Source organism: Primulina eburnea, chromosome 18 (assembly GCF_022965805.1).
Source record: "Primulina eburnea isolate SZY01 chromosome 18, ASM2296580v1, whole genome shotgun sequence".
In the NCBI taxonomy this organism is placed as follows: Eukaryota; Viridiplantae; Streptophyta; class Magnoliopsida; order Lamiales; family Gesneriaceae; genus Primulina; species Primulina eburnea.
This window is the reverse complement of record NC_133118.1, coordinates 29,077,155-29,149,243: the sequence shown is the minus strand read 5'-3', so window position 1 is coordinate 29,149,243 and position 72,089 is coordinate 29,077,155. Positions and strand designations below refer to the sequence as shown.

At 37.1% G+C, this 72,089-nt stretch overlaps 4 protein-coding genes across 11 annotated transcripts in view; 3 read left to right on the top strand and 1 right to left on the bottom strand.

The window, feature by feature from the left end:
• Positions 1–1,959, bottom strand: part of LOC140819002 (nucleobase-ascorbate transporter 6) — a 4,834-nt gene extending 2,875 nt beyond the window's left edge. The window contains exons 1-3 of the mRNA XM_073178982.1: positions 1,385–1,959; positions 261–358; positions 1–169 (exon numbers count right to left, since the gene is read on the bottom strand). The exon at positions 1–169 is cut by the window's left edge and continues 5 nt beyond it. Coding sequence (XP_073035083.1) covers positions 1–169; positions 261–358; positions 1,385–1,493 — 376 coding nt within the window. The 5' untranslated portion in view covers positions 1,494–1,959. The remainder of the gene's footprint in view (positions 170–260; positions 359–1,384) is intronic.
• A 14,965-nt stretch (positions 1,960–16,924) lies between these two features.
• LOC140819978 (uncharacterized) lies at positions 16,925–25,692 on the top strand. 8 transcript variants are annotated; one of them, XM_073180268.1, is made up of 7 exons: positions 16,925–17,107; positions 17,180–17,638; positions 18,749–18,833; positions 19,577–19,633; positions 19,763–20,134; positions 20,338–24,729; positions 25,318–25,692. In XM_073180268.1, exons 3-6 carry the CDS (start codon positions 18,825–18,827, stop codon positions 24,673–24,675), a joined length of 4,776 nt encoding a protein of 1,591 aa, XP_073036369.1. In that variant the 5' UTR covers positions 16,925–17,107; positions 17,180–17,638; positions 18,749–18,824; the 3' UTR covers positions 24,676–24,729; positions 25,318–25,692. The 8 variants fall into 8 exon arrangements, with proteins under 8 accessions (XP_073036369.1, XP_073036367.1, XP_073036364.1 ...); XM_073180266.1 differs by having other exon boundaries at positions 18,746–18,833; XM_073180263.1 differs by lacking the exon at positions 18,749–18,833 and having other exon boundaries at positions 17,486–17,638.
• Positions 25,693–27,239: 1,547 nt separating this feature from the next.
• LOC140819979 (protease Do-like 9) lies at positions 27,240–34,230 on the top strand. The gene is made up of 9 exons (XM_073180271.1): positions 27,240–27,871; positions 29,350–29,549; positions 29,633–29,813; positions 30,913–31,104; positions 31,986–32,218; positions 33,223–33,324; positions 33,419–33,469; positions 33,576–33,680; positions 33,782–34,230. Exons 1-9 carry the CDS (start codon positions 27,292–27,294, stop codon positions 33,878–33,880), a joined length of 1,743 nt encoding a protein of 580 aa, XP_073036372.1. The 5' UTR covers positions 27,240–27,291; the 3' UTR covers positions 33,881–34,230.
• Positions 34,231–34,852: 622 nt separating this feature from the next.
• Positions 34,853–37,219, top strand: LOC140819810 (probable inactive receptor kinase At2g26730). Its single transcript, XM_073180043.1, has 2 exons — positions 34,853–36,284; positions 36,561–37,219. Exons 1-2 carry the CDS (start codon positions 34,997–34,999, stop codon positions 37,142–37,144), a joined length of 1,872 nt encoding a protein of 623 aa, XP_073036144.1. The 5' UTR covers positions 34,853–34,996; the 3' UTR covers positions 37,145–37,219.
• Positions 37,220–72,089: the final 34,870 nt, after the last annotated feature.

The following is a 72,089-nucleotide window of genomic DNA, read 5'->3' as shown; positions in this document are numbered from 1 at the left end:
CAGGGTCAGGATCACTCCATCTACCAGATAGAATAATTGAAATTGTGGGAGCAACAAAGGTGTATGAACCTCCGATCACAGCAGGTAATCTGGTTCCAAACCATGTTTGCAACAGCGTGTTCAGACCAGCCACAAAAAGCAGAGTCTGGATAACTTTTGCTTTCTCCTCCTGAAGAGAGGCAAGTGAATTAAGATAGGTCAAAATCGAATATATTAGAATTTCAGATATGGAACTGTGGAAAAGTACTCTATGGCCTCACATTTCCTCCTCCCATTTGAGGAACCAGGGCAGTGGGTATGATGACTGTTGTGCCAAGCATAACAAGATAATGTTGGAACCCAAGAAGGATGGCCTCCGCTGCAAAATGATAATAGCATTCTGTCAAAAAATTAAGGCTGACGCCCTTCATACTTTTATGTATGCAAAAATTTCATTTTCAATAACTAAAAAGTCGTTATAATAATTATCTAACATTTCGAAGCTAAATGATCGAAGTAAATGGTCCACAATAATTCTTAAGGTCACGGAAAAAGAAGTCTTTGTGTCATCATTAAACCATACAGGAAGATAATAGTGTGAGCTAAATACACTATTACCTTTCCTCAATGTGACCAAAACAAGAATTACTATGCTAAATTGAATGAACAGGAAACCATAAACTTGAGAATGGTCTACAATAACTCCTTGAGAAGTTTCAGAATAGCCAGAAAGGCACATTAAACCCCGCACAACCTCCAAAACTAAGCTGTCCACAAAAGAATACTGAATGGCACATGTTCAAGCATCAGTTTACCGAAAGAGAATAGTACATTTTAATTGTAGAATATACCATTATTTTGCTCAGAGAAACAACTCAACAAGAAGAGCAAGATAATATAGAATAACCTAAAAAGAGTAGGACAAACAGAACAAACGCCACAAATTAGAACACAACAGATACTGGGTGACAACACAAGAATATACGACAAGTATAAAACGAAAAAGAAAACAACTAGCTTTATCATAATATTCTTTTAACAATTCCATCCACGCTCTATCATCTTGCCCCTTACAACCACAGATTCATTGGTCCCGAATGCCTTAAGCCGTGGTCTGACATTAGATGTGAGAGTCGCCTAAGTTACCACTGCTAAAAATGGGATACTATCCATGCTCTTAGTATTTCAGCCAAATTACTTAAATTTTCCTTTCAGATCCGATGTGTGGAGAAGAATATCAAAGAATTGTCACCATGAACAGGAATAATAAAAAAGATCCAAGTACTCCCACCAGCTAAAAGTGAAACTATGGTTCAAGGAATCAGCAACCACTTTATACCAACTCTGAAAGCTCAAAATATACGAATATTCTGGAAAAAGAAGAAACGGTATAAAAAAGACTGACGCCATGGAGGAGGGCTGGTGATGCAATAAGCAACATTAGGAAGCTGATCTTTGGGTATGTGTGGTGCTGGCTCATCTGCTTTTGGTGCTGCAGCTCCACCTCCTGCCATTTCTTATAAAACAATGTATCTCCTTTTACCTTTTATATCTGTAAAATAATACAGGAAAAACAGTTTTTGAGACTCTTATTAATCAGAAAATGCAAAGCTCCGCAAACCAATAACCACCCTGGTAACCAAACTCTCAGGAAAAAAATTGAAAATACAGCAGAAACGTAAACAAAAATGCAACTTTATTAGCACCCCAGAAAGATAGATTCAAGAAAAAAATTGTTCAGAAGAACACGAAATAAGAGCAGTAGATTTAATGCGTGGGTTTCAACCATACAACGCAAGTTTTCCTTGTAACCATAAATACAAGTTAAGGCCACAGTGACAGCCGACAGGTGAAGGAGGAAAGCCAGCCGAATGAAACGGTAACTCTTGTGGTGGTGTGTGTGTGACTGTGAGTTATTAATAAATGTAATAATTCCAACAAAATAAGAGTAAATAAGAGAAGTCCATAAAAGAAAAGGGAAGGACGAAGATACCTAATTGTGAAATGTGGAAGCTTTTCAAGAAGCAAAAATCAAGAAAGGATGGAAAAGTGAACTCAAGTCAGTAAAATCAAAAGACCCCACCTCAAGAAAAAAAGTTTCTTTATCCAGCATTAAAAGAGAGCAAGAGAGAGAAGAAGAAGAAGAAAATGGGAGGAAAAAGGAGAGAACTTTACAAAAAGCTGGCAATGGCAATGTGTGTATTCTAGCACAAAGGCAAGAAAAAGAAACCTGGATAAACAGCAAGCAAAAAAAGCGTGAAAGATGAAAAAGATACAAAAATGGGTCAATTTCTGTACTGTTGAACCCCCCTTTCTCTGTTTCTTGAATTGCTCCAAGCCTCCACTCTAGAAAATGTAGAGGAAAGAGTCAAAGAGACACAGACTGAAGGGAAAATGGGAATCTTCAGGCTTCAATAAAGTATATTTTGATGGTATCCAACCGTAAAATTTATAGTAATAACAACGGTATTAAAAGTATACTTTAACGCTTTATTTAATTTTTCTGCTACATGTTAATTACATTAAATTATGTATAATATTAATTAATCGATAAATTAATAATTTATTATTTTAAAGAGTTTTTATTTGGAAAACATAAATAGAATTATATAAAAAGTCATTGTATTACATCAATGTGTATATCACATTCTTTGAATTAATATAAATAAAAATTTATTGTGCATTTATTATTATATTAATTCAATAATATTGATAAACAGAACAACAATATATTTAAATTGCATAAAAAACCAACAATATAATCATATTTACCAAAAATTAATTAATTTTATAGAATTGTTAATTTATAATATTGAAGGGTTCATAGTTTTATACATAAGTCGTCTAGAAAAATTATTTTCTTATTAATTTGTCGAAATTGCCGGTTTGCCCGAGTCGAGAACGAAAAAATATTAATTTATAAATGTTTTACTGCAATATAATAATAATAAAAAATAAATAAATAAATTATTTTATTTTATTAAAGTTGAGGATATGACAGTAACAACTTAGGAAGGATACCAACTTTACGCTTATACGATACTAATATTACACTTTTGTTTTTTTTTTTTTAAATTTCAGCACACACTTTTATTTTTTATTTTTTAATTTCAACAATTCAAATATCATAGTCCCGCCATAATTTGTCAAATTTCACTTTAGTCTCGATAATTAAAAAAAAGATTATACACACACATCGCGTGTGTAAAATAACTAATAATAATAATAGATCTTTGTATGTAAGCAACAACTAATTGAGGACTAGCATGTTTATTTATTTGTATTGCTTGCATTTCACTTTGTGGGGTCAAAAAGCAACTTCATTCTCACATATTTATATCTGTGAGATATGTCGAGAAAGAAAAATAATATTTTAAAATAAAAAACAATGCTTTTGTGGATGGGATGGGTAGGGTAAGGTCAAATCGAGTCGGATAGAAGACGCATATCACAAATTTTGATTTGTGACGATCTCACGAAGTTTTTTTTTCGTAAATGCAATTATATGTTTCCAAGCATATGATAATATAACAACACCATACTTAACAAATTCAAATGACAAGGTAAATATAAGAACCATTCTAGCCTACCGAGGCAAGAAATACGAGCGTCAATAATTTTTTACATCTTACATGTCAGCAATCGCATTTCCTTTGCGATATCATGAAAAAAATCGAATCCGAAAATCCAAAAGATATCGCGGATCATAGACTGAATGTCATTCAATTCTCAAGTGTCATTATCTGGATCAATTACTAACATGCATGTGTGTTCTTTGTTTCGATTATTTCGAGTATTCATCTGTCAGTCAGTTTATTTCCGCACTACATTAGTTAACTGATTGACATCGACAACAAGATTTTTGAATTCAGTTTATCACTAAACTAATTCAACACATCCAAAAAGATTTGAAAAACTTGTTTATTCAACCCTTTCTAAACACTTTCACTCGTGTATTAGATATATGACACAAACTCGTGTGAGACGGTCTCACGGGTCGTATTTGTGAGACGGATCTCTTATTTGGGTCATCCATGAAAAAATATTACTGTTTATGGTGAATATCGGTAGAGTTGACTCGTCTTACAAATTAAGATCCGTGGGACGGTATCACATGAAACCCACTCTAGATCTATACGAGTACTACTCTAAAATAGATTTTAAAAGTGTATCTACCAATATATCCGGGATCTATTATTTTTAGTAGATCTCACAAACATTGATAAATCTTCACATTTAATTGCAGTAAAAGTAACATGAATATTTTTTCCTAAAAAAAGTACCCGACACTTACTTTCTTTTCACATTTCCCAAATAAATCGGTTACAACTTTCATCACCATAATCCACTTTATTTAATTCGCATTGATTGTCAAATTTTATTTTGAAATTATATAGAAAATTAATAAAATGTAAGCTATATAATTTTAAAAAATATTTCTAGCTATTTAATTTAAAGATTTTGTATGTGTCATTATTTCCCATGTTTCTTTTCGTATACAAGTGGAAAATTGGTAGCTCAATAGCTTTGAAGTGTCGTCCGGATATGCCCAAAAACTGTCTGATTCACCGATCGGTGAATATAATAGAAAGTCGTGTTATTAGTGCAAGTATGCTGTAAATTTGGGTTGAGTAGGTCTCTTGTGAGACGATCTCATGAATCTTTATCTGTGAGACGGATCAATCTTATCGATTTTCACAATAAAAAGTAATACTTTTCATGATGACCCAAATAAGATATCTGTCTCGCAAAATACGACCAGTTAAACCTTCTCACACAAGTTTTTGTCATTTGGTTTTAAGAATTTATAAATGGATCTTAATTAATTTATCCTTAGTTTGCAAATAAATAATAATTTTTTAAAAATAAAATAATTGTACTTGTACTTGGAAGGGAGGGGCCAGGGTTCTGATCTATTAGGGTTTAGGCAACAAATGTGGTAATTAATTTTGGTAGTTGAATGCACTTTTCATATCTATCCCAACAACAACTCTAATTTAATGTCATGGGTTTATGCTACTTACCTATCTATTAAGACATAACACAGAAACAAAAACTCACGTGTGACGATTTAACATGTCAATTTTGTGAGATAAATATTCTGTTTGGATCATTCATTAAAACATATTATTCTGTATTGTAAATATAGACATGATGATCTCGTCTCACGAAAAAAGATCAGTAAGACCGTTTAAAAAAACATACTCTTTAAATAATTATAGTGTTTTTTTCCTCATGTTATGTAAAGACGACTCGTTTTATGATCGACATATTTTGCTTCAAGATGTAAGGAATTCGCTTTGCTGATCAAAATCTTGGGTTCGACTTTTTTAAATAAAAAACGAACTTCCCTCGAGATTTATTCAATTTCGCAATTTTAGTCCAATGTGTATATGGAAAAAAAACATAGTTTATGAATTGTGAGGCCACTACAATTATTGATCAAATTTAAGTCTAAATTAAGATGATATATATTTAATTTACCTTGGTTGACTCTATATCTATTGTGAATTTGAAGACCAAGCTAGCACAAATCTACTAAAAATAGTATGAAAAATGTAACAAAGATATAATAGCACGCAACCAAATGGGTGATATATATTGGGTGACATATATTTGTTGGCATTCCCCGTTAAAAAAATGAAAAAACCATCATAAGAAATTTTTACGGATCAATTTCGTGAGATGGATATTTTATCAAATTAATCCATACAAAAATTATTATTCACATCAAAATTATTATTATTATTTTTATTATAAACATTGTAGGATTGACATGTGATATCCCATAGATTGGCCCATTACCCTGGTCCATCCCTAGTGGAAATGGAAGACATGCTCATCAAGGGCCCAGGTATTTTCTTATAAATATCAGGTTTGAGTGTTAATTCATTCATTCACTATATTGTTTTCAGCAGCAACCTTAACTGCTCCCCTCATATATCTTCAGTCTCTGACTTGAGCGTCGGAAGGGCTACGCCAGGACACCCTCCTGGTCCCTTCTTCACGGTCTTTTTCGTGATTTCGGGCTCGAGACAATTTCAAAACCCTGCGTCTGTACTAGTGACACTTGCTGGGAGCGGACTCTAAATTTTTCGTGAGTATCAACCTGTTTTACGAATAAAAATATGTGCGATCGTTTCACAAGAGACCTACTGAAAAATTATAAAGTTGGGTGATATTTTTTTTCCCCTTTTTCTATATTGGTATTTTATTTTATTTTCTTAATCTCAAGATTTGTGATTCATTTAATTCATTTTTATATAAAACAGTTTTCTTTGCGTTTATTAAAATTCTTTAAAGAAATTATATTTCTAAATATTTTTTCTGAATTAAATTTACATTAAACAAATAGTAAATTAATTAAAAATAATAAATGACATCGATGATATCGATGAGATTGATATTCAAATATTTCTTCTTATAACAGTATCGATTTGACCCCATAAGCGGGATCATATGAAAATAACTAAAATTGATAGTTACAAAATAGTTATATTAATATAACTGATTAAACGAAATATACTGACTAAAAATGTCATACTCCATACATATATGACTAAAAATATACTTCTTACTTATTATAAATAAATAATGAGTTGAAACAAATTGATTCTTAATTTTTTTTAAAATTCCACTCATTTTAGATAATGTTTCAATAATGCCAACTTGTGTATAAATTAGGAATATCATCATGCTTTTCTTGATTGTGGATGACAGCATTATGTGAGAAAATTATTATTTAGAAAAAAGCCATTGAGTAATAATTAATTAACTTCCATAATTTTGTGGGAGATTAATGGGGATACCTAGATTTTGTCCTCTTTTAATTCTCCTTTTCAACTTTTTTGAACTCTTAGTTATTTGTTTGTGTGTGTGTGTGTATATATATACATATTCTATTAACTGAAAATGACTTTAACTTTATCCATTACATGTGATATTGTATTACACAAAAAATAATGTGAGATCGTCTTACAGGTAAATTTTGTAAGATGGGTCTCCGACCCAACTAATGAAAAATGTTAATTTTTATGTAAGAATTATTATTTTTCATTGTACGTATGGATCAGGTCGATTTATCTCATAAGATGTCTATTCATTATATTATGAGTTTATTATGATTCTTGGAGAGTTTGTAAAAAGGATGCATATATATTGCCACCCTAAATACTAGATCACCATGATGTCAAAGATGTCCGGATTTATAATTATACGGGAACATATTTATTTATATTTATGAAAAAACGATCAAAAAAATATATTTAAGTTGTTATACGATTTAAAAAATTGAATTATATGATATAATTATCATTAATTAAAAATAATTTTATTGTTGCACACATATTCTATTGTTCAATTGTTATTTATGGTAAAGTCAAAGTGGCATGTGAAGCAATAATTGTTTCGGACAATGAAAGTCTACCGTTTAGGCAGTTTAAACTATTGTATTATGTAAATTATAGTCGTTATTTATAATTTTTGATAAAATGACAAAATATCATATTATCGATATTTTTTTATGATTATTATTCAAGGAAAAATGGCAAAGATATAATTTATAATATAATACATATGTGATGTGTGTATATAAATATATACCAGTCTAAAATGATTATCATAGCATCACATTATTATGTTGGATGAGTGGGAGATGGTGATGTATAGAGAGATGACTTCAAATTTTAGATTTTTTTTTTTTACAAATTATATATATTTTGATGAAAATATATATGGAATTTGATTTTAAATTAACGTTATAAACATAATTTAAAGATTCACGTATTCAAATTAGGATTGAGTGTTTGTCGTTTTACTAAAAGTTATAATAATAATAAACAGTAGAACTTAAATCTTTTAAACTGCAGAACAACTCAAATATCATGATTCGATCAATCTCATAACAAGAAACTTATGGTACGCCTTAAAAAAAATATTAAGAATTTAAAGAAAACTTAAAATCGATTGATTTTTTCGTAATTTATTTAAAGATTCAAAAGTACATATGTACCGAGGTGAAAGGGAGAGGAATAAAAAATTAGGCAAAATGGCAGAAATAGATCATAGGTGTTTTCCATATTCAAAGGGACCATTCTCCCAATTATAATTTTTAATATAAAAAAATATTTAATAAAATATATATAATGAGGTGAAACATACACTACTGTTTGTATATTTTTATTTTTACGATTTTAGTAGTTTTATTTATCAAATTTCAGTCTTGGTATTTTTTTGATATTTTTAATATTTTTTTCTGACATAGTATATGTAATATAACGTCAGCACTCCTAACACAAAATAATCAAAATTGTAAAAATCTAAAGATACAAAATTAACACTAAAATTTAATAATATAAAATATCAAAATCACAAAAAAAAAAAAACAAATATATATCACTAAATTTGTAATTTTATATGTAATAAATATTTATTCCACGTAAAATAATTAGGACTACTGAGAAATTAAATTTCCAGACTTGAATTGTGATTTTTTCTTTTTTATGATGTGGGAATACACAAGAGTTATCATTCGATATATATTGAATAAACATCCGGACTAACGCAATAATCTACAAATCATAATAGCCAGTGCCCAGTGCGACAGACTCATTCGAGAAGTTATTGGTAGGGGGAATTGAACCACCGAATGCTGATCAAACATTCACATAGTTCACCAAATCAAACATTTGGTAAGAGAAAAAATATTAAATTTAAATTATACATTTTCATGCTACCCTTCTTTATCAGAAAAATTACTTGAACACAAAAACTTATGTGAGATGGTCTCATAAATCAAATTTTTTATACATATATTTTATTTGAGTCACCTATAAAAAATATTATTTATATATTAAAACTATTATTTTTATTATAAATATGGATAAATTGACTCGTCTCACAAATAAAATATATTAAACCATCTCGTATAATATCCACTCTTGCTTGAAGACCATTTTTTCCATCCATAAATACAAGTCGTTGTACACAATCTAATCGGTAGCTTTAAATTCACTTGACATTAACTTAACTTTAATATATTATATTTATTTTTTAAAAAATCATGTCAAAAAAAAACTTCGAAATATGAAATAAATATTTCACACGAAACTTACCTCCTGTATTTATCATAGTGATAATTATGGTCTTCTACGAGGCTAAAGTCTAAATAGACTTTGACTCTTTAGCATTTGTTATTAATTCGATTCGACGTTTGAAATCGACATATATTGTTGGGTCGATAAATCAGAGGATGTAATTATTGATTTTGTGCTTCAGTAATATCAATTGATTTGAGAGTACAATCTTATCCTTTTAGTGGAGTAGAATAAGATTAATAAATTATTTTGATAAATCATGAGTTGATTGGATCAAATTAATTTATTGGAGCTTAAGTTAATTGAATCCGACCAGGTCCCTTTGGTGGCTCTAATATAAACTCGGATAAATTATATGAGTTATAATTTATGGTATACGTGGGATAAATTTATCCGAGCAGAATATTACATTGAAGTTTAACATCAAATCTTCTAGATATGGAATAATATATTCTGTCCATTTAAATTTATATTTTAAAAGATATCGTCATTATCTTTTTGTTACAAGATATCACAAATATATCTTATATATATGTGATATTGTAACTACCACACACAATCCTACGTTAAGAGTTTGAGAGAACACCAGAGAAGGTTTGGAGGTTTGGAGCGTAGATCCAGTGCAGAGAAAGATCGAGAACACGCTTCAAAGGTAATCTCTAATCTCTGTGTGTTATAATTAATTAATTTGTGTTAAATACGTAGAACAATCGATCCTGTGAAGAAGAGAAAATTGAAATCACAAGAAATCAATTTTTGTGATCTGATCTTCTCGATCTTGGCTAACATATATATGTTGAGGCAAAAACTTGTGTAAGACGGTTTCACGGGTCTTATTTGTGAGACGGATCTCTTATTTGAGTCACCCATAAAAAAGTATTACTTTTTATGCTAAGAGTATTACTTTTTATTGTGAATATGAATATGACTGACCCGTCTCACATATTATGATCCGTGAGACGGTCTCACATAAGACCCATTCATATGTTGAAGTGATAAATCATTTTCATTTTCTACATATTTTCGACATATATATAGAATTGAAACTTCACGATCAATTATAACAAACTACTTCCTAACAACAAAAATTAAGAATTTTTAATGGATAAAAAGTAGCTAACTCAAAAAATAAAATCTGTATCAAAATATTTAAATAACGAGAGAAAAATATATGTTTTTTTGATTAAAAAAGTTCACTTTTTTCCTAAAAAAATTAAATAATCATATAAATAAATCAATTATTGTGTAAACTTTGAAAAGATTGAATCTTAAAAAATTAAAAAGTAAAAAAAGAAAAATCTTTTTCACCTTTTAATAAACTTCTAAAAGATTGGGTCTTTTTTCGAGAAAGAGTGGGATGTGAGTAATGTCACATCCTTTTCTTCTTCAAGTTATTACTAAAATATTTTAGGAATATTAAATTTGGTACTAAACTGAGAATTTCATTTAGATTGTTCAGTAATTTTGTCTGAGCATGTCTTTGAGACGGTTTTACAAATTTTTATCTGTAAGATGGGTCAATTCTACCGATATTCACAATAAAAAGTAATACTACTTTTAGCATAAAAAGTAATATTTTTTCATTGATGACTCAAATAAGAGATCTGTCTCACAAAATATGACCCGTGAGACCGTCTCACGTAAGTTTTTGTCATTTTGTTTTTGTGTCTTCTAAAATAATGTATATTATTTATGTAGAATCGAGCGTTTGTCACTTAAACAAAAAATACAATCGTTATATTTTAATAATATCTTAATAGTTGACTAATTGTAATAAATGAGAATCGAACTTGTAACTTTAATTGTAAGATCGAATGCTTGTCGTATTAGAAAAGTTACAGTTTGTGTTAATGACACAACTCAAATATCTCAAACTGTAAAACAACTCAAGCGATATGTTTCAATTGTTCTAATCATCCGGGACAATTATTGTATCACGACAGTTTACTTAAACTAATTTATTTTGTAATACAAATCTTCTATCCAACTTGACCTATTAAAATTATTATTTTTTTTTTCAAAAAAATTATATTTCATTATGAGTATGAATCGAGTAATACCCGTCTCACGGATGTAGATCTGTGAAACTCATCTCACATAAGATTTTTATTTTAAAAATATCTTATTATTGTTCAAAAATACGTATTATTCGTTAAACCGGTCGACACGACCAATTAATAAATGACAAAAACTTGTGTGAGATTGTCTCACGAATCATATTTTGTGAGACAAATCTCTTATTTTGGACATCCATGAAAAATTATTACTTTTTATGCTAAAAATATTACTTTTTATTGTGAATAGCGCTAAGGTTGACATGTCTCACAGATAAAGATTCGTAAAACCATCTCACAAGAGACATACTCTTAATAAATTTGAAAAGAGTGGGTCTCATGTGAGACCGTCTCACAAATACTAATATGTGAGACGGGTCAACCTTACCCACATTCACAATAAAAAGTAATACTCTTAGCATAAAAAATTATACTATTTCATGGATGATCCAAATAAGAGATTCATCGAACAAATTCGACCTGTGAGAGCGTCTCACACAAATTTTTGCCATTTGAAAAATAGAGATTGGTGGGTTGTAGATTAGATTTCTCAGTTTAGCTTTAAGATTTGGACAAAAGTACAATGGGGTAGTGAAAATTGGGCCAAAACAAAATATTGGGCCTCCGTTTGCTATTTTGTTTTGAATTTGATGGGCTAATCAGCCCAACAAAAATGTACATTTACACTTAGGCTACGTTTGGTTGGAGGATAGAGTAAACTAATGATCAGTACGTAAATGATAAAGAAAATGATTGTGACAGGATTGTAATATATGGTGTAAAATAATATTATGTTTGGTACGATTTTTAAGTGTAGGATAATTTTGAATTTTTTGATGAAAAGACCAATTTGCCCTTCCCCTTTTTTTGAGCAACCGGCGCCGATCTTGTTTAGATCGGCGACAGTTTCTTACAAACCGTCGCTATCAGTGACGGTTTATGAAAAAACTGTCGCTATTAGCGACGGATTTGTACAAACCGTCGTTATTTGCGACAGATGTTTATAGCAACGGTTTTTGAGAAACCGTCGCCGATCTTGTTTAGATCGGCGACAGTTTCTTGCAAACCGTCGCTATTAGCGACGGTTTATGAAAAAACTGTCGCTATTAGCGACGGATTTTTTTACAAACCGTCGCTAACCGGTTGGCTGGTGGTCGGCCGCGGTAGGCGGTCCGTCGGTGGTCGGTCGGCGACGGTCGTGGCGGTAAGTGGTGGTGAGTTTGAATTTAGGAGAAGGGTATAATTGGAAAAATAGGAAGTATTAAGAGTGGGATAAGTTATCACACCTAAATTATCAGTATTATTTGTCCAACAAATTGTAGCTACAGTGCGGGCTTCTTCCTATTATCACGGGCCCTCTGATTTGATAAAAATCCAACCAAACAGATGATTAGCCGGGATAAAATAATCTATCCCGGCTAATCACCCGAACCAAACGCAGCCTTACGTGACAGAGTTCAGTCGGATTTGGAAGAATTCAAATCACAAATATATTTTCGGGTGTTTTATAAAATAAAATCGAATTTTATAATGAAATTTGGGTTTAAATACAATTTGTTTAACTCGAAAAAATCTTATTGAAATTAGTTGGATCCGAGAGCAAAGTCGAATATCGTAATTGAGTTAAAATATTTGAGTTGTATAATTATTATCAATTATAAAAAATGACAAACACTTGATTTCACGTATAAGGTATGACATTCTTTTTGTAGATTTATACATTTTGTACTGAACTTAACACCTTTTTCGCTGGAGCGATAATGGTGAGGAATATAAAATATTAGAGTAAGATCTCTTCACATAGTTAAAACCGAGTTGATTGACTTTTTTCATATGAAGAGTATGTCTTTTATGAGATCGTTTCAAATGTCTATGTTCGTGAGATGAGTCGATCTGGTCATATCTTCCATGAAAAATTATACTTATAACATTAAAATTAATATTTTTTAATGAGTTGAGTCAGGTTGAAAATCTTCTCGCAAATTTATCTGTGATACAGTCTCACAAGTTTTTGAATTATATTAAAGAGAACCATGCTTATAAATAAATAGTAATGGATGAAAAGCATTTTTTTTTACTTTGTTGATTATGTTTTTTTTTTTTAAAAAAAATTGATTATATAATATGTATATTTATATGTGTTTTCTGTTTTTTGTGTTCAAAATAGTTGATAAATCCATGTTAACATGTTCATGTCCATGCATTTAGATTAATACTCCCTCTGCAAACATGATTGAAAAAAAATCCCAACTAATATGGTGTGACGAAGAACTCCAGACAAAAAAAAATTCGCGTTGTATTTGAATTGATAGATTTAAAGATAAAACTTCAAAGTCACGATAATTTTTTTGAGTAAATCTACTTGCAGATTTATTCCAAATCTCCAGTAATTATTATTTTTTAATCATTATAGTGTATTTCAATTTCATTTCAATATAAACTCATTTTAAACATCAAATACTTCATTAAGTCCAAATTTTTCGATCCAAATACAACGTCAAATAACTCGTTATAGAAACGTAAAAGCAAATGATAAATGAATAAATGAAAGAGCCATCGAAATCAAACCATATCATGTTCTTGTCTCGTTGTCTCTGTATCATTGATTACTACGTCGTTTTCTAACACGAGTAAGAAATACATCATTTGATTTTCACATGGCAACTATGTGATAGAAACATAACACACACATTCATATTATCCATCAAGAAAATGCAAGACTTGCAATAAATTATGAAAAAAACCAAAAAAACTTCAAATACTCTATATGTCATATTCTAGTTGTGTCGTATATTGAAATGTCCATTTTACATAACAATATAATCAATGTAACATGTGTTATTATACGTTTTCTAACAAGATCTTCAAAATAACGATTGATTTTTTTGTCTATTTGTTAACAAGATAAGAATCCAACATAAAATGTCTCACATATACAAGACCTATAAATCAGTGAATGAATGCAAGGACCAATAAAAATCTAAATAAGCTAAAGTTTTGAAGAGAAATCGAGTAAAAATATCAATCGTAGTCAGGGGCGAGTCAGAATTATTATTCAGTGTAGGCAATAATATACTACAATTAATAAAGCAAAAAAAAAAAAACCGGTTAAACAAAAACCATAAACAATGTGCACTACAAAAAAAAAACGGGATTAGCGACGGTCAAAACCGTCGCTAATCCCTAAGGCGACGGTACTAACGACGGTCAGTCAACCCGTGACCTGATGATGCGTCGCCAAAAAAAAGTCACGGTTTAAAACTCCCGTCGTTATATAGCGACGGTTTTTATGAAGAACACCGTCTCTATATTTGCGACGGTTTTAAGAACCGTCGCAAATATAGCGACGGTGTTTATATAAACACCGTCGCTACTTTAAGCGTCGGTTTTTTAATAAACCGTCGCTATATTAAGCGACGGTCCTAAAAAATCCGTCGCTATATTAATCGGCGGTTTTTTAAAAAAATCGCCGCTTAATTAGCGACGGTGTTTATCGAGAAAATTCGTATACAAAAACTACTGAATAGTTTAGGAACGAAATATCGTACCGAAAAATTTCTGTAAAAAAACTACTAAAAAATTTTCTGTTAAACAAAAACTTTAATACCTAATTTGAGCGAAGACATGTAGTTTTACATAACGGAAGATCGCACCGACGAAGAAATCTACAAAATAAATACGAGAAAATGTTAGTACAAAACAAAAAAATCGAAACTTTGAAAAAATAGATAAAGTTTCGCTACTACCGTGAACAATCGTTAAGAAAATTTTCGCGAACCTTCGTATATATAGAATTATAGCGACGGTTTTTGGAAAAAACCGTCGCTGTATAGCAACGGTTACATTAAAACCGTCGCTATATAGCGACGGTTGTAGAAATACCGTCGCCGATCCAGATCGGCGACGGATTTTGCATAACCTTTGCTGATCTAGATCGGCGACGGGTTTTGTGGTCCCGTCGCTAGTATAGCGAGGGTTTTTCTTTAATGTCGCTATATAGCGACGACTGTGGCAAAACAGTCGCTTATTAAATTAAGCGACGGTTTTTACACGGTCGCTATATAGCGACGGGTTTTAATTACACCGTCGTCTGTTTAATTGAGCGACGGTTTATGAAAATTTGTCGCTATATTAGCGACGGTTTGATACAAGACCGTCGCTTTTGTTTTACCCGTTGAACAAAATAGCGACGGGTGTGTGGAACAGTCGCAATAATAGCGACTGTTTTTTAGAAATCGTGGCTATATAGCGACGGATTTTATAAAATCGTGGCTATTGTAGCGACGATTTTTATAAAACCGTGGCTATTGTAGCGACGGTAATATAAAACTGTGGCTATAATTTAAAAGGCGACGGTTTATTTAAAAACCGTCGCTATATAGCCACGGTTTTATAAAAACCGTCGCTAAATGAGCGACGGTTTTTATAAAAGCGTCGCTAATCCTTCCGTTTTTTTGTAGTGGTGCTCTAAGATTAGAACACAAGCTACACAAAGTCAGAAACATCTGTTACTTGATGGAAAACGTCAGAAAAATGACAAAAAATATTGCGTACAAAACCAACAATCAAAACAAAATCTGATAGAAAATATAAATTTTACAAACGAAAAATATGCATGAATTCATTCTCGATTGCAAAAAAAATAAAACAGTTGACTGATCGAATAATATTGAATGAAAAAAGCGATCTTAAATTTCATAAAATTCTGGATTTTGTTGGGAATATAAAAAATGTGACATTAGTTAATATGAATTGGAATGATTATTAATCAAATCATATGAAATATGGGGTTTATGCGGAAAAAATTGTATAGAATATTACATATTGTCAATCAAAATAGTACTATCAAGTAAAAAATTTAAAATTTGAGTCTATAAATTATTAAAGAAATATTTTTGTTGTTTTTTAATTTAATTTGTGGAATTACACAATATTAGAATATCAAAATTTAAAATTTTTGATTTAAAACTTATAATATATATATATATACTTAATTTTTTTCCTAAAAATTATAATATATACATAGTTAGCTAAGGCCAGTGTAGGCAAGTGCCCACACTGGGCCTTAGCTGGCTCCGCCCATGATCGTAGTTGAATTTTTCGACGTTCAAATATTTCGAAAGCTCGAGTCATGCATTATCAACTATCAATAAATTTGTCAAGGGAGTAGGTCTCACTCTAAATAAGCTAAAGTTTTGCAGAGAAATCGAGTAAAAATATCAATCGTAGTTGAATTTTTCGACGTTCAAATATTTCGAAAGATCGAGTCATGCATTATCAACTATCAATAGATTTGTCAAGGGAGTAGGTCTCATGTGAGACCGTCTCACAGATTAAGACGGATCTTAATCTGTGAGACGGGTCAACCCTAACTATATTCAAAATAAAAAGTAATACTATTAGCATAAAAAATAATAACTTTTAATGAATGACTCAAATAAGATATCCATCTCACAAATACGACCCGTGAGACCGTCTCACATTAGTTTTTAGCTCGTCAGAGTCCTCAATAAAAGTGGAACATATTCTACAATAAATAGAAAGTTTCAGAATTTATCAATGACATAATTATGAAATAATTTTCTAATTAATGATGTACTTTGATATTAGGTCGAAGCTCACAGCTGGCCCGTAGGGGAATGGAGGGACTCAACGGATTAGAAGACGTGGAGGCACGCTTTGGTGCCTCTCCCGGTAATTTTATCTTTTATCATCGTCTGCCCGATCTGCCCGGGCTGCCCGCCTTCTCTATTTTTACTTAAATTAATTTCTGTCCCTATTCGTACGAACCTTTGTCTCTATATCTCGCCGTTTTCTCTCTCCGAAACCTCTCGCTGTTTCTCCTACTGAATCGGAAAATTTTGCAGGTCCTTTTTTTTATCTATCCTTGTTCCTCTTTCCAGGGCGCGTGGACGTGTATGCGTGATTTTTACTTTTTTATTCTGATCATTGCACGTGAGGGTTAATCTCGGTTTTGAGGTTGGTAACTTTTTTTTTTGATTGGTTTGATTGTTATTTTCGATCTGAAAATTTTGAACTTGAATTTGATAGGCACTGAATAGGAGAATCGAATCTGTGAATGAGTTAAAGCTGGATAAATTGCGGTTTCAATATAATTGAGGTGATCTAGGGTTTTCTCTGAATAGGGGAATTCGGGTTATTTCTGGGTTTTTCCGGTTCTTTTAATTTGGGGAATTGGGGGAATGGTATTATGTTATTGAAACGGGGTTAGGGTTAGGGATAAAATAGTGATTTTGAGGGGGTCATTCGAAATACTTGATGGTTGAAATTGTGGTGTCGAGCGGAAAAGGAATTGTCCGAAATGAGAAAAAAGAAAATTTTGATATGTTTTGACAGTTCGTGGGACGGATAGAATTGTAGGAGTTCAAGGAGTGTGGTTGGCACATGCGGTCGGTCCTGCCCGCGGCGACTGAAGCTGTTGGGGGTTATCATCATTCTTCTCTTGCTTCTTCTGTCACTGCCAGCACACCTGTCGATTCTTTCTGCAAGGTATTGGCCTTGGTGGCTTTTAATTTTTTGCCTTCGTGTAGAATCTTTCATTCTGTTGCATTTGGGTGGTGTTGAATTTTTTCTGTTTGCCCTGTGACACCTGTCGATTCTTTCTGCAAGGTATTGGCCTTGGTGGGTCTTAAATTTTTGCCTTCGTGTAGAATCTTTCATTCTGTTGCATTTGGGTGGTGTTAAATTTTTTCTGTTTGCCCTGTGACATCAATACATCACTGGATGCCTTTAGTGTACTTTCCATGTATTAAGATTTGGTTATGATGAATGAATTGAAAACGTAGCCTGATTGTTTGATGAAATCTACAGTCGATTTGTTTGCCAATTCTTAAGTTGAACTTTCTTAATTTGGTGTTCGAGTAAAAAATGGTTGCTAGAGGGTTTTCTTATCCGGTTCATGCTTCAAACAATAAAGTTTCACCATAAATTCTTTTCCTTTTTTTAATATAAATACAACAGTCTGTTTTCGTGCCAAAGACAACTTGGTATTAGAATGACATTTATTTGAAATATTATAGTGACTTCAAAGATTTAGAAAAGATTCATAGCATTTGACCATTAATGAAGTGAGATAAGTGCAACTTATTGGCACTAGGCTTTGTGCAGGTTCCCGAGGAATATGCATTTCGGTCAATTGCAACCCGTATACTTATTTTACCTCACACATTTGTTTATAAAATCTAATTTGCCATTTATTTTAATATTTTCTTACTAATAACGTGTTGTCCAAATTTGATTGACTCCTCTCTGCTTTTGCCTCCAACACCTCATTTTGTTCATGCTATGATCATTTCCTCAACATGTTTTATCACGTACTTCTTTCCGATCTATGGTATCCCAAAAGCAGGGGAGAAATTTATAGACTTAGATTAGTATGAGACTATGAGGCAGGAGAAGGGTCTATCACAGCACACAACCTCGTTCAAGCTTTAAGGAATGTCATCTTGTCCTGTTGGTAGGCCTACTGACATTCACCAAGATGATTACCATAGTCTGAATTTATTGCTTGCGCTAATAAATTTCACAGTAATTCTGTGCATCTGGGCAAAACTGCTTTGATGCTAACAGACCTTTTTTTTCATTTTTTTGCATCAGCAGATGAGGTGATAGTATACACCCGTTTGAAACAACATCCTTATCAACCTGTCTTTGACACTGTGTTTAATATATATGAATGGTTGAGGTAATGTTAGAAGTTTGTTCAGAACTATGATATGATCTCGATGCCTTTGACACTATTTCTTTTATTGTAATCGATGCGGCTATAAAATTCTTTGGCCAACCTGTCCTCGACAGTACTTTCATAAGATGACGTAAATCAGTGGGAGTGGTGAGGGGCAGGGGGATTTAGAAGTTTTGATCATACCGTGAAAGATCATATCTATGTTGTTCCGAACCAAAGTTTTTGTCAAACTATGTTGTACTGTTCGTATTTTTATGGGTAGAAATGCATGAAGTAATGATTCACAATTATCTAAGATGGCCTTTTGTTGGTTTATCTTTTACATTGTTTTTTTAGGAACACCGTGATGATAAGTTAAGTCTGTTCTTTGTTCTCTCATCTCTGTTGATTATTTTCAGTAAGACAATATGGTGCATACGTATTTTTATGGTTGTGGATACAGGAAAATTATTTGCATCAATCCGGAATCTATTCATGGGCCATTGTGGCAGGGGTGTTGTGTGAATGTCCAAAAATATAAAAGCACTTATTTGATGATACCAAACATTTGTACCAGACCCTCGTTTTATTTCCCATATACCCAAATCTCAAGAAATCTTCTCGCTGTATCTCTGCCCATCATTGTCTCATTCTTCGTAGATCTTCGGTGGCATGGAAAACAATACTTTTAATTATTAAACTAAATGTTTGTCTTTATGATTTTGAGATTCTAATAATATCAATTAATATTAATACAATTGTAGGTAGTAAAGAAATTGAGTTCACTACAGATTGTGACAATTTTGGACATGAGTTTGGAAGTATGGCCACTTGTTCTCTGTCTTTCCTCCTGTTTCATATTTTCTATGCCATTTGGTCTATAAAGTGTGATGTGACTTTGCTATGTTGTGCAATATATCCTACCAGTAGTAAGTTCTCTCTTTTTTCAGGAAGATCGCAGAATAAGTGTTGGCAATTGTGCTCTTTTCAAACCTTCCCAGGATTCTCCTCCTTTCATTGGTTTAATACGTTGCTTGACATTGAGCGAAGGGAATAATTTGCATCTAGGAGTGAATTGGCTTTATCGACCAGCTGAATTAAAGCTTGGAAAGGGCTCTCTTTTGGACGCTGCTCCTAATGAGATTTTCTATTCCTTCCACAAAGACGAAATTCCTGCTGCTTCACTTCTTCATCCTTGTAAAGTTGCATTTCTACCTAGAGGCGTAGAACTGCCCACAGGGACATCATCTTTTGTTTGTCGACGTGTATATGACATAGCAAACAAGTGTTTATGGTGGCTAACGGATCAAGATTATATTAATGTGAGTTGCTGTTGTTGAAAAAATTTTTCTTTAAACTATAATTTCTATAACCATAACCCCCCCACCCCGGGACAGATACTCATAAAATACTAAAAAGTTGTTTTTATGTGCCTTGAGTGTGATCAGAGGATAGGATACTTTAGGTTTCAATCTGTGTGGTTTATAGTGGTAGTGTGATACTGAGATGCACAGTAATTTTGCAGGAGCGGCAGGAAGAAATAGACCAGCTTTTATACAAAACAAGGACAGAAATGCATGGTACATTGCAGCCTGGTGATCGTTCTCCAAAGCAAGTTAATAGTCCATCTTCAACTGCACAATTAAAACCCGGTTGTGATAGTGGTCAAAATAGTGGGACATTCATTCCTTCTCAAGTTAAGGGAAAGAAGAGGGAAAGAGGAGATCATGTTACTGATCCTGTTAAACGAGAACGCTCATTAAGACTTGATGAAAACGAATCTGTTCAGTGCAAACCTGGAACTAATTTAAAGTCTGAGATTGCACGAATAACTGAAAAAGGAGGAGTTACAAATTTGGATGGGGTTGAGAAACTCATTCAGCTGATGCAATCAAGCAGAATGGATAGAAGCAGGGATTTGCTTGGCCGTACCATGCTTGCAGGTGTGGTAGCTGCTACCGATAAGGCTGATTGCCTTGATGGGTTTGTTCAGCTGAGGGGTTTGCCTGTTTTGGATGAATGGCTCCAGGATATTCATAAAGGGAAGATTGGTGATGGTTATAATTTAAAGGATGGTGATAAATCTGTTGAGGAATTCCTTTTAGTTTTACTTCGTGCCCTTGATAAACTTCCAGTTAATCTCCACGCCCTTCAAATGTGCTACATCGGTAAATCTGTGAATCATTTACGATCGCATAAAAACTTAGAAATTCAGAGAAAAGCAAGAAGTTTAGTTGACACATGGAAGAAACGCGTTGAAGCTGAAATGAATAGTATTGACACAAAATCTGGTTCAGCACAATCTATATCTGTGTGGCCTTCCAAATCACGTCTTCCAGAAGCGTCACAAAGTGGGAGCAGAACTCCAAGTGGGTCAGATGTTGCCATGAAAAGCTCAGTTACACAGAGTTCTGTATCAAAAACTACTTCAGCAAGGTCTTCACATGGGGAGAGTAATGTAAAGTCTGCAACCTCTTCACCCGAGCCACTAAAGTCATCTTTATCGCCTGCATCAGGCAAGGAGAGCCAGCCCAGAGTTTCGGTTGTAGGCACTCCTGATGTCCCTGTAATTAGGGAGGACAGGAGCAGTAGTTCTAATCAGTCTAATAATTGCAGTCAGTCTTTGTCAGGGAAGGAGGACGGGAAGAGTTCCTCTGCAGGTTTAACAACTGTTAGTAAGATATCAGGCGGCACTGCTCGCAACCGAAAAGTCAGTGGTTTTTCCATGGCCCCGGTGTCTGGAAGTCAGAAAGAAATTAGCTTCAGCAGAGTTTCTTCAGCGCACAAAAGTATTGTTTCAGAGAAGTCACAGTCTGCTTCAACATGTGAAAGGGTTCTTGAGGGTCCCGTTGCTGAGGGGAGCATTCATAAGCTAATTGTTAAGATACCAAGCCGGGTACGAAGTCCTCCACATGATGTCAATGGAGAATCGCTAGAAGATCCTGCCTTGGCTAGTCGAGTTTCTTCCACAGTGTTTTTTGACAAACATGAGCAGTTTGACAGTACTTCAAAGGACAAGAGTGATGCCTATACATCTAAAGTTGCTTCAGATATGAATCAGGAGTCGTGGCAGCATAGTGATTCTAAAGGTTTATTAACTGGGTTAGGAGAAGTCGCCGGGTCACCTACTGCTCTTCCTGATGAAGAGCAAAGTATGTTAACTAAGGACTCCCCAACAAATCATTTGAAGTCTTCGAAGTTACATGAATCTTCTTTCAGTCCCATGAATGCTTTAATTGAGAGCTGTGTTAAATATTCTGCAGGAAACTCATCCTTGTCACTTGATGATGAGGTTGGAATGAACTTACTTGCTAGTGTTGCTACCAGGGAAATGTCCAGATCTGATTTGATTTCTCCGACCGATTCTCCAGAAATGAGTGCCCCGGCTGTCGAGGAAAATGGCATTGTGGATGAAGCAAAGTCTAAGTCTTCCCTTGAAAAGCATGGGTCAGCAATTCAAAGTCAGTTCTGCTCTGACGCCGAATGTGATGATAAGAATCAGCCTGCTTTAGACAGTAATTCATTGTCTGACGACGGTTTGCATCTGCTTAAAAAATTATCCATCAAGTTCCCTGGTGACTTACAGTGTCCTCCATCCCGTTTTTCTGAAGATATACTAGCTGGAGAGGGCAATAACCATTTGGAATCTTCTCGTATTGATTTCAGAAAAAGTGAAGACACAGAGTGGGAGACTTGTGATAAATCTAATGAAAAAACTGGCACTACTTCTTTGACACCTACACTCTCTATAGACAAGTTAAGAGATGATCAATGTAATGGAGAAATTCATGAGGAGAAGGTCAATTTTAGTAATGCTGGAACTAATAGTGTTTTGAAATGTGAAAGTGAGGAAAATATTGCCATGGTGACTGGGGAAAAAGCTGATATTGGTGTCGAAGAGGGTAAACTAACAGTTGATATTACTGAGTCCAAAATGTTGTGTGAAGGTGACGGTAAAAAGGATCTAACTGATGCACAGCAGAAATTGAGTACAAATATTAAGCATGAATTTTCAGAAAGAGACAATAATGTCAAGTTGCCCCAAAGTGCTCATGGGCAGAACTCGGTGTTAGAAGCTGGTGATGAAGTCAAATCACCTGATAGAGATGATGCTAAGAGTTGCACGAATGAGCTTAAATTACCAAACTTTGATGCGGAAATCAGCAGGAATTCTGATATTGAAAGTCATAGCATGTATGGGTTTTGTTCCACATCTAACAATCAGAGAAGTGATAAAGATGCCAATGTGGACAAGTCAAAGATTCTCGAGCATATGCCACTTTCTGAAAATGGATGTAGTAGTTCTGTGAACCATGAAGCACAACAAAAGGCTGAGTTCAAGGGATCTAAGTCTGCCAGCGTGCAATTAGATGCAGCAGAGAAGTGTACTTCCGATACTATTGAGGCTTCGACTTCTGCTACAAGAGAAGCAGATCCTAATGTCAAAATAAAGTTTGACTTAAATGAAGGTTTTAGTGCCGATGATGGGAAATATGGGGAGCCAGTCAATTTAGTATCCTCGCTTTCAACAGCTGCTCACATGATGAACTCAATAACATTTTCTGTAAGTTCTGTTCCAATTGGCCATCCTGCTTCCATAACAGTGGCCGCAGCTGCTAAAGGTCCATTTGTTCCTCCGGAGGACTTAATGAAAATCAAGGGAGAACTTGGATGGAAGGGATCTGCTGCAACTAGTGCATTTCGGCCTGCTGAACCCAGAAAATCTCTTGAGACGCAAATTGGTTCTACAAATATACCGTACACTGATATTTCTTCCAATAAACATGGTCGAATTCTCTTGGATTTTGATCTAAATGTGCCTGACGAAAGGGTTCTTGAGGAATTGGCTTCTCGAGATTGTGCTTTGGCTGTTAATTTGACAACCGATCATGCAAGTAAGCATGGTACTTTGCTGAATGAAGGCCCGGGTTCTGTGCTTTTCCGTGGCTCTGGAGGTTTGGATCTGGACTTGAATAGGGTCGATGAGGCTAATGATAATGCGCACTGCTCTATCAGCAGCTATCATAAAGGGGAGAATTCCATCGCTCATATTAAACCATTTACTGGTTTACCTACAGGTGATATTCAGAGGGATTTTGATCTAAATGATGGGCCTTTGGTTGATAATACTAGCGTCGATCAGTTTTCAATCAGTAAGAAAATCAAGGGTGGCTTACCATCTCAGTTGCCTTCTGCAGGACTTAGAATAAACAGTCCCGGGCTGGGGAGTTTTTCTTCTTGGTTCCCTCCTGGGAATACATACTCAACAGTAGCAATACCATCAGCGTTACCCGATCGAGTTGATAAAACTTTTCCAGTTTTTCCACCTGGTGCAACCCATAGAACTTTTAGCCCTATTGGTGTTCCCCCTTTTACTCCTGAACTCTACCGAGGATCAGTATTATCATCATCTCCCGCAGTGCCTTTCCCATCTAGCCATTTCCAATTTCCAGTCTTTCCTTTTGGGACTACCTTTCCGCTTCCGTCAGCCACCTTTGCTGTTGGTGCAAACGCTTATGCAGATTCCTCATCTGGTGCAAGATTGTTTGCACCTTCAGTAAATCCGCAGTTTCTGGGACCAGTTGGTCCAGCACAATTTCAGAGACCATATGTGGTTAACTTTCCAGATAGTGGAAGCAACGGTGTGATGGAGAATGACAGAAAGTGGGGCAGACCAGGTTTGGATCTCAATGCCGGCCCTGGAATCGTTGAAAGTGAAAATAGGGAGGAGTCGTCAGCACGACATTCTGTTGCCATTTCACAAACCGTGGTAGACGAGCAAGCTCGGATGCTTTCAGTTTCAAGTGGAATTTCGAAGAGGAAGGAGCCTGAGGGAGGTTGGGACAATGAGGGTGTCAGATAAAAACAATTTTCATGGCAGTAGGAAATTTGGTGCATACCAGTTTCTATAACTCTTGTAAGTGTATTTAATGCAATATTGCATAAAAAAGGCATTTGTTGAGAGAAACTCCTAAAGTAACAGATCATGCTCTTCTTTTACTACAAAATAATCTCTTCCACATTTTCTCAGCTGCATACTGTGCATGTGCTCATTTCACATTAATCCAATTATCATCTACACTTATGGACGTTGTCACGTACTTCGAGTTTCTCGATACAAGTTGTCATAATACATTGAGATTGGTGTCTCTATGCAAGTTTTTATTAGCATTGAAAATAAGAACCGTGATTTTGTTGTGACATCCTTTTGTTTCCCATGGGGGATCACAAAGAGAGTTTCAAGTCAAAAAATGTCTTGCGATGAGTATGTAATGCCGTGGATTTGAGTGTAGTTTCCCGATATCCTTTTGGGTAAATTTTCTTCTTAATGAGCGAGTGTGTATACGCTGCAAGAGAAGCGTTGTGTTCAGATATCAGAAATTTGAATTTCAAGTAAAGCTTGTAATATTCACTACTTATCTATGATTGTATGCAATTGCATTTTGTTTATGAAGGAGCAGGTTGTCTTTTCTTTGCTAATAAGACTCGTTATTTTGCTCTCTAGTGTTTGCAGCCCATTTCTGAACCACCACGCTGCCGGTTAGCTCTTCAGGAAAACTGCGCAGTTCGGTTTGTGCAGAAGGTCGACGAGCTTGTCCTTTCGGACTAGTGAATCTGAGGCAACTAGTTCTTAAAAATTGGCACCAAGGGAAAACCTTCAACGATCGAGCTCTTTCTCCTTAACCTCTCACATCTGCATCTTTCTCAATACGTATTTATGAGTAGGTTTTAACCTTATTTTGTAGTGGTATAACAGCATGGTTATTAATCTTGCCTCAGTACTTACTGCATAACATGTCATATACTGTACGTGTTATTTGAAATTTCATTTCGAGGATCTTATAATGTATATATTTTCGGTTTTTATGAGACCGACATAGACGTAAAAATGGCAACGACGACGCTGTTTCGAGGTGGGATTTGCCATTGGTATTGCTTGGTTCATGCTGGTTCGATGAATGCCAAGTTGGACATTTTCTTTTCTTTATACACATTGGCTGACAATATAACTAAAATCTAGAACACGATGATGAGCTTTGCAAGTAAAGTATGTTTTCGGAGTTGGGTCTGAAAAATATTCTGCAAACAGTGTGTTTTTAGCTTTGGATTGTCATACAAAATGATTGTTTTTTGTCATAACTTACTTTTCAAGCCAAATCGATACAAGCCCACGTGATAATAATACATGGAAAAACCGACTAATAAACTAGACAAAAATTTGTGTGAGACGGTTTCATGGGTCGTATTTTGTGAGACAGATATCTTATTTGGATCATCCATGAAAAATATTATTTTTTATGTTAAAAGTATTATTTTTATTGTGAATATCGGTAGGGTTGACCCGTCTCACAGATAAAGATTCGTGAGACCGTCTCACAAAAACCTACTCAATAAACTATCTCAAGTACAATCTTGATGCAACTATATATGCAAATAGCCCACATATTGGCTATGGATGCATATTGAGGAATTCAGAAGGCCAAGTGATGGATGCAGTTTTGCAGACTACATTGGAGTAATAATCCAACCGTAGCTGAAGCATTGGGTATCGGAGAAGCTCTTAGTTGGCTAAAGAATGTGCATATCTCAAATGTTTAAATCGAATTTGATGTTTTGTTGGCGATTGATACTTTAAATAATCCAAAACTAAATCACTCTATCTTAAGTTTGTCTATCGAAGACGGACTATCCTCATATAAAGATACAACATCTTATACTTTTGTTTTTGTGTGTAGATCAGTAAACTCCGACTGTCCAAGCTCTAACAAGTCCGACTGTTCCTTGCCTGATCTTATAGAAATGACCACCCTCCTCCTACAATTATTTATGTTGTACTTCTTTTGGATATTGCTTAATATTAATTCCATGCTTTTTTTAAAAAAAATTAGTGCATTAAAGACTTTGAAGAATGAAGAGACATGAATGAGCCGGATATATTGTCCTTGCTATAATTTAATAGGCAAAAATTTATGTGAGATGGTATCATAGATCGTATTTTGTGAGACATATCTTTTATTTGAGTCATCCATGAAAAAATATTACTTTCTTATGCTAAGAGCATTATTTTTTATTGTGAATATCGGTAGAGTCGACTCGTCTCATAGATAAAAATTTGTGAGATCATCTGACAAGAGACTTACTCAATTTAGCAAGAGGAGTTACTTCAAACTTTTGAAAAGTATATATTAATTACTTTCTGAACATTTATTTCAGCAATTTGAATTTCAAATTCATTATTTATTTTAAACTTTAAAATATCAATCAAGAATATATGTATATTTATTTATTTAATTAATGATACCATTTATCTAATTTTTTTTTTCTATTCTTATCGAAAAACCAAAGCAAAATGTGAATGCAATATTCTCTGTTTTTTAAGCTAAAAAAATTTTAAAAATGAAAATAATGCAATAAAAAGTAAAATGAATTTTTCCATTTCTTTTAATCAGATTTTCTCCTCTTAGCATACAATTCTATCATGTGCAAGGAAACCAGATTAAAAAGGAAGCGCGGCCGCGGCGCCGAATCCCGGCCGCCTGTGGCCGCCGCACTCGACCACGGAAATGATTCCTCTCCCTCCGTCGCCGCTGTCTCCTCCGACAATGACGTTGTATTTTCAGTCAGCAACGTGGAGCTCATCAACCCTAGTTCTCCCAAAGCCTCCCACCACCACTTCCGACGCCGGGGCCGCCCCAGAAAAAGCCCGATTCCCGATCCTCCTGCAACTTCGAAAACCCTGTCAATACCCGCTCCATCTATCCCTAATGGGTCGTTGTCAGCTGCGCTGATTAACGAGGATAATGCGGTGGCTAGGGTTGTTCCCGCCATGGACTCCGTGGTTAAGGTATTTTGTGTTCATACGGAGCCAAATTTCTCTTTGCCATGGCAGAGGAAAAGGCAGTGCAGTTCGAGTAGTAGTGGGTTTGTTATAAAAGGGCGGAGAGTTTTAACCAATGCCCATTCCGTGGAGCATTATACACAGGTTAAGTTGAAGAAGAGAGGCTCAGATACCAAGTATGTGGCTACCGTGCTTGCCATAGGGACGGAATGTGACATTGGTGAGACTTGCTATTTGTTCTGGTGATTGATGTATCTTCTTTTATTTTGGGTTTCCGGAGCAATGTTATCATTTCTTAGATTCTAGGGAAGAGATAATTGTAAGTTGATTAATGTACTTTCATTAAGCTGACAATTACGCATAAAATTTGATGTTTAGATTTTTTTTAAAATCATTTTTCTGATTATGATTTGTGTCACGGCTTTGGGTAAAGGGGTAGTGGGCTGGGTTCAAATAGTGTAGTTATAGAAGTAGCATATAAAAAAGAGGGGGATTAGTTATTTTGAAGGGTGGTAGTTTTTGTTTGGAAATAATGTTACATTGCTGGCAGTTGCTAGGGAGAGGGAAGATTATTCTGTGAGGAATACTTTCTGCTCTATGGGGCCATACTCTTTGTGAGGATTGGTCATTATTTTTATGTAATTTTTCTAGTTTAGTTAATTAAATTACATTTGCTTTTATAATTGTGTTTTGAGTTAGTATCAATATGATTGCTTCCTTAACCTATCTGGTTTCACCCTGATTTTATTGTGATTGAACTTGTCGATGGTGGGAGTTACCTGTGACCTTGTGAAAGAATGCCAGCTGGAGCCTTTTTGAGTTTACTTCCCTTTGTTGTCTCAATTACCTCTGGCTAATTGAAAGTGAAAACAAGCCTGTTGTGCGTGTAGTCATATAGTTTATGGAGAAGTTGTGCCAAAAAAATAATTATTTATTCTGACTTTATGTGTAAATCCAAGGTAAATATGTCTCGTCACTGTATAATTTCTTTGTAATTGAGTGCAAAATTTATGTGTGACAGTTTGAGAGAAGTTGATGCTACTGAACTCATGTCAATCTACATGATGGGATTTCTCCTCAATTTTGAAGATTCCAATATAATAATTTGTAGAAATTTGTATTTGCTATTGTCCAAGTAAATCATAATAGGAATTACGAACCATGCTTGGGGCGTGGATCATAACATTCATGACTCCGTTCGAGTTTATGAACAATCTCAACAGTTGGCCTTTTCAGTTATAAAATATTGTTGGGCTGCCAGTATTTCCTGATACATGGTCATAATGGACACTTTTGAGTACCTGATAGTTAAACTAGGGGCCTTCAAGGCATCTGGAATGAGAAAACCTGGATAGAAACATCATCATTGTTCCCAGAAACATGAAAGAAAGAAAGTTCTGGTAGAAAAGGTGTTTAAATTGGAAAAGAAGCGTCTAAATATATATGTATTCCTGTTGATGTATAGGTGACTGGTTTACAGAATGGTCTCGGGAGGGAAAAGTCGATAACTTGCTACTGTTAATTTGCAAAATTGAACTTGTGCAAATGACGGTTTTCCCTGTGAATATGCTTCATTTACTTGCGGCTAATACTTTACAGTTAAATGACCAAAAAAAAGAGAATTGGATAAAATACGTGTATATAAATACGTAATATATCGGATTAGTTTATGAAGTTATTTTTACATGCGAGATGCAGCCATGCTTACGGTGGAAGATGATGAATTCTGGGAAGGGGTTTCACCTGTACAATTTGGGGATTTGCCTGCACTACAAGATGCTGTGACAGTTGTAGGCTATCCAATTGGAGGTGACACTATCTCTGTAACAAGTGGAGTTGTGTCACGGATAGAGATCCTTTCTTATGTTCATGGATCCACTGAACTTCTGGGGTTACAGGTAGATCATTCGTGTTTCACTCACAACTATTAATAGCTGTCAGAATGAATTACACCAATGCATTTCAAATTTTTTTTTTGCAGATTGATGCTGCTATTAACTCTGGGAATTCCGGTGGACCTGCTTTTAATGATAAGGGAAATTGTGTTGGTATTGCATTTCAATCACTCAAGCATGAAGACGTGGAGAATATTGGTTATGTGATACCGACACCAGTCATCATGCACTTTATACAAGATTATGCTAAGAATGGATCATATACTGGTAAGTTCATCGAGATAGATTACCTCACTCATTTTATTTCTCTCCTATTTTTGCATTTGACTCGCAGGTTTTCATCGGTGGTTAAGTGAACAAGGTGATTTATATTGTATGATAATATGTATGGGAGTTATATTGTATACCTAGAAAAAATGGTTCACGTTAGAGGGAAAATTGTAGAATGCCAAGGTGCTTTTGTGAGATCCAAGAAGACAAACTGACATATTGAACATGCATTCTAGGATTATGATTCGTACATATCTAAAATAACGTTCTCTCTCACAAATGTTGCGAATAGCGGGAGCGGTGGTGGGGTGGTCAGTGACCGCTTACCGCCTCAGCCGCCTAAGCACTACTACCGTCTAGGCGGTTGAATTTTTTTAGCAATTTTTTTATATGTAATCATGCAATAATTACAAATAATCATAATTTTTATGTAATATATGTAATTAAATAATGTTTATGTATAAAAATCTTAATGAAATATAATACAATCTAGACAAAGTGTAAATAAATATATAAATGCAAATCAACAAGATAAATAAGGCGGTGACTAATGGCGGAGGCGATTGGAGACGAGGCAGGTGGTGGAGAACATTTGAAACCAAAAGTAAATACAAAATAGAATGTGATGTGTTTTTATTATATCTATGGTTTTTACATTGATCGGCTTTGACTGGTTTTTAAAATTATTTGACTTTGACTGGTTTTTAAAATTATTTGACTTTGATAGTTGACTAGAATTTTAAAATCATGGACCGTTTCTGCCGCTAGCTCGCCTGTCTCCCCCGCCGGATAGCTTCAGACCACCTTAGATAAAGGCGGGGCGGTCGAGGGCGGTAGGCGGCCATCTCGACCCCCATTTAGAACAGTACTCACAACTAACTTTTCAGTGTTCCCTCAGTCTCACAACAACTAGCATTGATGTTATGGTAATTATTTAATTAGTCCGACTTGGATGCTTGAATAAGTTCTAGTGGTTATCACGGACTTAGGCTTTGGGTTCATCACCTTACATGTACAGATGACGTCCATGTGAAATGATTAGCTTGAATTTTTCTTGACAGTGTGTTACCTGAATTATTTGAGTGCTGTGTGTTAGGTTTCCCCATTCTTGGGGTTGAGTGGCAAAAGATGGAAAATCCGGACTTGCGGTTGTCCATGGGGATGAAATCTGATCAGAAGGGTGTTCGTATAAGAAGAATTGACCCCACTGCTCCAGAATTCAAGTTTTTGAAGCCTTCAGATATCATTCTCAGCTTTGATGGAGTTGATATTGCGAATGATGGAACTGGTAAGATCCAGAGAGAAGTTTCTAGTGGCCCTTAGATAATGACATGTAAAAATGCTACAATTTGCTCTTTATGCTTAATCATGTGCTGCTTTTATGATGTTATCTTCCGTGACTAATTTTATCTCACATAATTTAATGTTGGAAGTTTTCATGCTTGACTTCGAATGGAGAATTGTGCTTCATCAAGGAGGAAAGTTCATAAAATTCAATTTTATGTCATTGTGAACAATTAACAGTAACTAGACCTCTGCTATGTGCATTTCTCGTGAGTCGTGTAGTATAAATATGTTGCATTTCCCAAAATCATTGTCAGCTGAGAGAGAAGTGGCTGGTCTATGAGTTTGTTTGATGAGCTTCGATGACAACATGGTTAACCGTTTTTGCAAATTAATGATTAATGCAAATAGTGTCCAATAGATTTCATGGCTACAATGTCCCATTAGTAATTAGTGTCTTGTGGTGGTTCTTGAATGTGACTTTGTGCATATCTGCATCTGTCGAAATACGACTCCTGTTATGCTATTCTTGCTTTCTCAAGTATTACGTAAAATTTCACATGCAATGGATGCTTTCTGTTATTGTGATTATTGTGTCCCTCTGACTAAACTACTTGGACGTGCTTGGGCAAACATGAAATTTGTCCAAACCGTCTTCTCTTACCCCACCCTGTGGCATCTATGTAGGGGAGTAGTAGAAGCAGTATGCCGATGGAGATTAGTTAAACTATTACTTATATCCCCTTGTCCCATGTATGTGCTGTATTTGGTACTTTATTCTGTCCTTGGTTTTCAAAAACCCCAGGCTTGTCTTGTCATCGTTGTGATTGTTGTGACATTTCTTCAATTGAGGATGCTCATTATGGTTCTTTTGGTCTCTTGCAGTTCCATTTAGGCACAGAGAGCGTATAGGTTTTAGCTATCTTGTTTCCCAGAAATACACCGAAGATAGTGCCGTGATTAAAGTTCTTCGTAATTCTGAAATTCTTAAGTTCGATGTTAAGCTTGGTACTCATAGAAGGTTGATTCCAGCTCACAACAAGGGAAGACCTCCCTCTTATTATATCATCGCTGGATTTGTTTTTACCACTGTTTCTGTTCCGTATTTTCGTTCCGAGGTGAGTATTCATGTTTGTTACACCCTTCTGGTTTTCCCGATTCTATATATGCAATGTAAATGCCGTTTTGAGCTTCTTACATCTCAAGTTCACTGCAACCAGAGGTGTTTTTTTAGTGCAATATGGATTGTGCTGTACACCAATAAAAGTATGTTGTTTCCTATACTTTTAATTTACTCAAAAATTTGGAACATCATATTTGAGCTGTATGTAAATTTGAGCATCAGTGGGATAGCATCTGTACCAGATCTTAGTCACGAACTGTGATCCTTCTACTTTTTTATTTGATGTCTGTCAAAACTGATCTTATTAAAGTAAGGTATGCGTTTCTTTTCCCTTTTGGTTGATTTTGTTGATTTCTTTTGATAACGAGCATGTGCTTCGGAAGCAAGGGCAAGATGCATTGTAGTGATACAGATTTTTGCTTGCCAACCCGTCTTATCTGTGTTGGCGGCAGGCTTTTTGTCTAGCAGCTAATGATCACTCAAACAGCGAAATAGTTCATGACTGGCATGGCTTTTTGGGCTCTGGAACTTGTCTGACTTTGCATTGTTTGTCGAGGTTCTAGCCATCAAATGATGATATTCTTTCCCTTCACCACCTTCCGCTCCTTTGATTTATTTATCTTCAGCTGTGTTCTATACTAATGCTTAAATATGCTCCTCTTTAGTTTTGAAGAGATATTCTTGTTGATTTTCATCATGGTGTTTGACATCTTCCATGTTTATCTTGAGATCCATTTCTATTGACTCCTAAATTTGGAAATCTTGTGTTCTATGCCCAAAAAAATGTTGTCTACTTGCTAAATGTTACAACTTTGTTTATTTCTCTCTTTGGATGTGGAGTTTGCATATCCCCATGATATTCAAGATGCCCAATGTCTATACTTTTCTTTATTTTCATTTATGCTGATTACAATTTTATACGATGATTTAAATTATGAAAGCAAATAAATATAGTCAGTCATTTAGATAAGTTCTCATGTCTTTCTTGGAAATCTCCAGTATGGAAAGGATTATGAGTATGAAGCTCCAGTGAAGTTACTGGACAAACTCTTACATGAGATGCCTCAATCTCCAGATGAACAAATTGTTGTGGTTTCACAGGTGCGTCACATCACTATATACAGAAACCATTTGTATTTTATCAAAGAAGAGTGTTTATCACCCTTGCTTCTGTGTTTTTGCAAAATTGTTTAAGGTGCTTGTTGCTGACATCAATATTGGATATGAAGATATCGTCAATACTCAGGTTTGTGGTTGGATGACATTTAACTCATGCTAGGAGTTAATTGCTGCAAATCATTGTCTTCTAGCCTATTCCTTGCTTATTATTCAATATGTTTCATCTCTGTTAGGTACTTGCTTTTAATGGTCAACCTGTGAAGAATCTGAAAAGCTTAGCCAGAATGGTAGAAAGCTGCAATGATGAATTCTTGAAATTTGATTTAGAATACCAGCAGGTGGTTCTCTATGTTATTTTGCAGTGTTGGTGTACTATGTCAATTTAGATATCCTGTTGTAGTATATTTTAACTCAATTATATTTATTATATTTTGAGCAGATTGTAGTTCTCCAAACAAAGACCGCGAAAGCAGCGACTTTGGACATACTTGCCACACATTGTATACCATCAGCAACGTCAGATGATCTAAAGAATTGATTGCACACCATCTTGGGATCTATACCTACTTGTCAATTGGATTGTTGAAATTTCATTCTTATATCACTATCTCTACTTTTCTCGGTGTTGGAGGCCACTTTTTCAAGTACTCTACCAGTGAAACTGTTATGTAGCGTCTTTCGACCGAGTGAAGTAGACTGACACAAAGTAGGTTCTTTGAGTTGTTTGTATCTGCTGGTTATACATACAGCCATTATAGGTGAGGCGAAGGGGTGATATTTTTTGCTATTTCAAACCCCTCTTAAAAATAACTGCAGATTTAAAGTTAATGACAGTGTTTGTGTTTCTTGATTCGTCATAATTGGAATATATAACAGTTCACTATGCAATGCAAAAGTTCCAACTTCAAGCTGGTATAACTGTTTGTTTTTGTTGTCAATTAAACTAATAATTTTATGGTATATCCTGTTCACCGTAGCTGAATTTCAGTTATTTCATTGCAACAGTGGGTATTACCTCAACTGTTAACGCAATGGCTCATAGGAATCAATTCAGCTTTTACAGTTGAATTTACTTCTCGACCCATCTGGCTCCACATGGACCTTTGGATTAAAAATTGGAGTAATATCCCCGTTCTAGCATTGAAGAAATCCTAGATTTCATGGAATAAATAGCATGATCATTCTCTATCCGTGAAAGTTTCCTCAAATTTCATATGAATTCCTTAGAAAATTACAAGGAATGCAGCCAGTAAACGAGATTCAAATGATTTTTTTATTGGGATTTGAGTAATAAATGGAGTGCATGTAAAGAAAATTCAACTACTTGACCAATTCCTCAAGATTATGATAGAACAATTATTTCCACATCCGCAAAACTGGGATTGAACAGAATCCAACTAACATATGTCCCTCACCGCCCCCTGCCGGCAAATACATATTTATTACCAATAAATTGAGTATTTTTCAACCAATCCTCCACCATTTTTTAGTGTGGACAACCCCTTTACCATTTCCATAAAAGAACAAGATGTCTTATAAATTTGGCCATTTGGCAATACACAGTTACATCTCCAATGGTATTTCATTCTAACCGTCGCACAAATGCTAATCATTTTATGACTACATTTCTTGAAATAATCAGCTAAGAAGCACGATGAATCGAGTGCGTGTATGGTTAGTTTTCCAGGCATTGTTTCTTCTGTTGTGCATGACAAACTCGGAAACAGCAGAAGTGAGGGATGCATTGGTCATGTTCTTGGAAAAACTTAACCCCCAAGACGTTAATGGAAGAGAAAACTGGGGTTGGAATACTAGTTCAGATCCCTGCAATGGAAGTTGGAAAGGGGTGACTTGTTACGCTAATTCGCAAACCATCAAGAAAATAGTTCTTGAAGAACTCAACCTCACAGGGATACTTAATGCTTCCTCTCTTTGTGTTACAAAAGCTCTCACAGTTTTGAGTCTCAGCTCTAATAGTATTGTTGGAGAATTCCCAGAGGAGATATCAAGATGCAACAGGCTGACACATGTGTATCTGCATGGAAATAAATTTTCAGGAAATCTTCCTGCATCTCTCTCGAATTTGAGCAATCTAAAGAGGATTGATGTATCAGACAATATGTTTTCTGGTGAAATCCCGAATGTGTCAAGAATCTCCGGTTTGCTATCTTTTCTTGCAGAAAACAATAAGCTCAGTGGCGGTGTACCAGAGTTTGATTTAAATCTCGAAGAGTTCAACGTCTCTAACAACAATCTCAATGGCTCAATTCCTAATGTTGGAGATAAATTCAATGAAAGCAGCTTTTTAGGCAATCCTGGATTGTGTGGAATGCCGTTGTCTAATGCTTGCCCTCTCCTGCCTCCAGCTAAAAAGACAGGCTCCCCTAAGAAAGATCATTTTCTCTACGCTGCATGTGCCGCAATTGGACTCGTTATTGTGAGCCTGATTGCTTTCAAACTGATCAAGAGTAGAAAATATAAAGAGAAGAAAAGAACCGCTAACAAAGGCTTTCAAGAAGACAACACAAATGAGAAGGTAAGCAGCACATCCAGTGAGTCAAAGGCTACTGGTGGAAAAACCTCTGAATTTTCTGTAACATCACATGAAACTGGAAAGGGCTCATCATCACTTGTAACTCTCTCAAATCCAATAGCAAATGGGCTCAAATTCGAGGACTTGCTTCGATCTCCAGCTGAGTTGATAGGGAGAGGCAGGCGTGGAACCCTCTATAAGGTGATACTAGAGGATGGTTCGACTCTAGCCGTGAAGAGATTCAGGGATTGGGATGTTTCAAGGGCTGATTTCAAGAAGAGGATGCAGCGGATAGATGACGTTAAGCATCCGAACGTGATGCCTCTGGTCGCCTTTTATTGCTCTAGACAAGAAAAACTCGTGGTTTATGAATTTCAACAGAATGGAAGTCTCTTCAACCTTCTTCATGGTAAGTTTTTTCTCTTTATCCCTTCTGTCAATGTAGTTAAAGAAATCGTAAAATACATCCAAAAAAACAGAATTTCCTCGTCAGAGTTTAAAAAAATCCTAAAATCACCCGCTATCAAAAGGAGTCTTCGAAACTTAGCATATTTCTTTGAAGGTGGACACAAATCTTGATAAACAAAAACAAACCCGAGATTGATGTTGTTAGGGGTGATATCATAATAGATCAAAGTAAAGGTAAATTTTTTAAAAAAATTACTTACTTTACTGCGAATTTCAGGATCCCAAAATGGCCAATCATTTGACTGGGGAAGCAGAATGAGCATAGCTGCCAAAATATCCGAGGCATTGGCTTTTATGCATGGAATGCTCCAAGCTTGTGGAATAGCTCATGGAAACCTGAAATCCTCCAACATTTTACTCAGTGACAAAATGGAGCCCTTTATAAGTGAATACGGTCTGAGAGAGGTTGAAAATCAAGACCATTTGGTTCTTGCTGAAATCGAAAGTTTTCAAGAAAACAATTCTACCAGAGGAACTACCCGAAAAAATGCCTTCAAGGCAGATATCTACAGTTTCGGCATAATCCTTCTCGAGCTCCTAACGGGAAAACTAGTCCAGAACAATGCATTTGAACTAGCCAGGTGGGTTAATTCTGCCATAAGAGAAGAATGGACGGTTGAAGTTTTCGATAAAGCACTAGTTTCAGAAGGTGCAAGTGAGGAAAAAATGGTGGATTTGCTGCAGGTCGCTCTGAAGTGCATCAATTCTTTAACTGAAGCGAGGCCAAACATGAGGGAAATTGCCGACATGATAAATTCTGTGCACGAATATGAAGAGAAATCTATTTATTCTGATCCTTGAAGAATCTTGACGAGGCACTGATCAAAGATTAACAGGAGGACAACTGTTCATTCATTCACCCGATGAATCTTTCTTGAGCCCATGATAAGTGAATATGGGGTGTAATTTACTGTGAAAACACTTACAAAACCAGAGTTGTTTTATTTCAACCATATCCTTTTCTTTACCTGAAACTAAAATTTCGTAGTCATACAAAGAAAAAAGCCCAACTTTTGCTTATACAAACATTTATAAACTTCATCTCATAGTATAGATCAAACAAAAAATACGGAGCAAAAGATACTGCGATCCATCTGAAAAGAAAAATAATTCTTGGTTTCAAGATAATTTATTTCTTAAATTATTTTTTCCTTATTAATAAGATTGCGTGAAATAGATAATTATGCTAAGATTATCATGATATGATATTATTGTTAAGAATTTATTTATAATAAAACACTTGTTTCCCATATTTTGTATGATTCTTTTTTGGGATACACGGAGAAAGGCAAAACTTGTGTGAGACGGTATCACATATCGTAATTTGTGAGACGGATCTCTTATTTGGGTCATCCATGAAAAAGTATTACTTTTTATTGTGAATATCGGTAGGGTTCTCTTAGATAAAGATTCGTGAAACCGTCTCACAAGAGACATACTTTAAGAGAAAAGGAGTATATATAAACAAGAGAACGTAGTGGTTGAAGAAGAACTTTGCACGACGAGAAATATTCACACAGAATGATTTAAGTCTGAAAGCATCACCGTTTGAAGATCTTCATTGCTGCTACCACGTGTTGTCGTGATTGTTGGAGACATCTGAAGACAACGCTTGTGAAAATGTTGATTGAATATCGTGCTGCTCTAGTTTTCGACACACTGTTTGCATTCCTTGAATATTTTTTAATTGTTTTATGATACAATATGATATCTTAACGTTTTAAGGAAGATAGTTTTCATAGAATCACTAGTATTAGTTTTTGTAAACTCAAGTTATTTTCCTAATGATTTATCTCTAAGTTTTTTTGTTTAAGTTATTTATTTGTGTAATATATTATTTCACTACGTGTTGTTACTAGATGTTACAACATCATTAACAACATTTATATCTGATACACAATTTTTTACATTTTATGTTAAACAGAAATCCCGACACCATCCATCGATTCTCAAAAGCATCAGAAACCACCTCAATTATTAACAAACAAAGCACAATGGTATCCCGAAATATCGCACAAGAATCAACCGCAAACCATGGCAGGAGCTGTGGCATTAGTCTTGCTCGAGACCATCACAATCTTGTGCAACCCCTAGATGGGTTCCATCAGCAGAATATGCATGCGCCCTCCGCCTAAGACTCCTTGGTAATCCGAAGGTTCATTAACTCTATTTTCATGAACAATTACAAAATTACCTCCGATGACCAAACCGAATAATTCAGTGATTAAGTTATTGGTTTTTTCATAACGTAAAACGTTTATTTTGGAACTATGAAATCCTATGCCATGGATTTTTTCACTCGAATCGCCATTTATCATACTGGAGATCAATGCTGATATAAATAAGGCTGTAGAATGTAGATGTAGCACACTTCGTTCCTTTCTATGACCAAATAATGAACTATGATCACACTATCTTTTGTACGTACTAGTAAGGAACACGTGCGAAGCACGTGGAACTAATGAGATCCAAGTTGAAAATTTTATTGATGAGTGTGTTAGTGATGAGGAGATAGATAATCAATTTCTCGTTGACTCATTTTTAGGTGTAAACATGTTACATGAAACAAATAATGGAGAAAGTGACACCCACATGAAGGGTAAAAGTCTTTTTTTCTTTTTCAATTATCTTAAATATATAATCTAATTTCTAATTTAGTAAAAAAAATTTATTTTCTTTAACTCTGTCGGGTGCAATAATTGTCCCTGTTTGGTAGAGCGGTCGAACCGTGTTGTTTGAGCTGTAGTGCGGTTTAAAAAATTTGAGTTGGCTATAGCTTTTGGTAAAGTGGCAAGCGCTCGGTCCTATAATCTCTATTAACTATATATTTAAAAACGTTAAATTAATTTTTTAATATATATATATATATATATATATAAAGCTCACCAATTTCACGAGGTATATTGTACAATATCAAACATAATTAAATCTTGTATCATTAGATTTTTGATAATTTTTTAATATATATAAAGCTCACCAATTTCACGAGGTATATATATATATATTTTTATATATATATATATATATATATATATATATATATATATATATATATATATATAAATATATATATAAATAAAGCTCACCAATTTCACGAGGTATATTGTACAATATCAAACATAATTAAATCTTGTATCATTAGATTTTTGATAATTTTTTAATACTTTTATTGAAATTGTTAATATAGTATCAACGTCGAAAAATATATCAAAATTATAAAGAAAATAATAATATTAAATTAAGATTAAAATCTAACAATATAAATTATCAAAACAAAAAATATAAACATAACAAACTAAAAATATAATCTTTATTTCTATTTTATTGATTGACTTATGTCACTACCACGTCAGATCCCTTGATTCAAAACATTAGTGATATATATGAGAAGATATTTATGTTGGATCCCATAATTCAAAACATTATTGGTACATATGAGAAGATATTTATGTTGAAGATTTGTAAATGCATATATGTACAACATAATGTCCAATTGTATTAATGGAAAATATATGTACAAGATATTTAAAAAAATCTCAATAAATGTCTTCGGCCGATTTTTTAAAGAGTATGAGACTATAAATATTTATATTATTTTAATTTTTCTTTTAAAAATTTGTTGTTGTTAGAATAGATGTCTTGTAAGCCAACTGTTGGCTAGGGAATTTATTGACTCAGTTGTAATAATCAATTTTTAATTTAATATAATTCATTGTTTCATGGTTTGACAATTCTTTATCTATATCCATGTGATCAATATATATAAAGACCTTGATTTTACTTTAATATAAATGAATTGTAATTCGATGTTGAAATTCATTTGTAAACACTGTATAATCTAAATTTGTTTTTAGTCGATTCAGTCGCCTAAAACATGGATAAATGTCGCTTGAGCTCGAGACTAACATATGCGATGTTGTGTATCCGTTTCTTGGTAAGTGCATAAAGATGTCCAAACATGCAGACGAGTAGTCATATGATGATTATACCAATCAGCCCTCCCTAGGACTTTCCAAGTGGTTATCATTCATCGAAAAGATAATTCCATGGTTGAGATAATACACCATTAGTCCTTATGACTAGGGACAAACTGAGGCTTTATATGCTAGGGATGTGCTTTGACTCGTTTATTAACTCCAGGAGAGTCATCAGGTGGCGAAATTGAGTACAGTTGGGACACATGTAGGAGCCAGTGCATTGTAGTCGGGAATTCACCGCTCATATACGGATGTGGATATCCTGTGTGATTTGATGAAATAATAGTGCATGGAATCTCTGGCCAGAGTATGAGATGTACATTAGGAAGGAGTTCTACAATTGTACATATGATGCCACTATTTATTCTCAAAGATGTGTCACATAGTTCTACAATTGCATATAATATATGCAACCCTCGATGAACAAATGGTTGCAGATTCGATCGGGATATATGAGATGAAGGGACCGTACTGTACATTAATAATAATTGACTTGTTCTTGCAGATATTATCAGTGATACATAGGGAATCATGGGGCGATGCTACTAGACGTGAAAGGGGATCGGTTACGGTGACCGGAAGCGCAACGGAAGTCAAAATTTTTAATTTTTACATAGAAATTTCGGCCACCCCAAGAAATTGTGCAACAAATACAATAAAACACAAAAATGTCATACATAGGGTGTTTTAAAGAAATATACCTATCAATCTCAAGAGATTGATAATGGCTTCAACTTTGTTGTCAAACAACAAAGCTCTTGAAAGGTAGAAACTATCTTCAAGCTTTCCAATGAGCACTCTTTGCTCAACTATTAAGCCCACCACCAACTAGGTAGATCCCCTCATATTTTGCACTAGAAAAATATGAGGATTTTTCAAAGAGAAGTGTTTTTGATCTCCAACAATTGAAGAACAAAAGAGAGAAAAATGGAGGAGAGAATAGTTTGATGTTTCGGCCATCATGCTTGGAGGGAGAGGGAGAATGAGTTAATTGCATGTCTTGGTGTTGCAAAAAGCAAAAGTGAAAAAGTTGCATGCCATGCAATTTTTTATTCAAAAGTAATCTCCACCTCTTCACCTCCCAAGCATGTATATTATATGGTTTTTATCAAAATAAAAACCATGGACTAAATTTAATTATCTCAAACATATTTGAGACTAATTAAACATTACTTGAATTTACCCAAGTCCCACTAGTTAAATAATTAATTTAAATTGAGCTCTACAAGACTCAATATAATTTAATTAATTCAACACTTGAATTAATTTAATTATTTGGACTCTACTAGGTCCACTAGTGTTTAATTAATTCAACACTTGAATTAATTTAATTTAGTCCATAATAATGCTTATGAAAATCACAATTTTCAAATATATTATTCACTTGGCCAAATTTTAATTTAGGAACACTTCCATAAATCAAAATTTACATTTCTCTCATAGAAGTCATACTTCTATTTTTCTTTACGCTTATAAACTCATTTATAAGCCGTTCAACACATTGAACTAATTTTCTCCTTTATAGAAGTCATACTTCTAATTTTCCTTACGCTTATAAACTCCTTTATAAGCTGTTCAACACATTGAACTATTTTTTACTTCTCAACGGGATCTAGAAAGCTAGTACTTGTGTGGCCCTCAATAGTTCATTGATACAACTAGCCGTGGGTTCACATCTCCATGTGATTCGGACTAAACATGTCCTTATATGAGCATACCCCAATTGCTCCATTCTTACTTATCAACACCTTGATAACAAGAACGTCAGAACTCAAGTCTGATAGTACCCAACCAATCATGTTAAACGCCTAGCAGCATCGCTTACATGATTCCCTAGGTATCAAATGATAGTACCTGCAAGAACCATTCAATTATGGTTAGCGTACAGTACGGTCCCTTCAACTCATATATCCCGACCGATTCTACAACCATTGGTTTATCGAGAGTTGTCAATGAATCGATACTATGTGTCATGTCGTAGTTGCATCAATGGTGTAATCTATGAAACCCCTTTCATAATTACCACCATACTCTGATCAGAGATTTCAACCTACATACACATGATAACACATAGGATATCCATACCCGAAGGTAAGCGGTGAATCCCCGACTACAATGCATCGACTCCTATGTGTTTCGACAGAACACCCAACCTGGCCACCTGATGACCCCATGAGAGTCGGTAAACAAGTCAAAGTGTAATTCTAGCACATAGAGTCTCAATGTTGTCCCGGGTCATAAGGACTAATGGTGTACAACCATAAACCAGGACGTTTCCACTCGATAAGTGAGAACCACTTGGAAAGTCCTTTAATGGAGGGTTGTTCAGTGCACTCTACTAGGAGCACCTATCTGCATGCTCGGACATCATAATGTCCCCTACCAATGAAACATGGTACTAACATCGCAGATACTAGTCTCTAACTCGAGCGGCCTATATCCTCCTTAGTGGCGGCTGAATCGACTAGGAACGGTTTAGAATATACAGTATTCCAAATATGAGTTTCATGATACTCATCATATGAGCATCTCATATTCTTTCTACTATTTGTATATTCAAGGGCTTTATCTATGCAACTAGCATGAGTATACAGATAAAGATTTGCCAAAATAATAATTTCAAATATTATTAAAATAAAGATTGCTTATACATAGAGTTTCATTGTGAACACTCGGCCAACACTTGGCTCGACGGGCATCTACTCTAACAATCTCCCACTTGCACTAGAGCCAACTACCCATATGCTTTAAACCCATTGATTCGCGATGCTTGTCGAATAATGGTCCAGGTAAAGGCTTAGCTAGTGGATCAACAACATTATCTGCGAAGCCGACTATGTCAAAAGACACTTCTTCCTCTTTCCACAATCTCTCCGAGGATGTGGTACTTACTCAATACATGTTTGGACTTCTGATGAGACCTTGGCTCCTTTGCTTGAGCTAAAGCTCCCGTGTTGTCACACAACACCGGGACAGGAGCAACTACATTAGGAATGACGTCCAACTCTTAGACGAAATTCCTTATCCAAACAGCCTCCCTTGCTGCATCTGATGCAGCAATGTATTCGGCCTCTGTGCTGGAATCCGTAATATTGTCTTGCTTGGAACTCTTCCAAGAGACAGCAGCACCGTTGAGCATGAATACAAAACCAGAGGTTGACTTCGAGTCATCGATATCGCTTTGGAAGCTAGAGTCGGTATAGCCTTCCAATTTTAGTTCTCCACCCCATAGACCAAGAACAATTTATTGGTCCTTCTCAACTACTTGAGTATGTCTTTCACAGCTTTCCAATGTGGAAGACCGGGGTTCGATTGATATCTACTCACTACACTTAGTGCGAAAGCCACGTCTGGACGTGTAGATATCATCCCATACATGAAGCTACCAATTGCCGAAGCATACGGAATGTGTGTCATCGCCACTATCTCTGCATCAGTCTTGGGAGACAGACTTGGATAGGGACACGCCATGACACATTGGTAGATGTCCTCTCATGGACTCACCCATCGAGAACCGCTTCACTATGGTATCAATGCATGTGGACTGGGTGAGATCAAGCAATCTTTTCGATCTATCTCTATAGATCTGTATCACAATACAAAAGATGCTTCACCCAAGTCCTGCATCGAGAACTTACTCGCTAACCATATCTTAGTTGATTGCAACATTCCTACATCATTCCCAATGATTAGAATGTCATCAACATAAAGCACCAGGAATGTCACAACACTCCCACTGACCTTCTTATACACACAAGGTTCCTCAGGATTCTTAGTAAATCAAACTCTTTGATTGTACTCTCGAATTTAAGGTTCCAACTCCCAGATGTCTTCTTTAGACCATAAATATATCTCTGAAGTTTGTATGTCATATGCTCACTTCCGACAGATGTAAACTCTTCAGGTTGAGACATGTAAATCTCTTCCTTAATATCCCCATTAAGAAAGGCTGTCTTGACATCCATCTGCCATATCTCATAGTCATACCATGCAGCTATGGCTAGCAAAATCCTTATGGACTTGAGCATTGCAACTGGTGAAAAGGTTTCCTCAAAGTCAACTCCTTGTCTTTGAGTATATACTTTTGCCACCAATCGCGCCTTGAAGGTCAATACCTTCCCATCCGCCCCAAGTCCCTATGGCAACCGTTCCCTCAGGTGGATCTATAAGATCCCACACTTGGTTTGAATGCATGGAATTCAACTCAGATTCCATAGCTTCAAGCCATTTGGATGAATCGGCATCAGATAACGCTTCCTTGAAGGTCCTTGGATCACATCCATGGTTAGGCTCATCATGGCCCTCTTCAAGAAGCAGACCTGTAGAGCCCAATTTCGTACACGTATAACCCATGCATCTATTTAAATTATTAAAGCGCTTAATTTATGTTAAAAGAGTTTAGTCATGCATAATTATTTGAATGCATTATTTTTAAATTATTTATGTTTATGCGATGCACATTAAAACGTTGTTTCTCGAGTTTCATGTTTCAGGCGATTATTCGAAGCGGGATTGAGGAAAAGACCCGGTGACGATTTTGGCAATTTAAAACGTGGTATTCTATTTTAAGTTGAGTTGGGGGCATTTTAAATAACTTATGGAGTTTTAGCATTTTTAAGCCTAATTTATTTATTTGGTAATTTTAAGACTTTAAAACTTTTAAAAGTTTAGCAAGTGTGCACTTTAATTTAATTAGGGGACCTTATTGCAAAAGTTAGTCTCCTAATATTTTAAAACACACGCTACACACACAAACACACTTTTACACACACCTGTATCGCACAAAACACGCACACAACAATTCATCCAAGTTTTATTATTATTTTTGAGAGAAAAGTTAGGGTTCTTATTTCCCTAGAGTAGCCGCCCCCTTCCCTTCAATTTCCAGCAAGATTTCGGTCAGTTTTATTCAAGAGAAACGGTGCCACGTTCGTCCCGGATCAACCTCGCTCCTATCTCCGCTTCGGTGTCGTCTTTCGGTAACGTTATCATCATAAATGCACGTATAATCTGTTCTTGCTGTGTCGATCAAGTCATATATTGTATTGCATTGTGTTTATGCGTAAAAGTTATGTATGATGATAGTAGTTTGAGCGGATCATGAATCGGATCAATTTCGAAGGAAAATTTTTAGATCTAAAACTCGTTTTTTCTGTTCATGTCAAAACTGCGATTTTTCTGTTCATATTTTGGGAAAACTTTCAACGGCAAAGTCGTAGAACATTTCGATACCTTCGATTTGATATATGATTCGAAATTTTTGGACAAGAATTGAGTGAGTTATGGCGTTTTTCGTGGGACTGCTCAAACTGCGACTTTTACGTAAATTATGTTCTTGAAGTTTTATGTTGCAGGCCTCGTTGGGGATCGACGGGTGATCGTTGCTGCGTATAGGTATATTATTTATGATGTTGGGATGTATAATGAAGCGTCGTTTCTTGTCATTAGGCGCTTGGGAGATTGAATGTCGTATAGAACCGTTTGTTGTCAAAAAGTCTCGTTCACGGGTTTGTTGGGTCGATTGTGATTTTGGGTTGTTTTGGGACAATTGTTTAGGCTTGGGTCATTGAATTAGTAGCCTAAGATGAGCTCGTGGTGTCGATTCGTAGTCCGTGCAATCGAGTCTAGAAAGTTAAGCGAAACATGTACAAAATTTTCGTTGGTTCGCGTTCACAGTAGGTACACGGACCCACACCCGGACCTCTACACGGGGTCCGTGCCTTTTGTTCTTCCGTAGTGTCTTTTTACAGTGTCTACACGGACCCCCACACGGACTTATGCACGGGGTCCGTGCCCCTCCCTCCTTTGCGATGTCTTTTACAGTGTCTACACGGACCTCTACCCGGACCTCAGCACGGGGTCCGTGTCTCCTCATTTCTGCGCACACAACTTCCAGTACCTACACGGACCCATGCACGGATGTAGGTACGGGGTCCGTATCCTTCATATTTTGGGAAAAATATTATAACACATTTGAGGTTTGATGTTATGGTTTAGTGCAAGGATAATCCAGGGTCGTGCTATGGGAAACGTTAGAACGTCCTAAGTATCGATTGAACTTGAGAGTAAGTATGATATTTATGTCTAAGTTATGCAAGTTACGTATGTGAATTCACGTTAGTATGTGCAGTAACGACCCACGATCGAAGTCCAACGAATCCCTCAACGCCAAGTAAGTATGTTGACGTGCAAGAAAATATTTCAAGTTTTTGAGGTATGCTAAATGTCTTGTGACCAAATTATGTTTAGGATTGGAAAGCGTTAAATTATGAACGGGGACCAATCCGCCCGTTAAATTATGAACGGGTTAGATCGTGGTTGTGAAGCGTTAAATTATGAACGTGGATCAACTGGCCTGTTAAATTATGAACATGGATCTTATGTATGCGGCAGTGGATACGTCCCTGTCAGCCCAGTACTGTGGTATAGTCTGATCAGGCTCTTTTACGTTATGGGTCACTTGCTTTGAAACATGCCTCTACGAAAAATGATGAAGTTATGTATGTTTACGTATGCAGTATGTTTATGAAAGTTTATGATGATGGCACGTCTAGTTTTGTATGTATATATGTTCAAGTTCAAGTTTATTTCAAGTTGAAGTTTATGCAAGTTCAATTTAAAGTATGTATGTCCTATTTTAAAGATGCATGCGATTTTATTATGTAATACTCGTTATTTCCAGTTTATACGTGTTGAGTCTTTAGACTCACTAGACTTGATCGATGCAGGTGAGTACGATGAGCAGGAATTAGGAGGTGGCGACCAAGGGGCAGGCTTGGGCTGAGCGGCAGGCTAAACCTGAGGACCGCAAGTTTATGTTTATGCAAACTTTTAAAATACTCTGATGTTATGATTTGAATGTGAGACGTTTTGAGACAGCGTTCTTTTCGCAAACTTTTATTTGATGATGGATTATTTTAAAGATATTTTATGAATGTTGGGTGACTACCGTACGGATGTTTTATTTGAATGAAATTTTTTATTTTTCCGCAAATTTCAAGTAGTAAAAGTACGGTACGTTACAGTTGGTATCAGAGCGGTGTTCTTGTAAAGGGTTACGCCTACTGCCAGTCGCAAGAAGCTCTCGAAGTCACACCTCAAGTCTGTAAGTTTTAAAGTTTTGAGTTATGCTATGTACTATGCATTAGATCATGATTTCAGCATGTTTATGTTTTAAAGTTCAAATTACGTGCATCTTAAAATATTAGTATTATATTCATGCTTGTTGGGTTTACGTGTTGGGTAATCTATTGGAACAGTATGCCTCCTAGACATGTGATCGACCGGGAAACAAGAGATGAGAACAGAGAGCAGCGAGAGGAGGAGAGGGCCAATCCTCCACCACCTCCACCACCAGATATGCAAGCTCAGATGATTGCTGGTATGACTCAGTTCTTGGCGCAGCTTGCGAGGAACCAGACTGCTGTAGGCCCCGAGGAGAGGCCTAGACCTGAGGCGGTATATGAGAGGTTCCGGAGGATGAGTCCGAAGGAGTTTTCGGGTACCACTGACCCGATGATAGCTGAGGGATGGATCAAGTCCATCGAAGTAATTTTCGACTTTATGGAGCTGGCAGACGCTGATAGGGTTCGTTGTGCCATCTTCTTATTGACTGGAGATGCCAGGTTATGGTGGGAGAGCGCGTCCGTGGCGGTTAATCTGCAAGTACTGCCATGGAATGGTTTCAAGGAAGTCTTCTACTCCAAGTACTTCACTGAGGAAGTACGAACCCGACTCACCAACGAGTTCATGACGCTGCGGCAAGGAGATAGTAGCGTGGCAGAGTTTGTGAGAAAGTTTGAGAGGGGGTGTCATTTCGTGCCCCTCATTGCGAATGATGCCCAAGCAAAGTTGAGGCATTTTCTGAATGGGCTGCGGCCGATCCTGCGCCGCGATGTGAGAGTAGCTGGTCCCACTTCTTATGCAGTCGCCGTATCTAGGGCCTTGGCGGCAGAGCAGGACCAACGAGATATTGAGGCTGACAGGCAGGGCAAGAGGCCTTATCAAGCACCACCGCAGCAGCAGAATCAACGACCCCAGTTTAAGAAGCAGTATCAGGGGCCACCTGGGAAGAAACCGTATCAGGGACCACCTGTAATGCCCAGAGCAATGATTGACATGTACGAATTCATAGATATGTTGTGAAGATTGTACATAACCATAAGAAATAAGAAATGATATCTATTGAGATTAGATTGACCGATATCGAGAATGTTGGATTATTTATATTTCGGTGAGACCGGAAGGACCGAACCAGGATCGGATCGTCCGATGCGTTCGGATCGTCCGTTCGGCGTTCGGAGCGTCCGAGCCAGGTGGCTGGACACATGGATGGCATGCAGAGTTCGGATCGACCGATCGTAGTTCGGATCATCCGAGACAGTTGGCTAGAGACGTGGAAGACATGCAGGATTCGGAACGTCCGAAGTGAGTTCGGAGCGTCCGAAGTGTGTCGGATCGGAGCGTCCGAAGTGGATCGGATCTTTCGATCATTGTCTATAAATAGAGGCGCGAGATTTCATTTGATTAGTAAGTGTTAAAGAAACATTTCCTAGAAAGTGTTAGACATTCTATTGCAGATTCATCTGCACGACTGTAACAGCAATTCTACGACGAAAGGTATAATACATGTTTTGTTTTGGGGAATCACGACTCAAATGAGATCACATTTGAGTTTCCCAACCAAAACCACATACGAGTTTTATTGTTTATATCTTGATATAGGTATTATTATTATAGATTTGTTTATAGATCTTGTATGCAAATCTCGCTATGCTTTGTTTACAGATCATGTTATATTGCATTAGATGTTTATTAGAACTTGTATTCAATTCTTATTATGCTTTGTTTACAGATCATGTTACATTGCATTAGATGATTATGCTTGTTTACAGATTTTGTATTCATGCATTAAGATAGGACAGTCTGGAGATCAGGCAGACTTCTAGATGTTCGGTTCTATCCCAGCTTAGGGGAAGATCACCGCCCCTTTGTAGACGTGGATACAGATCAGGCCGAAGTCTAGGAATAAGACGTACCGTCACCCCGATTGGGAGGGTAGGTGATAGATCGTCTTATTCACACCGGGATCCCTAGAGTTTTAGTCGAGTCGCATCTAGACATGATTAGGCTCGCATTTCATGATTTTATATGAATGACATTCATATCAGCATGTTTCATGTTTTATAGTATTTATATGCATGTTCACATGTTTATACTGGGATGTGTTCTCACCGGTTTTCCGGCTGTTGTTATGTCTGTATGTGTGCATAACAACAGGTGGGACAGGATTTGGGTCGAGACAGAGATGATCGTGTTAGCGTGGAGATCTCGGGCCTAGCAGACGGACCAGTAGTTGTCTTTTGTTATGTACTGTATTTTATTACTGGTTAGTTGAGGATATACGGAACAGGACATAGATTTTATGTTTGTATGTTGTAAATTAAATAAAGAACTTGTGCTTGTCTAGTTACATTTTGATTTAAATATAAAAGCGAAAAATTGACCCACATTTTAGAATAACAATCCATTTAATCCCAAGAAAAAGATTTAGAGCCCGGGTCCCCACAACAGGTGGTATCAGAGCCGATAGTTCCGTTAGACTGAAATAGGATAGAATGAGCGGGGTAGATCGAGTCTTCTTCCTTGCTTGATGATGTGCTAGCATGATTATTGCTTTCTTATTACATGTTGTTTGGTATTTGATTAATTTCAGCATGTGATTGACTGAATCAGAACCGATTCTAGATCAGAGGTAACTGACTAGATGATGGCTGAGACAGTTGTATATCTTGTTTACTAATCAGTTGGATTATTAGATATGCCTCCTAGAAGAGCAGCCGTACCTCTACGACCAGCAGCGCCAGAGCAGGGGAGTACATCCGGAGATCCTATGGATGTTACGGCGACCCCTATGGAGACGTTGCTGAAGCGATTCCAATCCTTTCGACCTCCCACTTTAAAAGGGTACCGAGAATGCCATCGAGTGCGAAAGTTGGCTTGAAGATATTGAGATGCTATTCGACTCGTTGGAGTACAGTGATGAGAAGAGGATCAAGCTAATTGGCCATCAATTGCAAGATATAGCAAAGAATTGGTGGTTGAACATTAGGAGAGCTTTAGAGCAGCGGGGTACCGAAATTTCTTGGAAGGTATTCAAGACCGAGTTTTATCAGCGATTCTTCCCTGTATCCTACCGTAAAGATAAAGGCGCTGAATTCGCAAACCTGAGGCAAGGGCCATTGAACATTGAGGAGTATGTTGCTAAATTCTCTTCTTTGCTTCGTTTTGCACCCCATGTTTCAGGAAATGACGAGGCCATGGCGGATCAGTTTATAAATGGCCTGAATCCAGATATCTTTACGTTGGTCAATACTGGGAGACCCGATAACTTCTCGGATGCATTGAATCGTGCCAAAGGAGCTGAAGCAGGATTGCTTAGACAACGGAGTGCTCCGTATGTTGCACCGAGTCCGAGACCGCCACTACCTCCATCCCAAGTTCCTCCTCCTCGATTCGAAAGTGGTGGTAGTGGTAGTGGACGCAAAGAACAGTTGAAGGCGAAGGGGAAGCAGTTTAAGCGACCTGGGAGCAGTTCATCCAGCTCCAGCGGATCAAGACAGACTGGTTTTGATCAAAGTTCAAGGACTTCAGGTGTATATTGCAATAATTGTGGAGGTAGGCATGCGACTGAACAGTGCCAAGGAGTTACAGGCCGATGCAACATTTGTAGGCAACCGGGGCATTTTGCCAAAGTCTGTCCACAGAGAGGTGTACAGCAAGGCCAGAGTGGAAGAGCATCCGGTTCAGTACCTCAGTTTGAGCGGCAGGCATCGTCGGTTCACTCTTTTCAGCCTCCACCAGCACCGACTCCACCCAGAGGCCGAGGTAGTCAGACTGTGACTCAACCTCCGAGGCAACAGGCCCAAGTGTTTGCGTTGACAGAGGAGCAAGCACAAGATGCACCAGATGATGTTATAGCAGGTAACTGTCTCCTTTATGGTTATCCTGCTTATATCTTGATAGATACAGGTGCATCGCATACATTCATCTCAGAACGATTTGCATTGTTGCATTCATTGCCTGTTGAGTCTTTGTTAGACGTTGTGTCTATTAATTCTCCGTTGGGAAGTGGATTAATATCTGTAACTACGGTTAGACATTGCATTCTACAGTTTGAGGGGCATGAGATTGACCTAGATTGTATAGTGTTGGGTCTAGCTGATTTTGATTGTATAGTCGGTATTGACATGCTAACGAAGTACAGAGCCACCGTGGATTGTTTCCACAAGATTGTCAGATTCAGACCCGAGATGACAGACGAGTGGAAATTCTACGGGAAGGGTTCCAGATCTCGGATTCCCTTGATTTCGGCTCTTACTATGAACAGACTGTTACAGAAAGGAGCGGATGGTTTCTTTGTTTATGCTGTAGATATGCAGAAGTCGAGCCCGGCATTGGCAGATCTGCCAGTAGTACGGGAATTTCCAGATATTTTTCCAGATGAGATCCCAGGATTACCTCCGGTTCGTGAGGTAGATTTCAGCATTGAACTTGCGCCAGGTACCGTACCTATTTCGAGAGCTCCATATAGGATGGCACCCATCGAACTCAAAGAATTGAAAGCACAATTAGAAGATCTTCTAGCCAAGGGATATATCAGACCTAGTGTATCTCCTTGGGGCGCTCCGGTGCTGTTCGTGCGAAAGAAAGATGGGTCGATGCGGTTGTGTATCGATTACCGGCAGTTGAACAAGGCAACGATCAAGAATAAATATCCTTTGCCTAGGATCGATGACCTATTTGATCAGTTGCAGGGATCCTCGGTCTATTCTAAGATTGATTTACGTTCTGGTTATCATCAGCTCAGAGTTCGAGATATAGACATACCAAAGACAGCGTTTCGAACCAGGTATGGACATTACGAATTTATTGTCATGCCTTTTGGTTTAACAAATGCTCCTGCGGTATTTATGGGCTTGATGAACCAAGTGTTTCAGAGATATCTAGATGAATTTGTGATTGTCTTCATTGATGACATTTTGGTGTATTCGAAGAACAGAAATGAGCATGCAGAGCATCTCAGAATTGTTTTGCAGACGTTGAGAAACGAGCGACTGTATGCTAAATTGTCAAAGTGTGAGTTTTGGTTGAATAGAGTTGTCTTCTTAGGACATATCATTTCTGGAGATGGTATTTCTGTTGATCCGAGTAAAGTGGAAGCTGTGATTAGTTGGTCGAGACCGACTTCTGTACCAGAAATACGCAGTTTCATGGGCTTAGCCGGATACTACAGAAGATTTATCAAAGATTTCTCCAGTATTGCAAAACCAATAACTCAATTAACACAAAAGAATGCACCATTTGTTTGGTCAGAGGAGTGTGAGTCTAGCTTTGTTGAATTGAAGAAAAGGCTGACCAGTGCTCCAGTATTGACGATACCTTCAGGTACAGGTGATTTTGTTGTATATTGTGATGCTTCTCATAGAGGTTTGGGATGTGTTCTTATGCAGCGAGGTCATGTGATCGCATACGCCTCGAGACAATTGAAGCCACATGAAGTTCGATACCCCATTCATGATCTTGAATTGGCGGCTATCGTGTTTGCATTAAAGATTTGGCGTCATTATCTCTATGGCGAGAAATTTGAGATCTTTTCCGATCACAAGAGCTTAAAGTACCTATTTTCTCAATCAGAATTGAGTATGAGGCAACGTAGATGGCTAGATCTTCTGAAAGACTTTGACTGTGAAATCAAATATTATCCAGGAAAGTCAAATGCAGCAGCCGATGCCTTGAGTCGTAAGGTATGTTCTTTGTCCTTATCGACGATAGGTGTTAACAAGTTAGTTGAAAATTGCTGTACATCTGGATTAGAATTTGATACAGATAGTAAGCCACTACGACTCTTTACGATCCAAGTTGAGCCCAATTTGATTATGAGGATTAAGGAAGCACAAAGAACTGATCAGAATGTGCAAAGATCAATCCAAATGGTCAGATCAGGGCATGTATCAGAATATCAGGTACGAGATCATGTGTTGTACGTGAATAACCGTCTAGTTGTGTCAGATGTTGCAGATTTGAGACAGCAGATTCTGACGGAGGCACATTGTAGTCGGTTCAGCATCCATCCTGGTGGCAGAAAGATGTACAATGACTTGAAGACACAGTTCTGGTGGAAGCAAATGAAGTCAGACATTGCCGAATTTGTGTCTAAATGCTTGAACTGCCAACAAGTGAAGGCCGAGAGGAAGAAGCCGGGGGGTTTACTTCAGAGTTTATCCATTCCAGAATGGAAATGGGACCACATTTCCATGGATTTCGTGACGAAGTTACCTCGATCATCCAGAGGTTGCGATGCGATTTGGGTCATTATTGACAGATTGACCAAATCTGCTTGTTTCATCCCTTATAGAATGACGTATAGACAGGATCAGATGGCGGAGATTTATATTCGTGAGGTAGTCAGATTGCATGGAGTGCCGAAGTCTATCGTATCAGATCGTGATCCACGATTCACTTCACACTTCTGGCACAGTTTACAGCAGGCGTTAGGTACGACCTTACACCTTAGCACTGCTTACCATCCTCAGACAGACGGACAGTCAGAACGGACTATCCAGACATTAGAGGATATGTTGAGAGCCGTCGTGCTAGATTTTGGCATTAGTTGGCAAGATTCCCTACCTCTTTGCGAATTCTCGTACAATAATAGCTATCAAACAAGCATTGAGATGGCACCGTTTGAAGCTTTGTATGGCAAGAGGTGCAGATCTCCGCTATATTGGGATGATGTTTCAGAAGTACCAGAACTTGGGCCAGATATGATTCGTGACATGACTGAGAAGGTAAAGGTTATTCAGAAAAGAATGAAGACAGCACAGGATAGGCAAGCAAAGTACGCCAATATCAGACGTAGACCGTTATTATTTGAGGTAGGAGATAGGGTATTCTTGAAAATTTCTCCTTTTAGAGGCGTTGTGCGATTTGGCAAACGTGGGAAGCTATCTCCTCGATACATTGGTCCGTACGAGATTCTTGAAAAGATTGGCGATCGAGCTTATCGACTTGCTCTTCCTCCTTCTTTATCCGGAATACATGACGTATTTCATGTATCAATGTTACGCAGATATATGCCAGATGTTTCTCATGTTATTCAACCGAACGAAGCTGAACTTGATCAAACCTTGAGCTATATAGAACGACCGATACAGATTCTTGATCGAAAGGACAAACAGCTCAGAACGAAGACCATTCCACTTGTGAAAGTTCAGTGGAGTCGACATGGCATTGAGGAAGCGACGTGGGAAACGGAAGAAAACATGAGGCAGAAACACCCCGAGTTATTTATATGATATGAGTATGTATTCAGTTTTAGATTATCAAACTGTTTTAGATACTTTGTATGGTTACTTCAGTTCGAGGACGAACTTCTGTCTTAGAGGGGGAGAAATGTAATGCCCAGAGCAATGATTGACATGTACGAATTCATAGATATGTTGTGAAGATTGTACATAACCATAAGAAATAAGAAATGATATCTATTGAGATTAGATTGACCGATATCGAGAATGTTGGATTATTTATATTTCGGTGAGACCGGAAGGACCGAACCAGGATCGGATCGTCCGATGCGTTCGGATCGTCCGTTCGGCGTTCGGAGCGTCCGAGCCAGGTGGCTGGACACATGGATGGCATGCAGAGTTCGGATCGACCGATCGTAGTTCGGATCATCCGAGACAGTTGGCTAGAGACGTGGAAGACATGCAGGATTCGGAACGTCCGAAGTGAGTTCGGAGCGTCCGAAGTGTGTCGGATCGGAGCGTCCGAAGTGGATCGGATCTTCCGATCATTGTCTATAAATAGAGGCGCGAGATTTCATTTGATTAGTAAGTGTTAAAGAAACATTTCCTAGAAAGTGTTAGACATTCTATTGCAGATTCATCTGCACGACTGTAACAGCAATTCTACGACGAAAGGTATAATACATGTTTTGTTTTGGGGAATCACGACTCAAATGAGATCACATTTGAGTTTCCCAACCAAAACCACATACGAGTTTTATTGTTTATATCTTGATATAGGTATTATTATTATAGATTTGTTTATAGATCTTGTATGCAAATCTCGCTATGCTTTGTTTACAGATCATGTTACATTGCATTAGATGTTTATTAGAACTTGTATTCAATTCTTATTATGCTTTGTTTACAGATCATGTTACATTGCATTAGATGATTATGCTTGTTTACAGATTTTGTATTCATGCATTAAGATAGGACAGTCTGGAGATCAGGCAGACTTCTAGATGTTCGGTTCTATCCCAGCTTAGGGGAAGATCACCGCCCCTTTGTAGACGTGGATACAGATCAGGCCGAAGTCTAGGAATAAGACGTACCGTCACCCCGATTGGGAGGGTAGGTGATAGATCGTCTTATTCACACCGGGATCCCTAGAGTTTTAGTCGAGTCGCATCTAGACATGATTAGGCTCGCATTTCATGATTTTATATGAATGACATTCATATCAGCATGTTTCATGTTTTATAGTATTTATATGCATGTTCACATGTTTATACTGGGATGTGTTCTCACCGGTTTTCCGGCTGTTGTTATGTCTGTATGTGTGCATAACAACAGGTGGGACAGGATTTGGGTCGAGACAGAGATGATCGTGTTAGCGTGGAGATCTCGGGCCTAGCAGACGGACCAGTAGTTGTCTTTTGTTATGTACTGTATTTTATTACTGGTTAGTTGAGGATATACGGAACAGGACATAGATTTTATGTTTGTATGTTGTAAATTAAATAAAGAACTTGTGCTTGTCTAGTTACATTTTGATTTAAATATAAAAGCGAAAAATTGACCCACATTTTAGAATAACAATCCATTTAATCCCAAGAAAAAGATTTAGAGCCCGGGTCCCCACACCACCTAAGGGCAAGGGTCCCATTCAGCCGCAAGGGGCGCCACAAAGACCAGTTGTTTTTCCCGTGTGTCCAAAATGCAACCGCCAGCATCCGGGACAGTGCCTATATGGGTCAGGCAAGTGTTTTAAATGTGGAGCTACGGACCACATGCTGAAAGAGTGCCCACAGTGGAAACAACCAACCCAGGGCAGGGTATTCGCCATGCATGCTCAGGAGGCGAACCCAGACACTACTCTACTGACCGGTAACCTTCCCTATCTAAGCCCAGTATTAATTCCTTGCATTTCCTGTTTAACTTTAATTGAGATTACTAGTATTTTAGTTGGATTATTAGATGTATTTTGTGCTTGAGGTTATGGTAGAATAATTGTGATTTGAGTTAGCTTTGTGTTGTGCTAACGCGTCTCAGGAAACATTTTTATTAAGAGACTATCCACGACCGCATTGATAGACTCGGGAGCCACTCACTCCTTCATATCGGAAACGTTTGCTAATCATTTGGACCTCAAGTCCATTGGCCTAGACGTGAACTTTTCAGTGATAGTCCCATCAGGGGAAGAGCTGTTAGCTACCAGCGTGGTCAGAGATATCGATCTAGAATTGCACGGCCACTTGGTATATGCCAACTTGATCCTATTGCCGATGCCAGAATTCGACATCATATTGGGAATGGACTGGCTGACTAAGAACAGAGTTCTGATCGACTTTCAGAAGAGATCAGTACTAGTCAGACCATTGGGTATGGAGCAGTTTATTTTCGAGCCAGACAGATGGAGAAGTTTCCCTCGCATGATTTCGTGCTTACAGGCGAGCAGACTGATTTCCAAGGGGTGCCAAGCCTTCTGGGCTAGTATTATTTCAGCACCTGATGCGCCTACTCCATCTTTAGCTGAAGTGCCAGTAGTTAGTGAATTTCCAGACGTCTTCCCAGACGACGTCACAGGCCTTCCACCAGATAGAGAGGTGGAGTTTGCCATTGATCTCATGCCAGGTACAGTGCCCATCTCTAAGGCACCGTACAGATTAGCTCCAGCAGAGATGCTAGAACTCAAACAGCAGATTCAAGAACTCTTAGACAAGGAGTTTATCCGCCCGAGCTTCTCACCGTGGGGCGCACCAGTACTCTTTGTGAAAAAGAAGGATGGGAGTATGAGGCTATGTATCGATTACCGCGAGTTGAACAAGGTAACGATCAAGAATAAGTACCCGTTGCCTAGAATCGAAGATTTGTTCGATCAGTTGCAGGGAGCTACCGTGTTCTCAAAAATCGATCTTCGATCAGGGTATCACCAACTGAGAGTAAAGGATGCAGATGTGCATAAGACAGCTTTCAGGACCAGATACGGGCATTACGAGTTCTTAGTGATGCCGTTTGGATTGACCAATGCTCCAGCTATTTTCATGGATCTCATGAACCGAGTATTTCAGCCGTTCCTCGATCAGTTCATCATAGTGTTCATTGACGATATTCTAATATACTCGAAGAGCCATGAGGAGCACAACCAGCACTTGAGGACGGTATTACAGGCTTTGCAGAGTCGCAAGTTATTTGCGAAATTCAGTAAGTGTGAATTTTGGTTGGAGAAGGTAGCCTTTTTGGGACATATAGTATCTAGCAGTGGAATCGAGGTGGATCCGGCGAAAGTAGCGGCTGTCAAGGAATGGGTTGAGCCGAAGAATGCATCTGAAATCCGTAGCTTTTTGGGTTTAGCAGGCTACTACCGTAAGTTTATTAAGGGATTTTCATCCATAGCGGTGCCACTCACTTCACTCACCAAGAAGAATGCTAAATTCGTGTGGAGTGATGAATGTCAGAAGAGCTTTGATACTCTGAAGCAAGCTCTTATTTCAGCGCCAGTGCTAGCCATGCCGATAGGGCAAGGTGAGTTTGTGCTTTATACCGATGCATCTAAGCTCGGATTAGGCGCAGTGTTGATGCAGCAAGGTCGGGTCATAGCTTATGCTTCCAGACAGTTAAAGGTGCACGAGAAGAACTACCCGACGCACGACCTTGAATTAGCCGCCGTTGTCTTTGCATTGAAGATTTGGAGACATTATTTATACGGCGAGAAGTGTCAGATTTTCACCGACCACAAGAGTCTCAAATATTTCTTCACGCAGAAAGAGCTGAATATGAGACAGAGACGGTGGTTAGAACTTGTGAAGGACTATGATTGCGAAATTAGCTACCATCCGGGAAAAGCTAACGTCGTGGCAGACGCTTTGAGCAGAAAAGTGGCAGTCATAGCACAATTGTCAGTTCAGAGACCGCTTCAGTCTGAGATTCAGAGGTTTGGTCTAGAGATGTATCATAAGGGCAGAGCTCCTAGACTGTCTAATCTGACAGTCAAATCTGATTTACTAGACCGCATTCGAACAGGACAGTCTTCAGATGAGCAACTACAGAAATGGAGACTGAAGGATGAAGCTAAGGGCAGTGTTTTGTACACAGTGTCAGATGGTATCGTGAGATACAGAGACAGAATGTGGGTGCCTAGTAGTGATTCGATCAGACAGGATATTCTGACAGAGGCACACGCATCTCCGTATTCTATTCACCCAGGAGGTACCAAGATGTACAAAGACCTACAGTTATTGTATTGGTGGCCAGGGATGAAGAGAGACATCCGCAGATTTGTATCTGAGTGCCTCACTTGTCAGCAGGTGAAAGCAGAGCATCAGAGGCCAGCAGGTTTGCTTACGCCACTCCCTATCCCAGAGTGGAAATGGGAGAACATCACTATGGATTTCGTCGTTGGGTTACCTAAGTCAGTCAAAGGGTCTAATTCTATTTGGGTTATCGTGGACCGACTCACTAAGTCAGCGCATTTTCTGCCAGTGAAGACGACTTTCTCCATGACGCAGTATGCGGATCTTTATATCCGGGAGATCGTCCGATTGCATGGTTTCCCAGTCTCTATTGTGTCCGACAGGGACCCGAGGTTCACATCGTCCTTCTGGAAGAGCTTGCATGCAGCTATGGGGACGAAGTTACTGTTCAGTACAGCTTTTCACCCGCAGACAGATGGCCAGTCTGAGCGAGTGATTCAGATTTTGGAAGACTTGCTAAGAGCTTGCATGATTGATTTTCAGGGAACTTGGGAGTCTAGACTACCCCTAGTGGAGTTCACATACAACAACAGCTTCCAAGCATCAATAGGTATGGCTCCCTATGAAGCGTTGTATGGTCGGAAGTGCAGATCGCCAGTTCATTGGGATGAAGTTGGTGAGAGAACAGATCTAGGCCCAGAGATAGTTCAGCAGACTGCAGAAGTGGTGGTCAAGATTCGTGACAGAATGAAGACCGCCCAGAGCCGTCAGAAGAGCTATGCCGATAAGAGAAGAAGAGATCTCGAGTTTGCCGTTGGGGATCACGTCTTCGTCAAGATAGCGCCCATGAAGGGTGTTATGAGATTTGGGAAAAGAGGCAAGTTGAGTCCGAGGTTTATTGGACCGTTCGAGATTCTTGACAGAGTTGGGACATTAGCCTATCGTGTAGCCCTTCCGCCGAATCTGGCCGGGGTACACAATGTGTTCCACGTCTCAATGCTAAGGAAATATTTGGCAAATCCTTCGCACATTCTGAGTTATGAGCCTTTACAGCTTGCTCCAGATTTGTCTTATGAGGAAAGACCGACTCAAATCCTCGACAGACAGGAGCGCAGACTCCGAAACAAAGTGACTAAGCTAGTCAAAGTTCGGTGGTTAAACCAATCAGTGGAAGAGGCCACTTGGGAGTTGGAGACAGATATGAGACTTCGCTACCCGGAATTGTTCGGTAAGGCTTAATTTCGAGGACGAAATTTATATAAGTGGGGGAGGAACTGTAGAGCCCAATTTCGTACACGTATAACCCATGCATCTATTTAAATTATTAAAGCGCTTAATTTATGTTAAAAGAGTTTAGTCATGCATAATTATTTGAATGCATTATTTTTAAATTATTTATGTTTATGCGATGCACATTAAAACGTTGTTTCTCGAGTTTCATGTTTCAGGCGATTATTCGAAGCGGGATTGAGGAAAAGACCCGGTGACGATTTTGGCAATTTAAAACGTGGTATTCTATTTTAAGTTGAGTTGGGGGCATTTTAAATAACTTATGGAGTTTTAGCATTTTTAAGTCTAATTTATTTATTTGGTAATTTTAAGACTTTAAAACTTTTAAAAGTTTAGCAAGTGTGCACTTTAATTTAATTAGGGGACCTTATTGCAAAAGTTAGTCTCCTAATATTTTAAAACACACGCTACACACACAAACACACTTTTACACACACCTGTATCGCACAAAACACGCACACAACAATTCATCCAAGTTTTATTATTATTTTTGAGAGAAAAGTTCTTATTTCCCTAGAGTAGCCGCCCCCTTCCCTTCAATTTCCAGCAAGATTTCGGTCAGTTTTATTCAAGAGAAACGGTGCCACGTTCGTCCCGGATCAACCTCGCTCCTATCTCCGCTTCGATGTCGTCTTTCGGTAACGTTATCATCATAAAGGCACGTATAATCTGTTCTTGCTGTGTCGATCAAGTCATATATTGTATTGCATTGTGTTTATGCGTAAAAGTTATGTATGATGATAGTAGTTTGAGCGGATCATGAATCGGATCAATTTCGAAGGAAAATTTTTAGATCTAAAACTCGTTTTTTCTGTTCATGTCAAAACTGCGATTTTTCTGTTCATATTTTGGGAAAACTTTCAACGGCAAAGTCGTAGAGCGTTTCGATACCTTCGATTTGATATATAATTCGAAATTTTTGGACAACAATTGAGTGAGTTATGGCGTTTTTCGTGGGACTGCTCAAACTGCGACTTTTACGTAAATTATGTTCTTGAAGTTTTATGTTGCAGGCCTCGTTGGGGATCGACGGGTGATCATTGCTGCGTATAGGTATATTATTTATGATGTTGGGATGTATAATGAAGCGTCGTTTCTTGTTATTAGGCGCTTGGGAGATTGAATGTCGTATAGAACCGTTTGTTGTCAAAAAGTCTCGTTCACGGGTTTGTTGGGTTGATTGTGATTTTGGGTTGTTTTGGGACAATTGTTTAGGCTTGGGTCATTGAATTAGTAGCCTAAGATGAGCTCGTGGTGTCGATTCGTAGTCCGTGCAATCGAGTCTAGAAAGTTAAGCGAAACATGTACAAAATTTTCGTTGGTTCGCGTTCACAGTAGGTACACGGACCCACACCCAGACCTCTACACGGGGTCCGTGCCTTTTGTTCTTCCGTAGTGTCATTTTACAGTGTCTACACGGACCCCCACACGGACTTATGCACGGGGTCCGTGCCCCTCCCTCCTTTGCGATGTCTTTTACAGTGTCTACACGGACCTCTACCCGGACCTCAGCACGGGGTCCGTGTCTCCTCATTTCTGCGCACACAACTTCCAGTACCTACACGGACCCATGCACGGATGTAGGTACGGGGTCCGTATCCTTCATATTTTGGGAAAAATATTATAACACGTTTGAGGTTTGATGTTATGGTTTAGTGCAAGGATAATCCAGGGTCGTGCTATGGGAAACGTTAGAACGTCCTAAGTATCGATTGAACTTGAGAGTAAGTATGATATTTATGTCTAAGTTATGCAAGTTACGTATGTGAATTCACGTTAGTATGTGCAGCAACGACCCACGATCGAAGTCCAACGAATCCCTCAACGCCAAGTAAGTATGTTGACGTGCAAGAAAATATTTCAAGTTTTTGAGGTATGCTAAATGTCTTGTGACCAAATTATGTTTAGGATTGGAAAGCGTTAAATTATGAACGGGGACCAATCCGCCCGTTAAATTATGAACGGGTTAGATCGTGGTTGTGAAGCGTTAAATTATGAACGTGGATCAACTGGCCTGTTAAATTATGAACAGGGATCTTATGTATGCGGCAGTGGATACGTCCCTGTCAGCCCAGTACTGTGGTATAGTCTGATCAGGCTCTTTTACGTTATGGGTCACTTGCTTTGAAACATGCCTCTACGAAAAATGATGAAGTTATGTATGTTTACGTATGCAGTATGTTTATGAAGGTTTATGATGATGGCACGTCTAGTTTTGTATGTATGTATGTTCAAGTTCAAGTTTATTTCAAGTTGAAGTTTATGCAAGTTCAATTTAAAGTATGTATGTCCTATTTTAAAGATGCATGCGATTTTATTATGTAATACTCGTTATTTCCAGTTTATACGTGTTGAGTCTTTAGACTCACTAGACTTGATCGATGCAGGTGAGTACGATGAGCAGGAATTAGGAGGTGGCGACCAAGGGGCAGGCTTGGGCTGAGCGGCAGGCTAAACCCGAGGACCGCAAGTTTATGTTTATGCAAACTTTTAAAATACTCTGATGTTATGATTTGAATGTGAGACGTTTTGAGACAGCGTTCTTTTCGCAAACTTTTATTTGATGATGGATTATTTTAAAGATATTTTATGAATGTTGGGTGACTACCGTCAGATGTTTTATTTGAATGAAATTTTTTATTTTTCCGCAAATTTCAAGTAGTAAAAGTACGGTACGTTACAAAACCATACCTCATAGGTGGTCTCGAGACTCTCTCGGATCTTCTAGGAGCTTGTATCTCCTCTCTTGGCTCTTCAGGTGTGGGTTCTTCAATTGTGGGTGTTTCTCGAACCTCTTCGAGTTCTATCATCTCCCCTTTTCTATCCAATAGAAATTTCTTTTCCAAAAAGGTTGCATTCCTAGAAACAAACACTTTTGTTTCTTGGGGATGATAGAAATAATATCCAACTTAATTCCTTGGATATTCCACAAAGTAACATAAAATGAATCGACTATCCAATTTATCTCCCACTACCTGCTTCATAAGCAGGGCACCCTATATTCTAAGATAAGAATACTTAGGAGGCTTACCCATCCATATCTCATATGGTGTATGCCTTTGAATGGACATTTAATGGAATATCTTTCAATTTTAAGTTATAGAGATCGTTTTCAAGTTCTCAAGTACCAATTAAACATTCATTCTTGTAAATGTAGCAAACACCTTTGCTAAATAGACAAGAATATCCATTTCTATCACAATAGAAATGGAAACAATGTTTTTCACCAAAAAGGTACAAACAAAACATCTCTTTAAAATTAACTTAAAACTATTGTTCAACAATAAGTAAACATCTATTAAGGTCTTGGCAGCAACTCTTGCTCCATTGCCTATCCTCTAGAAGGTCACACCTTCCTTAAGCTTTCTACTTCTTCCCATCACCTGTAACTTATTACAGAGATGTGATCAACATTTGGTATCCAATACCCAAGAAGTAGAGTTAACTGAAATGTTTACTTCAATCTAGAACATACCATTTCCAGAACTTTTCTGGGCCAGATATTCCTTGCAATTTCGCCTCTAATGTCCAGGCTTCTTGCAGTGATGACAAACATCACTAGTCTTGTCAGCCCTAACTGGTGTGGCTGCCACAACGAGATTCGGAGATTGCCTCATCAAGGGCACGTTCTTCTTGGGACGTTGGAAAGAACTATTCTTTCCCTTCCCATGTGGATCAATATTCGTACCAGATGAAGAACCCACATAAAGAACCAACTTCTCTTTCTTGATGGTTGATTCAAACGTAACAAGCATATTCACCAACTCCTCAAGGGTCGGTTCAATCTTGTTCATGTTGAAGTTCACCACAAAAGGATCAAATGAGCTAGGCAACGATAAGAGCAACACGTCGGTGGTCAACTCCGAAGGCAAGATCAGATCCATGCCAACGAGCTTGTCCACGAGCCCGATCACCTTTAGGCCATGCTCATGGACCGAGGTCCCATCTTGTATGCGCAGAGTGATCAGCTCTTTGACGGTAGCATGCCTAAGAGGACGTGTTTGCTCACCAAAGAGCTCCTTGAGGTGCAAATGAATGTCAGCAGCACTCTTTGCACCCTCAAAACGCCTCTGCAGCTCATCATTCATGGAAGTCAGCATATAACACCTGGCTATCAAGTCATGGTCACACCATTCCTTGTAAGCCTGCAATTCCTCAGGATTGCAGTCAGTCGGAGCCTCAACAGGGGGCGGGCGACTCAGTCAGTGTATATGCTACCCTTTCCGAATTCAAGACGATTTTCAGGTTTCTTAGCCAAGTGAGGTAATTAGGTCCAGTTAATATGTGTTTGTCGAGTATTACGGATATCGGATTGCGAATCGAAGACATTGTCAATTTGTACTGAAAAGTAAAAACAGATAAATGTTGGTGACTATTTTAAAATATTTAGTAAGATATGAAGTTTGGACTTTTACTTCATAAATATTTGCTCCCACTGTTTTGACATCTTTCACTACCCTCTAGTGAAAACGGGAAACATCTTTCCTCAGTAGGTACGTAAGGTCCAATTAGCGAATTATGATCCCGAATAATATCAGCCAATCACAATTCCTAAAAGGTAGTTTCCAATTGCATCACAATGCAACCCTTAAACTTTTGTCTCACGTTTGATTAGGACCCAATAATATGACGTCGTTCATCTTCACGTGTCAAGCCTTACCCATCGATGTTGAACCTTAATGGACGGTCGCCATGAGTTCCCCCAATAATATGAGCCGAAATCATGGGAGTTCCACGTAGTTCACATCACCATGTCAATGGATGTCACAGCTTTCCGGCACCCAAAGCTCCCCCAATAATATGAGCCGAGCCCCGTGTACGGGTAGCGTTCATCATGCACCCATTGTCGATGGAAGACAAGGAAATTATAAACAAATTTACAATTCCCCTTTCGGGCTTGATATTAATTTTGAAGCTTATTCAAAATGAGGGTTTTTAATTTCGAAAGGTCTCATCATTAATTTTATTTTAAAAGCTCGCCATGTTTGATCGTATGTTTGCCGGATTCATGCAACTTTGTTATTATCATAATAATAACGCACATACTCATTATTTATAACATATCATGCATATATTATAAACAGTAAACAAACAAGGATGATCAATCGCCCCAATACTAACAAACCGTGTGAGCTAAACACGGGCCTAGGTCCAATCCTAGGGAAATGCACGGGATGCAAATGCAACTATTACATAAGCTTCCAATATTTACATGTCTTCGATCTTCATAATCATCATGGCCACCATCTTCCAATCTTGATGATCCACTATACTAATATTTACAAATAAATATCCATGGCAAATAGGGATACATCTCATGGGGTGGGAACGGGCCATAAACCAAGCCCACTTTAAATTGATAATTATTACAATCATTCAACACAAAATATCCTAGCATACACCTAGCAAATTGAGCTTGGGCTTTTGATCATCCTTCATGCATAATATCACATATCATACACCATCAATTAATTATCACAATAATTAATTGATCCAATATTATATATCTTGATCCAATCACTAACCGCCACGATTATAAACTAATTAACAAAGTATACAAACACCTTTGTCTACTTTCCAATTAATTTATTTATAACCGAATTTCTTATAAATCACAATTTACTATAAATAATTAAAGTCCAACTTCAATTATTTATTTTATGAGGAAAAATTTGCAACTTTTGTAATTTTAAACTTAAGGGCCCAAAAACTTATTTTTCACCAAAAATATTTTTTTTTTTTTAGCCCATTTAAAATTCACAAACATGTTAGCCATCCAATGGCCCAACAACTCAAGGCCCATGACACTTTGATATTTCAAAACACCTTTTGAAAACCCTAGCCGTCATCGCCGTCGCCGGAGCTCCGTCGCCAGATTCCGGCCAACTTACAAATATTTTTTTTTTTATTAAATTGATGGGGCTGTTCGGGCAGCCCCTCGGGCTGCCCTAGCTGCCCGAAACGGGCAGCCCCTCGGGCAGCCCGAGCTGCCCGACACGGGCAGCAACATGCTGCCCGAAATCCCCAATGTAATGCCTTGATTTTTCTTGCAAATTTCATTCTCATGCGGTTAGAAATCAATCTCAATATAATATCTTGTATTTGCTACACAAAATCGTAACCATAGCTCTGATACCACTTGAAAGGGGATCGGTTACGGTGACCGGAAGCGCAACGGAAGTCGAAATTTTTAATTTTTACATAGAAATTTCGGCCACCCCAAGAAATTGTGCAACAATTACAATAAAACACAAAAATGTCATACATAGGGTGTTTTAAAGAAATATACCTATCAATCTCAAGAGATTGATTATGGCTCCAACTTTGTTGTCAAACAACAAAGCTCTTGAAAGGTAGAAACTATCTTCAAGCTTTCCAATGAGCACTCCTTGCTCAACTATTAAGCCCACCACCAACTAGGTAGATCCCCTCATATTTTGCACTAGAAAAATATGAGGATTTTCAAAGAGAAGTGTTTTTGAACTCCAACAATTGAAGAACAAAAGAGAGAAAAATGGAGGAGAGAATAGTTTGATGTTTCGGCCATCATGCTTGGAGGGAGAGGGAGAATGAGTTAATTGCATGTCTTGGTGTTGCAAAAAGCAAAAGTGAAAAAGTTGCATGCCATGCAATTTTTTATTCAAAAGTAATCTCCACCTCTTCACCTCCCAAGCATGTATATTATATGGTTTTTATCAAAATAAAAACCATGGACTAAATTTAATTATCTCAAACATATTTGAGACTAATTAAACATTACTTGAATTTACCCAAGTCCCACTAGTTAAATAATTAATTTAAATTGAGCTCTACAAGACTCAATATAATTTAATTAATTCAACACTTGAATTAATTTAATTATTTGGACTCTACTAGGTCCACTAGTGTTTAATTAATTCAACACTTGAATTAATTTAATTTAGTCCATAATAATGATTATGAAAATCACAATTTTCAAATATATTATTCACTTGGCCAAATTTTAATTTAGGAACACTTCCATAACATAGAAGTCATACTTCTATTTTTCTTTACGCTTATAAACTCATTTATAAGCCGTTCAACACATTGAACTAATTTTCTCCTTTATAGAAGTCATACTTCTAATTTTCCCTACGCTTATAAACTCCTTTATAAGCCGTTCAACACATTGAACTATTTTTTACTTCTCAACGGGATCTAGAAAGCTAGTACTTGTGTGGCCCTCAATGGTTCATTGATACAACTAGCCGTGGGTTCATATCTCCATGTGATTCGGACTAAACATGTCCTTATATGAGCATACCCCAATTGCTCCATTCTTACTTATCAACACCTTGATAACAAGAACGTCAGAACTCAAGTCTGATAGTACCCAACCAATCATGTTAACGCCTAGCAGCATCGCTTACATGATTCCCTAGGTATCAAATGATAGTGCCTGCAAGAACCATTCAATTATGGTTAGCGTACAATACGGTCCCTTCAACTCATATATCCCGACCGATTCTACAACCATTGGTTTATCGAGAGTTGTCAATGAATCGATACTATGTGTCATGTCGTAGTTGCATCAATGGTGTAATCTATGAAACCCCTTTCATAATTACCACCATACTCTGATCAGAGATTTCAACCTACATACACATGATAACACATAGGATATCCATACCCGAAGGTAAGCGGTGAATCCCCGACTACAATGCATCGACTCCTATGTGTTTCGACAGAACACCCAACCTTGCCACCTGATGACCCCATGAGAGTCGGTAAACAAGTCAAAGTGTAATTCTAGCACATAGAGTCTCAATGTTGTCCCGGGTCATAAGGACTAATGGTGTACAACCATAAACCAGGACGTTTCCACTCGATAAGTGAGAACTTTTTGGAAAGTCCTTTAATGGAGGGTTGTTCAGTGCACTCTACTAGGAGCACCTATCTGCATGCTCGGACATCACAATGTCCCCTACCAATGAAACATGGTACTCACATCGCAAATACTAGTCTCTAACTCGAGCGGCCTATATCCTCCTTAGTGGCGGCTGAATCGACTATGAACGGTTTAGAATATACAGTATTCCAAATATGAGTTTCATGATACTCATCATATGAGCATCTCATATTCTTTCTACTATTTGTATATTCAAGGGCTTTATCTATGCAACTAGCATGGGTATACAGATAAAGATTTGCCAAAATAATAATTTCAAATATTATTAAAATAAAGATTGCTTATACATAGAGTTTCATTGTGAGCACTCGGCCAACACTTGGCTCGACGGGCACCTACTCTAACAAGACGCTCTTACCATGATTCGATGGGTCTAATTAGAAATATGATTTCTGATATTCTAATGATCAATTATTGATACATAGAATATGACAAATTATGGTAAGCCTGAATAAAAGATTATATCCTGAATCAAAATGAGTTGTAAACCTACAACTAGCTGTATCTCTGAACTATTGAGGGTCACACAAGCACTGGATCATTTTGTTCCTGTTGAAAGAATAAATTCAAGAAGTTGAATTTATATAAAATTACTATATAGTAAATTCAAGGAGTTGAATTTATGATAATTAAATTTTGAGAAAAACAAATTCAAGTAGTTGAATTTATGAGATAGTAAATTCAAGAATTTGAATTTATAAATTTATCAAATTCGGAGAGAATAAATTCAGGAGTTGAATTTATAAGATTTAGCAATTTAAATTAATAAACTTAAAAGTTGAGTTTATTAAATATTAAATTAAATATAGTGAGCAGTATGTTTAATTGACTTGTAGAAGTAAGTCCAATATATTAAATAATTAAAGTTCTTAATGGACTTTGATTAATTAATTAAACTATTTGGACTAGTCCAATTAATTAATCAAGCTCATTAGTGTTAATTATGAAAATTAGGTTATGACTTGACTATAAAATATAGTAGAGAGACCACAAACCCTATCCTTCACACCATAATTTCGAAAAAACCTCTTCCCTTCTCTTCTCCAATTTTCGGCCACCCTCATGAAATAAGGAGATTGAGCCGTCTCTCGAATTTTGTTTTCCAACGTTAAAAGCTCTTCCAAATATTCTAGTGTTATTTGGAAGAGGAACTAATCTTCTAGCCGTGGACCTAATTCGAATATTGTAATGCCCGGAAATTAATCACTGTAATTGACGTTGATTGATTTATAATGTCATGTGATTATGAATGGACCAATCGGGATACCGAAAAGAGTATTTAAAATGAAAGTAGGGATTTTTGGTGCGAACCAAGACCGCACCCGCGGTCCCTACGACACAGCACCCGCGGTGTAGATGATGAAAAATGGATAGGATTGCCGTGGGGTGACCGCACCCGCGGTGCTTACGAAACCGCACCCGCGGTGCAGGACCGCACCCGCGGTGCAGCAAAGACCGCACCCGCGGTGCTGCGTGTTGCGCGGAAATGCTGCCACTTCGTCGAATGCATGCAAGGATATATATAAACCGTTCTTTCCTTCGAAATTAGTAGGAAAAGAATAGGAAAGCTCAGGGGAGGTTTGCGAAATCCTTACGCCTTTATATTTCAATCCGTCCATCTGATTTTGATTCCGACTTCGGTATTGAGTTCCTAGCGACGTAGGCTACAACTTGACGTAAGTTTCGCTACGTTTTGACATGCTTTGAAATTATGCTATTGTCAGAATTGAATGGAATTCATATATGATGTTCTTGACATATTAGACATCATAGAGTCGAAGTCAGATTTAGAAACGGACTGATTATTGAATTATTATGAATTTTTAGGGTATATTGATATATACCGGACAGATTTGAATTATGATTGAATTATGGATTATATTGGATATAGGTTATGGATTGTAACTGTTATCTGGTGTTGTTGTATTGACGTGAATATTGAGATTGTTCAGTTATGCCGTCAATTTCGAATTAAATCCAGATTGACAGATTATTATGGAATTGACTGGTATATTGATATGAGATTGTTGGTATTGTCAGTACCAGACAGATTGTGAGTTCAGGACTTCGACTGAGCCAGTCACCGACGAAAGAAAGGTATAAGTCAATGTGGTATTGGGAGATGGACTTGAGTCGATTTAGACTTGGGTTTCCCTAAATCACATACTTTATTTTATTGCATGGAAATTTGCATTACATTGATTAATGTACTTGTTCTCTTGAATTTAGATGACAGGTATTAGACGAGTTATCTTGTGACAGAAGTGCCGGATAGTGGTGGTATCGCCACGGCACATTGCACGATGTCACAAGATAGGATGCTAGCGATAGAGCTACAGTCCTTGACGGTTAGGTCAGGACACTGGATGTTTGGTTATATCGAGTAATGGAATCTATTACGGAATTCGATATAGGAACATCATATTTGGTTATATCGAGTAAAGGGTAGTGGAATTCTTCTATTACGGAATTCGATATAGGAATACCAGGGCACTGGTTATATCGAGTAATAGAGATTATGGTTCCATCCTTTACGGAATTCGATATAGGAATACCACATCTGGAAACCGGGATCCCTAGACTAGGATTGAGTCTAGTCTGAATTATGATTGATGTCGACAGTTTGATTTGATATTGTTTATGTTTCAGATTTTGATACATATTCATGTTACCTGATTACATGCTTTATATTGTTTATATGATTGCATGTTTCATTGATTTATACTGGGATTATATTCTCACCGGTATATCCGGCTGTTGTCTTGTCTGTATGTGTACTTGACAACAGGTGGGACAGGATCAGGGTCCAGGAGATGAGGAGAGATCGTGATTAGAGTGGAGGCTCCGGACTTGGATTAGAGATAGGGTTGAGCACTTGACATTAGTGGTTAAACCTTAGTTTATTATGAATGCATGCAGTACAGGACTCGTATTGTATTTTATACGGATATGTATATGAGTTTGATTTCACTACGTTCCGCATTTTAAAAAAAAATTTAGACCCTGTTTTTAATTGATTAATTAGTCCCAATTATGATTAAGAACTTGATTAGCGTCCGGGTCCCCACAAATATCGAAGAAATAAGTCTCGAAGAACGTACATAGGGATTTACAATAAGATCTACGTTCGTTTATACCGGCGTAGTTGGAGCCAAGTGAAAAAATCACTAAGGTAAAAGTTTTAAACATCCTATATATGTTTATTCAATCCAAACCATACGTGTGTCCAAATATTTTGATAGTCAAAATAAAATAAAATTTTTAAAACTTCAGCTGCGTTTGGACACTAAAGAACACGAATCACAACAGTTCTCGCCTTTCTTGAAATGTTTAATATATTGTTTCGTCCCTCGTTTTTTTTGCCTCGTCTTTGATCCGCATGGGCTCCAATGGCTCTACAGTGCAGAGGATCCAATCTCATCTGAATGGATATCATATTCGACCATTGTACTAATCCTCAAATCCAATTCCAATTCTCGGATCTATGTTCTTCAAAATTTTCAATTTAAAGTATTTCGCACACAAAATACCAAGAATAGTACAATAAACACTGATAGTTCCATATATGTTGAATATACTACACAATGTATTGTCAAAAACACATAAAATTAATGTCTGATGAGTATATCCAAACACATAAAAACTTACGTGTGACTGATATCTTATTTGGTTCATCCCATGAAAAATATTACTTTTACGTCAAAAATATCGATTATTATTCTAAATATAAGTAATGTTGACTCATCTAACGAATCTTTATCTGTGAGACTTCCTACAAAAGACATACTAATCAAACAAACAATCGTATTTGTTATTAAAGATTTGAATCCTCTAGCTTCACATTTAATAAACCTTGGAACATTATTAAAGTGTATGTGGGCACGTGAAGTCTAAATCCATCTATGGTTGACTGAACATTTATCACATTGAAACTAAATATCTATTACTATTATTAAGAATATCTATATTAGAGACAAAAATGATGTCTTAGACTGTTTTTCGCTCTTCCAATTTTGCCATTATGTTATATTAATATTACATTTTTGTTTTTATTTTCTAACAAACGCT

What these genes read in the sequence shown, in the direction of transcription:
- LOC140819978 (XM_073180263.1), top strand. Translation starts at nt 17,534, where the DNA reads ATGCGGTCGGTCCTGCCCGCGGCGACTGAAGCTGTTGGGGGTTATCAT. An exon ending in CTGTCGATTCTTTCTGCAAG is followed by an intron (nt 17,639 to 19,576) that starts GTATTGGCCTTG and finishes ATACAATTGTAG; the next exon opens with GTAGTAAAGAAATTGAGTTC. An exon ending in CGGATCAAGATTATATTAAT is followed by an intron (nt 20,135 to 20,337) that starts GTGAGTTGCTGT and finishes GTAATTTTGCAG; the next exon opens with GAGCGGCAGGAAGAAATAGA.
- LOC140819979 (XM_073180271.1), top strand. Translation starts at nt 27,292, where the DNA reads ATGTGCAAGGAAACCAGATTAAAAAGGAAGCGCGGCCGCGGCGCCGAA. An exon ending in TAAGAATGGATCATATACTG is followed by an intron (nt 29,814 to 30,912) that starts GTAAGTTCATCG and finishes GCTGTGTGTTAG; the next exon opens with GTTTCCCCATTCTTGGGGTT. An exon ending in TTGATTTAGAATACCAGCAG is followed by an intron (nt 33,681 to 33,781) that starts GTGGTTCTCTAT and finishes TATTTTGAGCAG; the next exon opens with ATTGTAGTTCTCCAAACAAA.
- LOC140819810 (XM_073180043.1), top strand. Translation starts at nt 34,997, where the DNA reads ATGAATCGAGTGCGTGTATGGTTAGTTTTCCAGGCATTGTTTCTTCTG. An exon ending in TCTCTTCAACCTTCTTCATG is followed by an intron (nt 36,285 to 36,560) that starts GTAAGTTTTTTC and finishes TGCGAATTTCAG; the next exon opens with GATCCCAAAATGGCCAATCA.